Source organism: Lygodium microphyllum, chromosome 19 (genome assembly GCF_053477565.2).
Source record: "Lygodium microphyllum isolate KBCC chromosome 19, Lygodium_microphyllum_v1.1.10, whole genome shotgun sequence".
Taxonomy (NCBI): domain Eukaryota; kingdom Viridiplantae; phylum Streptophyta; class Polypodiopsida; order Schizaeales; family Lygodiaceae; genus Lygodium; species Lygodium microphyllum.
Window position 1 is genome coordinate 120,150,141 of NC_141153.1, and position 72,089 is coordinate 120,222,229.

A 72,089-nucleotide genomic window follows, 5' to 3' on the forward strand; every position below is an offset into this window, starting at 1 on the left:
GTTAAAACGATTCTTTCCATATTGAGAATTGAAGTTACGAAAAGAATTAAAACAAAAGTTTTTACCTATGTTATTACCGTTGGATGCCGAAAATTACCTTTGGTCTTTAGACTGCTTCTTTTCAGCATCGTGAGCTAGAGATATGGCTTGCCCAGATTATTGGGTTTGAACATGTTGACTTCGGCTTGGATAGATGGAATTAAGCTGGACATATAGTTTCTCTTAAAGGTAGACTTAGCCACTGGCTCCACCATTCGGAGATGCAAGAGAGTGCTCCAAAATCTTTCTGTGTATTGAGGGATAGACTCACGTTCTCATTGCATGAATAGGTCCCATTTTTGTTGCATGCGGAGCTCGAATTGTGTAGGGAGAAAATTTGCAAGAACCTTCTTGTGAAAAGTCATTCCATATGAGAGGACAATCAATGCTTTTATGCGTGACATCCCACCATAATGCAGCTTTCTCAATAAAATAATGAGATGCACATTTAATTGTATCACTCTCTGAGTATTTCTCATTGTCAAAAAAAGCTTCGAACTGACTTAAACATGACAGAATTTTGTGACCATCTTTAAGACCATCAAAAGAATTAAATTTGAATGTACGCTTGCCTATCTTCGACTCCTTTTGACTAGCGTGGACATCCAAAGTAGCATTGATGGCGCAAACTAGGTTGTCCTCGTTGGTAGAAATTTCAGTGGTAGGAGACTTGAGGGACTTCAGTTCTTGCTCTAGTTGTACGCGGTGTTGACGCTCTTCTTCAAGTTGCATGGATATTAAATCCATACGGTACTCCATGGCTGGCTTAGGAAGCGATGATGCAGAGTTGAAATTGGCCATGATTGCTTGATGGAGAAATCAAAAGATTTAGGATGCCTTACAAATGAAAAGACGCTTTTCTTGTCATTGAAGAATTTTGGCGTGTAAGACCAAAATTTTAAGCAATCTTTGGACAAGAAATTATGGATGGAAGTAGCCAAGAAAGAAGGGAATTTTGTTATGGGAATTTTGTGAAATTAATGAAGCTGGAAAGAATTGCACAAGAACTACCTCTATGGAAGAGATAGTCAGCTGTGACTTGTGAAGATTTGCAGAGTCTATGTATGACACGGAGTAAGAGAAGATAAAGTTGATTATGTAAGTAGTAATGTAACTTGGTTAATAAGGCTTTAAGCCTTAAAAAAACTTGACATTTTAGGACAAGAGGATGTCGTGGATGCTGCCATTGTGGCAAAAAATGCCCCCCCACGAAATCAACATTGAGCTTAAGCTATTGATTAAGCTTAGGAAAAGCTTTTAATTAAGCTTTAATGAAGCTTACTAATCACCTTGAAGCTCCAGTCCTTAACGAAACATGGCACCATGATGTGGGAGTGGGTCTTCTTCAATGTCTAGGAAAATAACAGAACTTCTTGACTGTGATAGAGGGGTTGGGGGTTTTGAAGACCTGGGAATCCAACCGTGTAGTTGGTTCGCGATGAGACATACCGTAGAGCCCGTTTGCAGCAAAGGGCTTGCCTTCATGCTAGAGGATAGGCGATTGGAAGAGGTAGGCTGGGCTCTGATACCACTATTGCAAACAACGGATGCGTGGTTTGCGCGTAGCGAATGGAAGAAGATCCATCTTTCTCTCTTTTACTCATAAAATTGCATATGACTCATGAGAAATTAAAAATAGACTAAAAGAGAGGGTAAAGTAAGATGAAGCGACACAAGATTGGATACAATCTCCCCTCGACATGAAGTGGGCAGCTCCCTTCATGCCGTATTTATAATAATATTATGAAATCTTCTTTGCCCAAGATTTAGGCCCTTTACAATCACTCTTTGCATAAAGAGTTTGAGTGTACTGGAAAAGAGATAGAGTAATCTGAACTAATGGATGCTAGCAGTTGTGCATCCCACAACTCTCTAGAACCATTAATATTTTATTGGACATATCTTCTAAAAATCTATTTTGCTAATAAATTTTTATATAGAGGCTATGTGCAAGCTTTATAAGAAATAGCAATGCATCTAATATAATAATCCAATAATTTTCAAATAATTTATTGAGAAAATAATCTTTAAAATGCATGCGTGTGGCGTGCATTTCCAATTCTCCTTGCTCTACACATCTGCTGCCAAAAATTCAGAAAATCATGTTAGAATAATAACAAACTGAATAATTGCAGCTAGCCACATAAATCAATTAATTTGGAATTCCATACAATAATTAATTCACAAAGACATTAATACTTATGTGGATAAAATGGTATCTTATGTGGATAAAATGGTATCACCCACGTTCACACTTGCATCGACGCCTGGAAAGGATAGGCGTCCTTATTGACCTTTCGCCTAAGACAATTCTTAGGAACGTGCCCCGCATTGATAGAGAACCATTTAAGGCACTCATCTCGCCAACATACACATAAAGGAGAACCATTTAAGGCGCTCAACCCTTTGCGTACGTGCCACCTGGCAACACTGTCCACCTAGTATTAATCTAGGTACTCTGAGAGGTGGATTTAAAGGTGCACTTTCTCATATTTTGGACAATCTTAGGTAGATCCAAGATGCATTTAATATGAGTGCAAATGAATATTTAAGGCGACAAAGTGGGTTGTGGTGCAAAGCAGTCAAGGCGTAAGAGACGAGTATTTTGAAGTTTAAAATGCAACAAAATGCAAAGTCATGTATACAAATAGGGAAGAATCTTTGAGCCATCACTTGGGCATTACTTTTCTGTGTTTGGGGTAGAATTTGAGACTATGAGACCTTAATTTGTGGAGGAATACTATTCAAGTAGCTTAGGAAGACAAAAAATTGCCAAGATTCGAAAGGGTGTTGACCAATTTTAATCGGGATAGGCTACAGGATAATCTCATGCCACCTAATACATGAGAGTTTAAGGGTTTTTACATAGCTCTATTGTAAGTGGAGGCTATGGCAGTGCCTCTAGGAATTTAATTATGCCTCCAAGAAAGGAGAAAACTATGTTTCTGTCTGGAATGCAGGAATTGACAAGATGTAGTCTTAGCAATTTTAAGAATATTTTAGCCATGTGTAGGGCTGAAAAGAAATATGTACGATGGGCTGAAAAAGAGTTGAAGACATATGGTTTGATGGCTACAAATGAAGGTATTTGAGGGCTGGTTTTGATGTTGATACAATGGCTGAAATTTTGCAGCTATTAATGTTGAAAATAGGGATGAAAAAGAGGTTATTTATATTGACACTTTAGAGATGTATGAAGCCATTCAAGATTTTACCGAGCATGAACATGAGAATATGGAAGAAGAAGAGGTAGAAGATGAAGACATTGACATGGCAGAGGTTACTTCTTATGACACTCAAGATCCATAAGACTTTGCACATGCCAGAGGATGTGCAAGTTAGGAGGGGGTGGATGTCATGTTGCTACACAGCCATAGTGTGAAGAACTCTAGAATGCATTGTCATTCGGCTTTCTTATTTATCTAGAGAGACAATGCCATTTTAGTCATTAATATTAGTGTCTATAGTGTGGATGGTTCAAAAATACTAGATTTTTGAGCAAGTTTAGCCAATTTTTGATATTTTAGATATTATCTCTTGTAAAAATCCAAAAACTATAGTTAAATCTAAAATAGGATGACATGTAAAAGAAAGCAAGTAGCTTTCAGCCATTTTGGGAGGATTTTATGTAATAAGAAGGATTGGCGAAATCGCGCAATGTGCGATCACAGTTTTTAGGCAATGAATATCACTCCAAACTAGGAAATGAAGAAGCCTGAGTGATTTGGTAGAATTTTGGCCAGGTGTACGGGTACTTTACCTACATTTCAGAGCCAATGCAGGCATCAGATCAGTCGTCTAAGCAACATAGACGAATGTATTGTTATATGGACATTTTTGTCTACAAGAGATTTATCTTCTCATAATGTAGAAATAAACTGACAGGCTTCATCTTTGTGAGTATTCTTCTACATCTTCTATTACTTTAAGTCCCTTCTCTTCAGCATACTCCTCTCCCTAAATCTCCCTTTACCCTGATGTCTCTTACCCTCGTGGTAGACTTTTGACCCTAAATGCTCTAAAAGTGCGAGATAAGAGAAGAGAAGAGAAAAGAAGAAGAAGAGAGGAGAAGATGGAGAGCTTCTTCACCATGGTCCCTCATGCTCATACACTAACTCCCTCACTCCCTCTCTCAAGCACAAGCTCAAAAAGCAAGAGCAAGAAGAAGAAGAGGAGGAAGAGAGCTAGTTTTGGCCACACACAAGAATGAGCTTCTTCATTCACTTTTTACCTTTGATACAAAACCCTAATCCACTTTGGGCACCCATCCCTTTTTTACATGCCCTGTCATTTTAGCCTAGGTACTCTTTTCCTATTTCCTTTCTACTTACATTGTACCTTTATCCATACCCATCTATATCTACAAATTGAACATGAGGGAGCCTGGTGCTCTCTTATAGAAAATTATGGTGCATTTTTGCATTTAAAATGTGCCTTTCCTCTTTTGCACTTGCCCTAAACTTTTAAGGTTGTCCTTGCTCTTTTGGCATTTCTTGCTCGTATTTCTTCAGTCAAGCCACCTTTTTCTGCTTTTTCATGTGTCTTTTTACTTTTCTTTTTGCTTTCTTTGCATCATAGTTAATAATGTAGCTTGAGTACATTGGTCATTTCCATTTTGGCAATGGGAGGATACTCAACCATATGACTTCTTATTGGGAGGGTACATTAACTATATGCCTTTTGAGATCATTGTGTAGAATTTTTATATAATAGTGTACTGAGAAGAATCCAATGCATCCGTGAAGTTATTTAAAACTTTTTGTTGGCACTAGGGTTTCTGGCTTGTGATGCATTAGTTCTCATTTATGCTTCCCAAGAGTTTGTTTTTCTATTGGCTCTAATTTGCACAATCATATGTTGACTATCATAAGTAAAGATTACATCTTTCCTTGATTTTAGTTATCTACAAGTTAATAGTGTGTAAGAAGGCTTTCTCTCTTTCCAAACACCCCATTAAATCTTGATGATAAGTCAACAATGATGTTAAGAACTTTGATATCCTTTTCTTCTGTTGGCTCCTAAGATTCTAGTATTTGTTCACTACTTGTAATTTGATTTTTGGATTCATTGGCTCCTCTATCACAGGTCTTTCTTTCCTTGGGATCCTTATATAGGTACTTTGACTTTTGTATCCATAGCTCAAAGTTCACCACACAATGAAGTTTTACACATACAATAGTGCAATCTAACCTACATGCCTAGACCTATATATGCATGGATAAGAGATCTAATGTGAATGTGTAGGTGTGTGGATCCTAGGTAGATGTGTGGATTAGTATGTGTGTGTGCGGTTCATTGTGCAACCTAGTGTTTCTATGCTCAAGGGTGCTTATGGTACCTTGTGTTCACAGGTGTAGGTGCATTAACATGTTCATATGCTAGATGTAATGTGGGCTAAGTGTGATTATGTGGAAAAAAGAGTGCAAGTGCCTAATGTAAATGTGTGTTGTACTGCAAGGTAGGTTTAGCCTAGCAGTATGATTGTATGTATAAGTGGTGCAATATGTACTTAGCATATGTGCACTACAATGGGATGTGCCTAAGACTACATATGGTAAGGGTACAAGGTACTTACGCACAAGGTGTCCCTAAGCAAGTATCTAGTATACTAATGCACTACATATGGTTGGTGCATAAGTGCAATTTGTGCATGGAATGGGTTATGTGTGCAAAGAGATGTGCTAGTGCATCAAATGAATGTATGTGTGTTGATGGATAAAATAGGGTGTAAATGGGTGCACATGAGTGTGCAAATGGATACTCGCGCAGATGCACTAATGTAATTGGATACATGGATATATACAGGTGCATAGGTGGTGCGCAGATCGGACGCAGGTAGCTCACGTAGTGAATTCCCAAAGGTCCCCAAGAACAAAGCACTCTACTTTTTAGCACAAAAATCAATGTAAAAACAAGCACGACATGAGACAAGAGACAAATTGGGTTGAATCTCCCCCATGCCTTGTGTGAGCGCTTCACAAAGCATGCATTTAATATATATTTCCAATCTTTTTGCTCAAAAATAGCCCAATTACAAAAATATGACAAGCTTTTAGCTTTTGAGTTTGCTTTCTACCAAAAATAGGAAAATAAAGCTAATGGACGGTGCCCAAAGAGTCTGGCACGCCCAATCTCAATGTCCAAATAAAAATAACATATCCAGGCGCATAAGCGCATACAAAATAATAATAAATAGTCGATGTCTCTATAGACATAATCAAAATATAGGCGTGGCGCCTATCAAAATATAGTCCAAAGGTCGAAAACCCGCTAGACTCCAATGCTTTCCTCCGCCACTGCTGCTATCTCTACACATCAACTGAAGCATTCACAATCGTTAGTAAAATAACACAATTAAACCGACAAAAGTGAATACCTAGCAGTCTTCAGCTACATAAATAAATCAACTGGTTAGAAATAAATCCTAACCTTAATTTATTACGAGTGCGCACTCTAAACTCATAAACGTTTATTAATTTAATATGCATTTTGCGGAATCACCCGCTATGGAATCACCCATGTACACACTAAATTAATGAAACGCCCGAAAAGGACAGGCGTCCCCATCAACTTCTCGCACAAAGAATCCTCTTTGCGTATGAGCCCCGGTCATCTAAGTTTACGGAATCCACCGTAAAACCTCACGGAATCCACCGTGGAATATGCAGTAGATCGGACGCAGGTAGCTCACGTAGTGAATTCCCAAAGGTCCCCAAGAACAAAGCACTCTACTTTTTAGCACAAAAATCAATGTAAAAACAAGCACGACATGAGACAAGAGACAAATTGGGTTGAATCTCCCCCATGCCTTGTGTGAGCGCTTCACAAAGCATGTATTTAATATATATTTCCAATCTTTTTGCTAAAAAATAGCCCAATTACAAAAATATGACAAGCTTTTAGCTTTTGAGTTTGCTTTCTACCAAAAATAGGAAAATAAAGCTAATGGACGGTGCCCAAAGAGTCTGGCACGCCCAATCTCAATGTCCAAATAAAAATAACATATCCAGGCGCATAAGCGCATACAAAATAACAATAAATAGTCGATGTCTCTATAGACATAATCAAAATATAGGCGTGGCGCCTATCAAAATATAGTCCAAAGGTCGAAAACCCGCTAGACTCCAATGCTTTCCTCCGCCACTGCTGCTATCTCTACACATCAACTGAAGCATTCACAATCGTTAGTAAAATAACACAATTAAACCGACAAAAGTGAATACCTAGCAGTCTTCAGCTACATAAATAAATCAACTGGTTAGAAATAAATCCTAACCTTAATTTATTACGAGTGCGCACTCTAAACTCATAAACGTTTATTAATTTAATATGCATTTTGCGGAATCACCCGCTATGGAATCACCCATGTACACACTAAATTAATGAAACGCCCGAAAAGGACAGGCGTCTCCATCAACTTCTCGCACAAAGAATCCTCTTTGCGTATGAGCCCGGTCATCTAAGTTTACGGAATCCACCGTAAAACCTCACGGAATCCACCGTGGAATATGCCTCCTGGCATCATACCCCCGGGGTGGGATAGCAATTGACCTCAATTGCTATTAGCTCAATGTGGAGCTAACAGAGTGGGGAAAGCATTTAGGTCTCTAGCATGCATCCATTGTGCTTCTTCTACAGGATGGTTCTTAAATTTCACGAGATATCTAGAGTACCTTCGGCCAGTTCTAGTGGTCATGTAATGAGTGTCTATGATGGCTTCTGGTTCAAGGATTTCAGTCTCTTCTTCTAGTAAAGGTGGGTTTTCATAGACAGGGTGGATAGGTAATTGTCCTCTAAATGGTCTCAATAAACTAATATGAAAGGTATTATGAATTTTCCAATGAGATGGCAGTTCTAACTTGAATGCATTGTCATTAATCTTATGAATGATTCTAAATGGTCCGTAGAATCTAGGGGCTAATTTGACAACTGGATGTCTATCTACACTTTGCAGTCTACGCTTTTCTATTCTAAGCCAAACATAATCATCAACTTTGAAATTCATGGCTTGTCTTTTCTTGTTGGCTTGTTTGGTATATGATTGTTGGGCTTTAGCAATCATATCCTTGACCTCATCAAAAATAGTGTTATGCATAACAGCAATATCATCGGCACTTTGTATTCTATTAGACAAAGATGCAACAGGTGTAGATAATCTATGTCCATAAATAACTTCAAAAGGTGCTTTCTTTGTAGATGTGTGCGGTGTATTGTTATATGCAAATTGTAATAAATGTAAATGAGTATCCCATGTCTGAGGTTTAGAGATAGTGTATGCACGTAAAAGATCTAAAATAGTGCTATTTGTGGCTTCTGTTTGTCCATTTGTTTCTGGATGAAATGCAGATGAGAAATCAATCTTTGTGCCTAGATTTGCAAACAGTGTAATCCAGAAATTATTACAAAATCTAGAATCTCTATCTGAAATAATCACTTTCGGCAATCCATGGTTAGTAAAAATAGTTTTCAAAAATAACTGTGCTGCTTGTGATGCTGTTAAAGTTTTCTTACATGCAATGAAATATGCTTGCTTACTAAATCTATCTACAATTGTCCAAATCATGTCATGGTTAGATTTAGTATTTGGTAAGCCAGTAATGAAATCCATAGATATATGTTCCCAAGGTTTAGATGGAATAGATAAAGGCATTAATAACCCATACTGTTTACCATGATGTCTTTTTATTCTTTGACAAATCAGACATTCAGAAACAAAATTAGACACATCTGCATCCATATGCGGCCAATAAAAATCTTCAGTTAACATGCGTAATGTAGAGATGATACCTCTATGACCTTGATATGGGGGACAATGAATTTCATTTAAAACAAAAGATCGGAATGAAATAGTAACACACAGTCTCTTTTCAAAGAACATGAATCCATCATTATATGACAATGAATCAACAGGAATGAAATTATTTTGAACTAATTTTTGCCAATCAGAATGAAAAGTAATATCCTGGTGATATGTGTCTTTCATAGCAATCAAAGAATCAAAAGATATGATAGAAATGTTATGAAGTGCAGGTCTTCTACTCAATGCATCAGCAACTACATTTTCTTTTCCAGGTTGGTATTGAATGATAGGATGGAAACTTTGAATGAATGAAGCCCATTTGATATGGCGGTCAGAAATTTGGGGTTGGCTAAGTAGATGTCTAATGCTTTGCTGGTCGGTCTTTATCATGAATTCTGAACCCATTAAATAATGCTTCCATTGTTTTAATGCTTGAACAGCTGCTAAGAGTTCCTTGTCATAGGTGGAATATTTAAGCTCAGAGGGTTTCAGCTTAGAACTAGAATATGCTATTGGATGGTTATCTTGCATTAGCACAGCTCCTATTCCTGATCCGCTAGCATCGGTCACAACTAGAAAGAATGGTCTGTTAAAGTCAGGCAATTGTAGGACAGGGGCATTGGTCAATGCACGTTTAAGTAAATCAAAGGATTTCTGCTGGTTTTCAGTCCATTGATAAACAATACCTTTCTTAAGAAGTTTGGTCAGTGGTAAAGCAAGTAATGAGAAATTACGTACAAACTTCCTATAGAAACTAGCAAGACCAAGGAATGAGCGTAATTCATGTACATTTTTAGGAATAGGCCAATGCAATATTGCGTCAATTTTCTTAGGATCAACTTTTATTCCTTCTTTTGATACAATATGACCTAGATATTCTATTTCTGTCTTAAAGAATTCACTCTTGTCAGGATTTGCAAACAATTGATTTTCTTTCAGTAATTGAAAAACTAATGATAAATGCTCATAATGCTCTTTTTCACTTTGACTGAACACTAAAATATCATCAAAGAAAACAATCACACAATATTGATATTTTAGAAAAATACGATTCATCATTCTACTGAAAGTGGCAGGTGCATTAGTTAATCCGAATGGCATAACTAAGAATTCGTAATGGCCAAACTGTGTCCTGAATGCAGTCTTAAATATGTCGGATCTATCTAACCTCACCTGATGATATCCAGATTTAAGGTCAATTTTACTAAAAATAGAAGATCCTTGCAGTTTGTCCATAAGGTCATCAACTCTAGGTATAGGATACCTATTCTTTACAGTGATCTTGTTTAATGCTCGGTAGTCAATACACATCCGATAAGTATTATTCTTTTTCTTGACTAAGAGCACAGGTGCACCGAATGGAGAACTGCTAGGTCGAATTAAACCTCTATTTAGTAATTCTTCTACTTGACTCTGGATTTCTTTTTGCTCTATTTGATTGTGCCTATATGGGGCTTTGCAAGGTGGTTGTGTGCCAGGTATTAGGTCAATCTTATGGTCTTCTGGACGTGATGGAGGTAAACCTGGTGGTAGGTCTTCTGCAAAACAATCCTTAAAATATGCAAGAAATTCCTTATGCCTAGGGTGCATATGAGTTTCTTTTGCGTGCAATTCATTCACCCAAATGAGATATGATTTAGTATTCTTGCGTAGTGCACGTTTTGCTTGAGTATGCGAAAGCAGTGGAAACATATGAGATGCATGCATACCAAATAATGTAATAGATTTTCCTTGAAAATTAATATTCATTGTGTGTGTGGAATAATCTATATTGGGATTATGTTGGTGTCTCCATGGCATTCCTAGAATAATGTCGCTAGACTGTAATGGGACAACTAAGAAATTTCTTCTTTCAATATATGGACCAATTTGAATTTCTAAATTTTGAACTTCTTGTGTGCCATTGTACCTAGTACCTAAAAATGCAGCTTTTATGCGATAGTGCGTAGGTACAGTATGCAATTTCAATTCCTTTACCAATTTTGCTGAAATAAAGTCATGCGTACTACCGTCATCATGCAATACACTTCTTTCTTTTCCATGCACCATACATTTCATAGTCAACAATGAATGTAAAGTAGGCATACCTGGTAAAGTGTCGGAAGTAGTAGTAGGATCGTCTTCTTCTTCAGTGAAGTCCGGCATATCCTCATGCTCGTCCTCGTCCATAGCTCCAAGGTAGTTGATATGTGCTGATGGCTTCTTTGAATGACAATTTGCTGCGAGATGGCCTGGCTGGTGACACTTGTAACATACGATAGGCTTGGCTTTGGTCACATTATTTGCAATGGCTGGGAGTCTGGGTATATTTGGATTTGCTTGTTGGATAGGCTTAGGATTTGGATTGACAGTGGATGGTAATGTAGGTGGTTTAGGCCAATTCTTGCGGAAAGATGGTGATGAAAAACGACCTGGATTAAACCTTCTGAAATTTGAATTGAATTGTTTAGATCCATAATTACCGTTTGCTTGGAATGGCTGTGGTCGTCGATCTCTTCCACGTAACTTATCTTCAGTGTCGTGAGCTAAGGAGATGGCATCTTCAAGAGTAGCAGGCTTGAACATATTCACCTCAGCGTAGTAATGTCCAAGAAGTCCAGACATGTACTTCCGCTTATGTGTCGTCTCTGGTACGTCTTCAAGCATGCGTAGCTGTAGGAGTGCATTCCAAAAACGCTCTGTATACTGTGGTATAGGCTCACGGTCGCGTTGTTGCAGTAAATCCCATTGCTTGATTGCCTTCTCATGAAATTGCGGTGGAAGGAAATTTTGCATGAACTTCTTCTTAAAATCTTCCCATGTAGCAGGACATTCTATGCTCTTGCGGACGACAGTCCACCAAAGTGATGCTCTATCTATCAGATGATTAGTAACACACTTGATTTTATCTTTCTCAGGATAAGTTTCCTCATGGAAATAGTCATCAAACTGGCTAATGAATGATAAAACAGTCTTTCCCTCTCTTATGCCATTGAAAGTGCGAAACTTGAAACTTCGTTTACTTATCTTGGATTCCTTGCGAATGGTTTGTGCTTCAAGAGTGGCGTCGATGGTACGGCGTATCAAATCTTCAGCTTGAGGTTCTTCTTTATCAGTGGACGCTCCTTGTAGCTTTGTCAATTGCGCTTGCAAGGCTTGCCTAGCTCTTCGCTCTTCGTCTAATTGCAACATGATAAGATCCAGCTTTTGCTCCATGGTAGGCTCGGGTAGGTCGTCTTCAGCCATAGGATCATCCATATGTGGGGTAGTCATCCTGTAAAACTCAACAAACCTTTCTCACTCAAAATCAGTTAGCGGGATGAGCGTAGCTCAAATTTGGGGTTACAAGGCTATGTATTTTGGGTATTTTCTTCTTCAATTTTCAGAAATTCTGAAATATTTCTGTCTCCGTTTGCTAAAAGTACTTCAACGAACTTGCAGATAGGTAAAACAGCTTGCTGCGAACAACTTTCCAGTTCTGAGTTTTTGCAAACGAACAAGTCTTCTAGGAGTTTCGAGCGTTAGTCAGTTCTGATTTAGTCTGACTTGCAGAGTTGCAGACTTAACAGACTTGCAGGGTTGTTGACTTGCTGGACTTAGCCGACTTGCAGAACTTGCAAGACTTGATTAGTGTCGACTTGCGAAACTTGTCTTCTGATGCGCAGGACCCGGAGTTTGGTGACTTCTCTGCCTTGTTTGACTTGAGAGTAGCTTAATGACTTAAGCTTAATAAATTAAGCTTAAGCTAATAATAAGAAGAAGGCCGCCGTTTTTCTGATCGTGGGGGGGGGAGGGGCCGTTTTTTCCTTTGCGCGATTTTCGGGGCTCCACTTCTTGATCACGATGAGACGTTTTGAAGCTTATCAAGCTTCTCTTAAGTTCTTAAGCTTTGTACTTAAGCTTTGTTAATGAAGAAGATAAGAAATTTCTCACTGTTCTATCACGACTTGTTCATGGAGTTGAGGGAGTGGTCCTCCGCCGACAGAGAGTGGTCCTTCGCGATCTGAGAGTGGAAACAGGGGTTCTTGATCGCCAGAAGTCTGCCTGTATCGACGGTTCGCGACGAGATTGACTGTAGAGGCCGTTTGTTCCTGGAGCTCCGCCTTCGCCCGAGATTGGTAGCGATTGGAAGCCCTTGATCTCTGCTCCGCTCTGATACCACTGGTGCGCAGATCGGACGCAGGTAGCTCACGTAGTGAATTCCCAAAGGTCCCCAAGAACAAAACACTCTACTTTTTAGCACAAAAATCAATGTAAAAACAAGCACGACATGAGACAAGAGACAAATTGGGTTGAATCTCCCCCATGCCTTGTGTGAGCGCTTCACAAAGCATGTATTTAATATATATTTCCAATCTTTTTGCTCAAAAATAGCCCAATTACAAAAATATGACAAGCTTTTAGCTTTTGAGTTTGCTTTCTACCAAAAATAGGAAAATAAAGCTAATGGACGGTGCCCAAAGAGTCTGGCACGCCCAATCTCAATGTCCAAATAAAAATAACATATCCAGGCGCATAAGCGCATACAAAATAATAATAAATAGTCGATGTCTCTATAGACATAATCAAAATATAGGCGTGGCGCCTATCAAAATATAGTCCAAAGGTCGAAAACCCGCTAGACTCCAATGCTTTCCTCCGCCACTGCTGCTATCTCTACACATCAACTGAAGCATTCACAATCGTTAGTAAAATAACACAACTAAACCGACAAAAGTGAATACCTAGCAGTCTTCAGCTACATAAATAAATCAACTGGTTAGAAATAAATCCTAACCTTAATTTATTACGAGTGCGCACTCTAAACTCATAAACGTTTATTAATTTAATATGCATTTTGCGGAATCACCCGCTATGGAATCACCCATGTACACACTAAATTAATGAAACGCCCGAAAAGAACAGGCGTCCCCATCAACTTCTCGCACAAAGAATCCTCTTTGCGTATGAGCCCCGGTCATCTAAGTTTACGGAATCCACCGTAAAACCTCACGGAATCCACCGTGGAATATGCCTCCTGGCATCAATAGGATGCACTATTAGATGTGATGGGTGCACATGGGTATTTGGATGCACACAGTTGAGTGTGTAAGAATGCATAAGCACAGTGGAGTGGGTTGATATGCATAGGTGTGATGCTTGCTATACTGATATAAACAAGTGCACAAATACACACCTAGATATAGGAATCTACACAGAGATGCACAGTGGATAAATGCACTAGGTGGTTGCATTATATGGGTTGACGGATGTACAAAGATGAAGGTGGGTGAGATTGGTGGATGGATATACTAAGCTGTCAAGAAGTATGGGCAATGATACACAGGGATGCACGCAAGTGTATGTAAATACACATGGATACATGTGGATGCACATACCATAATGTGTTAGAAAGGTAATCCACCCCTCTCACACATTCGGTTATCCTTCCTTTCTTTGGATTGGATCAAAATGTGGAGAGAGAAAAGGGACTATGGTTATAGAGCATGTGTAGGTTACCATAGGGGTTAAGGTGTCTAGTGGGTGCTAGGTATGTGTAGCATTGTCTGTGTAGGTGGGATGTACTATGCCACTAGGTAGATGCATAGGACAATCATCTGTGTGTGATTCCTTGAGAGGATGAGTGCACAATGGATTGAAGTGGGTTATAGTGAAAGGGTGGATGCATAATGAGAAATACTGAGTGCACAATCACGTGGTTGGGTACATAGCACAAAGAAGTGGTAGATGGATGCACACGAGGTGATGGCTGCACCATAGGCTGCACTAGAGAGTGTAACTTGTCAAGTGCACTACACTTGCTCTACATAGGGCTACAAGCATGTTGAAATGTTACAATGGGTGCACTATGGATACACAATAAGTAGGTGGACATATTCTAGAATATGGATGCATATAGCGTGAAGCACACGTGCATATGGATGCACTCAATGTGTGTGGGTATCACTATGTGTAAAGAGGCCATGCAAGTGACACACCAAGCCATGTCCTTGTGTTGTTGCTTCCCATTATCCTCCCTACTGAGTAGGTTATAGGTAGGTTGTGGAAAGAAAGAAGGGATTTGTGTGTTTTTAGTGACACATTTGTCACTATGTATAATTGTTAACTGCAAGAAGCACTCGGCATGCAATGTTCAAGCAAGGAGGAGATAGAGCCTAAATTTTTTAAAATAGTTTGTTGATTATCAATCACAATACAATGTGCACCAAGCATATACATATTTAAATTGTTGAATGATTGGAATAGCTATATTAACTAATCGTGTAAATCCATAAGCTGGATATTATCCCGAGAGTGGTAATGATAGCATAAGCTCTTGTGGAAAAATTGGTTCAAAGGTTCTAGTTCATCCTCACCATCGTAGGAAAAGCATGCAATGAGAGCTGATTGATCTTGAGGTCCTAAAGTGGATTGAATGCCCAAGAGGGATGGGGAAACTCTAACCCTAGAAACCATGTATAAAAATTATGAGAATCAAAAGAACAATCTATTCATGTGTGTGCAAACCTTGTGCATTTGCCTTCCTACTTTCATTGTGAGAGAGTAAGTTAGTGTGAGAGTGAGATATTGAAAGCAAGAGAGTGAGAGCGAGGGATGAAGAGGGTGAAGCTTTACTCATCTTCTCTCTCTACGCACTCTCTCTTAACAAGCTCATGATTCTCTTCTATGTTTGGAGGTTATTAAGGGTTGAGAGTTGAAGGAGCACTCACTTGGATCGCAGAGTGTACAAAGTGCATCCTTCATGGGATTGAAAGAAGGCCATGCCAATCAGTACAAAGAAAGGCTTGCATTCATACATGAGAGACTATGTGAGAGGTAGTTGTTTGATTCTTGTGCATCAAAGCTCTTCAACGAATAAGAGTCTGTCCAACATCCCACTATGTTGAGCTCATGTAGCACAACATTTTAGTTTTGATTTTAAGACCAAGGATACATCAACCATGTGATCACCTGTGCTTGCATTGCAATGTGGTTTATGGGGCCAAGATTGTTATTCTAGGAGAGGATCTACAAAACTTAACTATAACCTAACACAAACAATATGCCAACTAGAAGATCCCAATCATTATGCATTCAAGAAGCCTCTCATCCTTTCATTGCTATTGGTCCTATTGTCATGGACTTTATGCTTTTCATTCATCAAATCAACAACAAATCAAGCTGCAACGATTTGATAATTTTTCAAATGTATTGAGCATATGTATTTACATCGGAATATCTTATTAGCAAAAGCAACCAAAGTTCTTTGTGTCACATTGTCATCTTGTCTTTACATTGGAGTCTTAACATCATCCGAAAGGTTAAGGTTGATGAAACAAACACTCAATGTTATCAAATTTGATGGAAAGTTACAAGCAATTATCTTACTCCTTTTGACTGCCATGACACATTATTTAATAAGATTCCGAAGCATTGATTCAAAACAAGGGATTACAATTTGACCAACACTTGTTACCAGTTGTGCACCTTGGATGATGACTATGGTCCTTTTGTCCTAGCTCAGGACCAAAGAGTTGAAAGAGCACATTAGGGTTTAATAGTCACTACTCAATCAGGGTTAAGATTGACCAAACGGACGCACAATGTTCTCCATTTTCTAAATTTACAAACGCCCATACTATTATACCCTTCGACTGCCATGATACATCCATTAAGAATCATAAGCTGCAATAGAGCCAACACGGTGCGGGTGGTAGCGGTCCACGAATGACCTGTTGTTTCGCAGGTGGGGCTGGTTGGCTGTACTTGGAAGTGGTAATATGATCATCTGGAGAGGAAGAAGAAGAAGAACAACAACAACAACAACAATTATGGCTAACATGGACGTGGTCCCCAGAGCGCTCAGCCTCATGCGACGAGCTGGCATTGTGAATTAGCTGCTGGACTCTCTGCTTGTGGCACTTGTCTGCGGGCGCATAAGCAACCGATCCAAGCATTGCGCCTAGCGCGCACAATGAGACTGAAGTCCCAAGCAATCCTGATACTGACCTGCTCTGGGGCATTGTAACTCGGTAGATATTGTCGATGATGAAATCTCGATGACGATACCCCTCCAAGGCGCTGGAATCCCTCTGAATGGACTGAAGTATCGTAACGCACTGTGTTTATATGCTGATGATACCAATGCGCAGTCGACCGCTCTTCTTCATCACCTTTCTAATTAGTCGAACAGCAACGATATTATTACGAGTCGTTATGGTATAAGTGAGTACTAGTATTATACCAGCTACATATTTTCCGCAATCAAATATTTCAACATTGGGGCATTAGTTCCAAAGCCAACTACATAGAACTCAACAAAGGATGGTTGGACACGAATAGATTGATCGATTTATCGAAGTCGCACATCTGCAACAATAGTAGCCCACAGCCCATAGTCCATCCAACTAGGCGGCCAATAAAGGATGGCTAACACAAGGAACTATGAACCACTTCCTATATAGGAAATTCCTATTATAACTGGTAAGAAGGTCAACCAAAGTAGAAAAATGCAACATTGGCTAGTTATAACTACATAATTTTAGAATAATGAGTTCCTACTAACTATTAAATCTCTTTTGCTAGATAGTATCTAGTAAATCAAAGCCCTATCTAGTTACATATATAGTAATGTATTGTATAACTAGTAATAATGTTAAGACAACCAGCAAATCTTTGTTTTTACGAGTTACTTCTAGAAGAGGATCCACAAAGCAACTTTCACTCTATTGATAGATATATTATGTGGTCGTTACTTCAACTTTACTATGATAGATATATATATTCAATGTGTTCTTTATGGGTCATATTCCAGTGCTCCATGGTTAAACTTTATTGCATTGGGAGATAACATTTACAAATTATACATATTCTGAGTTAAACTACATTTTGCTATTATAGCCTAGGCCTCGGTCTTAGTGAGATACACCTATTATCCAAAATTTGACTTCTTTTTTAACAGGCTTGAGATTGAGGGCTACAAAGTTTCTCAGACACATTTCTCTCTGTAGTGATTAAATATCTTTAAAAAACATAATTGTAAGTATTTTTTATGAATTATTATTATTGACATCTAGTTATGATCAATGAAAATAAGTATCTAGTATAGATTCAAACATTAAGTTTACAATGTTAATAGTTTTTGTATTTAGAAGTCTACAATTAGAAAACTATGAAAAAGAAAAGATTTTGTTAGTTTTTAATCTTGTTAGGATAATTTTTCAAAGATTCTAAAACCATAGAATAGCATGAGATAACATCAATGTTGCAGTCTCATAGCATTGCATAATATTAGAATTGTATATGTTAAATGACAAAAGGATGCTTGTGCATGAAAATATTGTTATACTAATGATTCTATATATGAATAAGTTCAATTACATGTAATAATGAAAATACATTAAATTATATTAAACACCATATTAGATTATTTTGGAAAATAAGGAATAAAGATTTGGCCATGTGGCTAAATCTTAACATATACTTCAAAGTGAGACTTGGTAAAACAACCTATATAGCAATTAGGGTAGACTACACTTTCAAGTAGTAAAGGGACAATTAGATTTGGTCATGTAGTCAAATATATTAACTATATTGGAAATTTTCAAACTATATAAGAATTTTCGAATTCCTTAATATAGTGTTATTAGACAATTTCAAAATTTTGATGCACTTTAGGAACCCCCAATACCTTCATTATTTGATCACATGATCAAATCATGTTTTCTTACTTAAAGGTGGAGTCTAATCTAAATATTGTATAAGCTATCTTTCTAAATTTCACTTTCAAATATAAATCAAGATTTAGCCATGTGGTCTAATATTTATCACTTATTTGAAATTGGGACTTGTAAAATTCTCAAATTCTCTAATATGGTATTACATAAGAAGTTATTGATAGGTAGCTTTTGTATTTGGTTTATATAGATATCTTCACGAAGAGAAAACATTAGTGACATCCTTGCAATGGAGGTCTTTAACAGGAAAGATATTAGCAGTAATTGGATTTTTGATAATTACTACAAGTTGGATTGGATTTTGATGCACCCAAGCATTTGAGATAGTTTCAAGATCAAGTGTAAGGATGTTTCAGACCTAGCAAAATATAGAATTTTAGAGCTTAGAAAAATGTTTAATAGAATAAGTATAGTAACAAGACTATTGATTCAACACATGCATAAATAAATATGTTTACACGACTAGAGCTACATTGTAAAATATAAACAAAACACTAAGTTTTTAAATTTTATCATTTTTTATTCTTTTGTATCAAAGTTATTTTTTATAATCTTTATATTATTCTAATTCATGTGTGTTTTATTGACAACTCTATATCCATCAACTCTGCATGAATGGCAAAATGTAGAATGTTTGAGCAACAAGATACATGTTTGACATATAGACATAGATTCTTTAATCTATGATATTAACTCTACAAGTCAACTTCCAACTCAAAATATCTTTCTTTATAATTCATTGTATATAGTAGAAAATCAAATATTATAGCATCTCCCATTGCCACCATTTTGTAGTTTTGAATAGTTGATTGGTAGCTTAGAGTTTTTAGAAACATATAAGTCCAATATAAAAATTGACATCAATAGTGCTATAAAACCTACCACATGCTCCAAAGTTGTGCATCCTAGTTTATTTATTCCATTTTCATTGTTTGCACATGTTTTTGGTTCATGTGAGGTTTTGAAGAAAACAAAGATTATTTATTAATGCAAGTGTTCGTTTGAGGAATCAATTAGTCGACCTATTGGGTGAGTCATGGCAGGTCAAAAGAACACATTTTAATGAGATAATCATGTATAGGGTAAACCAATAAAATCTTACATTTAGGCAAACCTTTTTTATTGAATTGTATACCTTGATTTAATCAATAAAGGTATTGCTTAGATGAATTGTTGTGTTAGTCAGTTTTACCTACCATAGTTTCTATTTTAAGTACAAGTATTTCATTGCTAGACAAACTCTGTACATTTGCTTTAGATATAGAAGATGGTGACTTTTGCAAGGGGAGTGGATAAGCTTGGATCAAGATATCCAAGATGAGACACATACAACTCTCATAGTAGATGTAATTATCTTGTGGAATGGTCATAATCCTTTTGTAGTCAATGTAGAGAGTCATTGGCCCATTTCTTTTCTGATACAAAAAATCCAATTAATGTCCAATGAGCCTGTGTGCAACTTCTATTTCAAGTTAGATAATAGAAAGGTTTGGACTTGTAGTGAAAACTCATTGACATGTAAGCAATGTGCTTCTCCACATATCCTTGGGATAGTGGAATCTTTGTAAAAAATCTTATAATTAAAGAGTGATTAATTTTTTTAAAAAAACTTTTGTATACTTTTAATGGAGGGGGGCTACGGAGCTCTACCCCGAGACCTACGGACCGCTTATTGATCAAGTGTTTCAATCCAAGCGGCCATGGCTACCTCTCACATAGCTGATGCGCAACGCCTACCTCATGGGTGTAGTGAGCTTACCTCGATGCTCGATCGAGTTCACTCCTTGATGCTCAATCGAGTTCCCTCCTCTCTCTTGCACTCTGATAGCTCCACGATCCTTGCGGCAAGCTCAAACAACCTCAAGCCCTCTCCCTCAAGCTCCATCCTCCATAGCGGCGTGAGAGAAGAGAAGAGAAGAGAAGAAGAGAAGATGAAGAGAGAAGATGGGGAGCTTCTTCTCCACGATCCCTCACTCTCAAACCCTCACTCCCTCACACTCCCTTAAATCCCTCACTCAAGCACAAGAAAGAAGGCAAGAAACAAGAAAAGAAGAAGAAGAAGCTTTGGTCACACACAAGAATGAGCTTCTCATTTACTTTTGAACTTTATATATATGCCCTTATTTTTGGGCAGTCATCCCCACTTTTTACATGGCCGGTAGGCCCTCTTTTCCTATTTCCCACCATTCTAACTTATCCCATTCCCAACTAGTGCATACAATTTGCACAAAAGTGAGCATGGCACTCTTTTACAAGGATTCGGGAGCGCTTTCACAATTAATGGTGCGCTTTTACTATTTTCTTTTCTCGAGGTGACTTTGAGGCCTTCTGGAGAGGTCTTCATTCAAAATTTTCAGGGTCTAACTTCCATCTGAGGTGCCTTTTCCTTCCTTTGTCTTGTGTCCTTTCGGTTATCTCCTTTTTCCATTTTTCCTCTTCTTTGCTCCATTTTTCCGCTCCTCGGTGCTACGGTAAACATTACCCCCCTCCTAGCTGAGTGCCAGTCCCATGGCATTGTAGTGGGGAGTAATGGGGTAGTTGGGGTTGTTGCTTAGTGGAACTGGTGGGTAGATGACCACAATCAAAAGGTGCTGTTGTGAATGAGAGGTGATGGAGTTTGATTAACAATGACTGGGAGAGATTCCAGTGTGCTTTAGACTTCATAAAGATGCTCGACATTTCTCACACATTTGTAGCTCCCATTTTGCAACGGTTGATAAAGGTTTTGCATGGGCATCTCTAGTCATTTGGAGAATATGAGGCTCCAAAATTTATGCCAATGGTGGGTCCATCACTGAGTATTCCTTATACTTGATTTGGTTGAGTCATGGTAGCCATCAACAGGCAGATGGTCTGCTACATCAAGCATGTTAGTCCATCCAACCATCGAAATATGCAAAAGCTCCTAAAGCTGCTGTAGTGGTGTCCTGTCCGACTCAGGGAAAAATTCTTGGTCATTATCGGATGTCGCGGATGATCTTCTTTAGCTGGGTAGCCATTCACTGAGTCATGATCATAGCCTACAAGAGAAAGTTGTGCACTCCCTAAGGGGTGTGTCTGTCTCACGGTGTGGTGTAAGTGCATGTGTAGTGGAACTGGGAGATAGGTCTAACCTTGGGTAAGCTCTTGGTAATGTCCCACACTTGAGGACCCAGTTCGTGTGTTGTTGGAGGTGTAGTGCAAAACTTAGGGTGACAGGTCTGGAAGTCTTGCTCTTGATGTGCCCTAAGCATAAAGTGCGGAAGGGACTAGGTGTAAACCCTAGGTGTAGTGAGTAAAGTGAGCCCTCGTGCCTTTTTTTTTTTTGAAGAATTGCATACAAGGAAGATATCCTCGCTAATGCCAATCACCTTCAACTGGATTACGAGGTGGTCGCAAGCATTGGGATAGGAATGCACAACTTTGTAGATATTCTTTAATACCGGCCCGGGCCTTCAGAGGTGTGGATGACAAGAAATGATGATTGCACCTCGTGAAGCGGGTATCACTCGTATCCTCTAAGATTTCTAGGCAAAAGGAGGGAAGCAGGGTTGCCCTCATCATTAGTCTAGTCATGGCTCTACTATCTATTCCCTAGGTTGATGTAAAAAAAAGTGGAGGGAGGTGGGCTTCCTTGGCTGTGGGTCTCTGCATTAGTAGGAACTTGATAAGCCTAAGATAATTACAGGTAGTTAAGAAGGCTAGATCTGGGCAAGAAGAAAAATCTGCGAGGAAGCGGTTGATAGATGGGAGGAGATCCTCTAACCTAAAGACTAGGCATTCCTCGGGGCTCCGGGCATTAACATTATATATCTTAGGAAAGTCAAAATCCCCATGAATATTTCGATCATAGTCAACTCCATGCCTACGGGGGTAGGGCATGTAGATGGGGTCGTTACATTCTTCATAGGGAGCGAGCTGCAGAAGGCGGTCCAGGTGTCAAAATTGGTATCGCAAATCCTCCTCCGCCACTTCGGTTGTGCCTCGTAGCCTTGGATGGTTTTGGAAACCCTGTTTACCTTATCTTGCCAGTAGTCTTTAGGCTCTTGCCTCCATCTGGTTATTCTGATGCTTCTTTCCTCTATCCACTTATTTACACGATCATTAGCCAAATCCTTGATCTTGACTAGAATACCTAGAGGCAAAGCAAGGTCCAGAAAGTGTGGATAAGTAAATGAAAGTTCAAATGGCCTCGCCTGGAACTCCCATTCATGCCATATGACCAATTCATGAGGCCAAGATAGGATGAGGATCCCCCCCGTAGTGGCATAGGCTCTTCAAGGAATTGTCTTGGCAGTGATCGTGCTCGGCGTTAGGCTTTCTCTGCTAGTTCTTGTCTTATTCTTCTGGCTGCCACAATACGCTCGGGCATATGGGCATCTTTGGGCTCTTCAAGCGGGATGTCTGGTAGAGGAAGACTAGGTATTCTTTGTTGCTCTTCTTCAGCATCCTGCTCAAAGTCCAGACCCTCTTAGACATTTTGCTCAACAAACTGATGGAATCGCTTGTGGTGGTGGTGGTGGGTGCTCATGCTCTTCGAACCTAAGTTCCTTAAGCTCAACAGTGGAGAGGCTGGCATGGCGTAGGTAGTGAAATTGTTGCTCTTTTGTGATTCCTGTGCCTATTGGAAGCTCCCGTTCTTGAAGGCCATACTTTAGTGCTCGGGTGGTCAGTTCTAGCTTCCTTCTTACGTTCTCCATTGAATCATTGCCCTCCGCCTAGGTAACATCTAGTACTGTGTTGAGGAAGGCTTGCCTTTGTGTGTCCTGTTAAGTCCCTAACTCCTTCAAAATTGTTTCTTTCCCACTCACTGGCTCTCTCGTCCATCTTCTTTCTTCCCTCCTCTAGCTCACTTGCTAAGGTTGTCACAACCTACTGCTGCTCATTTGTTAAGAACCAGAGTTGGTTCCTTTCCCTAGATTTTCGAGCCAACTGTTCTTCAGCAATTTCTTTTGCCTGATTTGCAATACTGAATCTTTTTTCTGCCTTAGCAAATAGCTCTTACTTTTCTTGCACAAGCTACTCGTGACTTTGGATCTCTGCAAGATGCAATCTTCTTTGGGTGAAGGCCATGGCCATGAGGGCCTCTATGTCTCCCTTGGTAATCTCCAATGCATCTTGTAGTCGTTGTGCCTCATTCTGCAGCCTTTGTGCTTCTGTTGCAGGAACTCCTGGCCTTTCTTGCTCTAGGAAGTCTATTTCCCTCTCCAATCTGTCTTGTTCTTCAAGTTCATGCCATAGCTGGAAAGCTATGGAATCTTATTGTCGCTCACTTGGCTCGCCCTCCTGAGCTTCTATCTGTCTGTACCTTTCCAATTTGGCAGTTCTCCATTCCAAGTGAGCATACTGCTGCACTAGTAACTTCAAGCTTTGCTCTTCTGCCACCAGGTTTTGCTCTTCATCTTCCAGCCTTTGTCTTAGGCGGCTCTCATTGTCCTGGGCTTCCTTGGTCTTTGCTTACAGTTGATCTTGTAGCACTTTCACTTCCCTTCTTCGGTCGGCTCCTTGCTTTGAAACTTCTAGCCTTAAGGCTACCGAAGTTTCCTTTTCTTTCTCTAACTCCACCAGGGCTATCTTATTTTCTTCTTTTGCCTTGTCCAATTGTGCTAGAAGCTCAGCCACATAAGCGTCATAGTCGACACCAGATGGCATGGGAGTAGGGGTCGTAGTGGTTGATGCCTCTAGCTTCTGTTGTTTTGGATCTTGCCTAGACTCGGCATCTGCAGCATTGGGCTTTTTTGCTCTGGCTTCTGGTACAATTTCAGCCACTTTACTAACAAGTAGCTGCATCATGTTCATCAGGTGGGCCATGTCTAGAGAGGGCGTGGGTTGCGGGGTGGTTGTGGTTGTAGTGTCAGTTGGTACTGGCATAAAGGAGGAAGGCAGGGGGTGCAATAGGGACTTGCCCTTGCCTACAACCACTAGGGCCGCTTCCACACTGCCATTTGCTTTAGCTTCATGGCGGGGACTCAAAGGATCGATCTCTCCTTCCCCATGGGTTTCTTCGATAGATCTACAAGTGGCCTCTGCCAATTCAGCAAGTTCTTTCATTCTTAGCTCTTCGGCTTCCTCCTCTGCCCTTCTTTGCCTCTCTTCTTCTACCCTCTTTGATTCTTCTCTAGTTATTTCGAGTTCTTCAACTTCTTTCTTCCTTCATTCCTCGTCCACCCTTCTTGACGCTCTTTGATCCCTCTTCATCTCGGTTTGCTCTTCTTTGCTCAGTGTTTCGTTCTTCTCCTTCTCGCTCTTGTCACTCTTCTTTTGCTCCCGTGGTTTAGCCGCTTAAGTAGGTGGTACCTCCGGCTCTCCTTTGTCGCTTCTTGTCCTTTTACTCGAGCCTTCTTCCTCGTGGTGAGGTGAGCTTTGATGCACAGCTTGCTCTTCATCTACAATAGCATCCTTGATAGCCTCATCGATGATTGCCATCAGGACACCACCGTATCTGATTGTGGAGGCTTTTGAGGTAGGCTTTTTCCTTGCGGATCATGTAGTAGAGGCAGGAGACTCCCCACCAGCTGGTGCTGCGGCTGGAGCCAGGAGCACCGGTGAGCTCTTGATAGTTTTCTGCACAAAACTGTTCCAATCCACCTCCTCTGGAACTCCTGAGCGATGCTCTCTAGTAATGGCACCCCGATTCTATTCATTAAAGTGTTGTATCTCTGTCTTGAGAAAAGGGTGGACCATTTTAGCTTGGATCCTTGTTGCTGGGTCTGGAATATCAGCCAAACTAATTCCATCCACTATGTGCATGTCATCTTTTTGGACTCCCATTATGGTAAATACATCTCTTCTTGGGCGCCTCTCCTTCTTGGACGCAAGCCCCAAGGCTTTCTCGACAATAGCTGCATTAAGGGGCACTTGCACCCTTCTTTCCTGGTCACCAGTCCTTACTGTGACCGTGGCATAGCTCCTACCTTCATCAAAGCTCCTTAAGAAGTCAGCACACATGCTGTAATCTATAGTCTGCCCGACCTTTTCCACATACTTTCGGAGGTTGCATTTATCCACCAACTCCTTCACCGCCGGCTCTTCCAAGATGGCATCGTCTAAATTTAGGGTGTAATTGAACGTGAACTGGCTAAATCCACGTGTCTTAGCACTCATCCCATACTTTGTCAGCTCCTCTTTAGTGAATGGAAGTTTACCCCCCTTTTCTTGTCCTGCCATGGTAGGTGTTTGTCATTACACCATGCCAATATTAGCGTTATGAATTGACTCATCACTAACAAAAACCCAAGAAAGAATGCGTGTGACAATTTGCCTCAGAGGTATGAAACTTGGAAATAATTCAAAAGCAACATCTATTTCTTCCTTGCATTCTTTCCTATTTAAATTCAGTTGATCATTTTCATCCATTACTACACCTTGCTACATCACTTGGCTCTCACTTTGCTCCCCCCCCCCCCCTTCCTTAAGTTTTAAAGGAATCCTTCCTAGGATTACCAAGGGAAGAAGGAGGACTCACATGGACTTTGTGGGGCGAGTTACTTGGCCAACATGCAAGTATAGCGGTTAGGGTTATATTCAAGCTGGGCATGACGATCAAGTTCACATGGTCGTATGGAAGCTTAGGTGATATAGTTCAAGACATCATAAAAGATGTCCCCGGAGTTGAGACAGTTAGCAACATGCAATTCCTCTTCCGTAAGGAATTGGTCAATGTAAGGGTGGGCCAACACATGGTCATCTAAGTGTATGTTGTGTGTAAAGGCCAAAACCCTAAATGAAAGAGGTGCCACATAAGTAGAGTCATGTTCAATTGTTTTGATTTCCCTTCTTTGCTCGGCATTGGTCATGATGCGGCAGCCTTTTTTCTCCCATTGGAGTTGCAAGGCATACCACAGTTGTATGAACGAAGAAGCAGAGCTGGCAAGCTGCGTGAGCTCCTCCAATTCTTGTTTAGGTGTAGAGCTAGCAAGCTTGTGGTACGAGGTAATTAGTATGGCTTGCTCCTTTGATATTTCTCCGTTAGCGATTAATTCGGTGGCAATTTTGAGAAATTTGACGGTCATGAATTCATAGTCTTTCCAAGTGCATGGCAACGCACAAACATCAGAAGCAAGGGGTTCACCGAGAAATCCTAGGTCAAGCCTCTCATAGCTCCTAGCGAATGTGGTGAAGGTGTTATCTAACTCCTTGATGCATGCTGGTGGTGATGGTGCGATTGGGTTGGATAGTGGTGACTCCATTGATGGCATCACAGATGGGACTTTGCACTCAGAAGAACTTTGAGATGTTGCAATGGCATAGGAGGTGTGATCCATTCTATCTAAGCCGGCATGGGGGTGCTCGACTCCTATGACTTGGATAATTCTGGGGCATCTAGCTTTAGACGATAAATGAATTGGGATTCATTAATCATAATCAGTGCTGGTACAGCTTGCTTTGCAGCCTAGACTCCATATGTGCAAGCCTCTCTAGCTAAAGTGAGGTTGCTTAGAGTTGAGCCTCTTTAATATCTCCTTTTAGCCACCCATATCGAGGGAGTGCCCTCATAGTTTCATTGTGCTTACAAGAGATCTTTGGGGATCCATCGTGGTATGGTAGTGGGCCTACGTCAATAGTGTCTGAGCTACCTCTTAGGCAGTGGACTGATAGTTTTTGGATTTAGAAGCATGTTTCTACGGTTTACAAGGAGGTGGCCCTTGTCGTTTTGGCACCCATATGAGTGCAGACTCTTTGGCCTTATAAATGGCCTTGGTGGGCTTGGTTCTAGCAGTTTGAGCATGGGGTGAGATATCACAACCCTTCTCCCTAGGCTTGGTCATAGGCGTGGTCATAGGGGTCTCTATCGGTGGCTTTGTAATTGTAGAAGGATCAAGATAACCCTTGCTGAAAGTAGTCACTATACGCGCATTGCCTATAGCAAGATGGATGCGATCTAGGTTATAGTCCACATTGCAGTTTGTCTGCTTTTTAAAAGTGTGACCTAGTAGTGACTTATTACCGGCCCCTTTAGTGTTTGGCAACACATAAAAGAAGACCAGTATACTTTCAAACTCGATAGAAACAACCACTTTGCATTTTTCTAAGAGTAAGTGTTGCCTCCAAATGGGCTGAGTTTAGCATTTGTATGCTGTAATTTAGGTTGACCAATGCGTGTCCAATGGTCATGCATCAAGATATTATAGTCAGCACCTTTGTCGATCAAGGCATCAAAAGAATACGTCCGTTCTGTAGTGAGCGTGATTCGTAGGTAGGCGGGTGCCACTGCTTCTTCATCTTGATATGTCAGTTCGGTAATATTGGCCACGCGGACGTTGACTGGGGCTTCAAGCATAGGTGGCTCCTGTAATGGATGGGAAGGAGGATAGTACTTTTTCATGCGACTGCCATTTAAGAAGCCTATTCCTTCACCTTCGAGTGTATCTAATTCAACATTGCATGTTCTACTAATTGTACGTACTCGGAAAGGTCCTAGTCCTTGAAATTTCATTTTTTTGTTTGTGACCCTTCACAGGATATAGTAGAACGAGGTCCCCCTGATCAAAGTTGCACTATTTCATATGCTTGTTAAACCACATCTTTCTTCGTGCCTTCTCACAAATCAGAGCATGGGTGGCTAAGAGTCGAATCTCCGTGAGACGCTCTAACTCCACTAAGCGATTGGTCCAAGCCTCTCTTCCCTTCTAACGCTCCTGGGCTGCTATCCTTAAGCTAGGGACAAAGAACTCTAAGGGTATAATGGCCTCCGTTTTATAAGTCAGTCTAAAGGGCGTCTGTCCTACAACCGTCTTATAAGCTGTACGATAGGCCCACAAGCCACCATTAATTTGTTATCCCAGTCACTTTGTGATGTGGATACTATTTTCGTAAGCACGTCGACTAGGATTTTATTCATGGATTTTGCTTGACCATTTTCTTGAGGGTAGTAGGGCAAGGACCTTCTATGAATGATTAGGAAGGTCAAGAGTAGGTGGGATATCACTTCATTAATGAAGTGCATGCCCTGATCACTTACTAGTTCAATTGGACAACCAAAACGTGAAAGGACCTGCTCCCACAAGAACTTCGCAGTGGTTCTAGCATCGTTCTTCCTAGTGGCTCTTACCTCTGCCCACTTCATCAAGTAATCAGTTTCCACAATGATGTAGCATGCCTAGGAGTACTGTGCCACAGGATTGATAGGTCCAATGAAGTTAATGCCCCATTTTTCAAAGGGTTGTCATGCTATTACGGGGTCAACTCCATCTTATCCTTGCGTACAGGCACCTTAGTCCTTTGGCACTCATCGCAGTGTTTTACAAATTTAGCAGCATCACAGAATAGGGTGGGCCACCATAGTTGGGATTGTAGCACCTTACAAGCTATTGTATCCCCACTAAAGTGTCCTTCAGCTATTCCACCATGTGCTTGTCTCAATACATCGTGCATCTCGTGCTCATAGACACATCTACGCAACAAACTGTCTTGTCCTAGCCTATAGAGTTGGCCGACGATCAGTTGGTATGGCTGGATCTTTAAGATAAGTCTCCTTAGCATGGCTTTCTCAATAGGTCTCTTATGTAGAACGTTTTCTAGCACTTGAACTACATCATCGGCCCAATATGGCATCAGATTGGCTCTAAACAAGTCTCTTTCGCTAGACAGGCCAAAGAGATGAGCGCCCGATAGGTCGTCAGGTATGCCTTGTCTAGCAACTTCTCCTGTGGGTATGTGGGACATGTGATTAGCCATGTAGTGCTGCTTTCCCTTACGTACAACCACAGAGAAATCAAATTCCAACAAGAGAAGTAACCATCTAGCTATGAGACTTGTAGTGTACGACTTGTTCACGAGATAAAGCAAGGCTTGATGGTCAATGAAAAAGATGAAGGGGGTGGCCAGCAGATAATGCCTAATATTCTTTATAGCAAACACCATGGCTAACCCTTCCCTTTCTATAATGGAATAGTTCATCTCTGTTTCAGTGAGCTACCTGCTGGAGAAACTCACGGGGTAACCAGGTTATGCTCACCGCGTTGGCATAGAAGAGCTCCAATAGCAAACTTAGAGGCATCTATGTGTATATGAAATGTTATGCTCGAGTCTAGGGCTCGTACGATTGGTGCAGTGGTGAGAGCCTTCTTCAACCCTTCATATGCACACTAGCATTCCTCAGTCCACTTGAATATGATCAACAGCTTGTACAATGGTCTAGCAATCAATATGTAATTCAGTACGAAGCATCGATAGTATCCCGTATGGCCTAAGAAACACTGAACACCCTTGTAGTTGATGGGTGGTGGTAGGTCGACAATGACCCTCACTTTTGAGAAGTCGGTAGCAATGCCATTCCATGACACTACGTGCCCTAGGATACATCCGTGCTTCACCTAGAACTGGCACTTTAAGGGTTTCAACGAGAGGTTGTATAACCGATACCGTTCAATGGCAACTCTTAACTTTTCTAAGTGTTCGGCCCAACTAGAGTGTACGCATAAGTGGTTTATGAACACCTCTAGCTCGCGTCTAAGCATATCCTTGAAGATGGTGCACATTAATCGTTGGAAGGTCACAGGCGCATTCATTAGCCCAAAGGGCATAACAATGTAGGCGAATACACCCCACTCTATGGCGAAGGCAGTCTTGTGCCTATCGTCAGGGTGCACTTGCACTTGATTATATCTAGAGAAGCCATCCGGGAAGTTGTAGGCTTCTTTGCCTGCTACCCTCTCCAGCATGTGCTCAGTATACGATAAGGGGTAGTTGTCCCTCTTCGTAGTGGCATTAACTTTCTTGTAATTCACACACATTGGAATTTTACCATTCTTTTTCATAATGATTACTATAGGTGATACCCAATTCGTGTGCTCAATCTCATATATAAATCCCACCTTCACGAGCTTATCGATATTCTCCTTCACTGCATAGTCGTGTTTGGGATTCATAGGGTAAGGTCGTTGCTTCGTTGGCACCGCATCTGGAACCATTGGGATATTATGGATCACAACCCTAGGATCGACTCCTTTAAATTCCTCCAAGGACTAGGCAAACATGTCGGCATACTCTCGTAGGAGAGCAACAAGTTTAGCCTCCTCATCCTTGGTCAAGTCGTCAGCAATGAACACAGGTCGAGGCTTCTCGCCTTCCCCTGCCAAGTTGACTTCCTTGACCTTGGTGGGTCCCTCAATTGGGTCATTGGTTTGGCCTTGTATCTTTGCTTCTAGCAGGATCACCACCCTATCACCCTTCTTGAACTTTGTGAAGTGTTGGGGAGATCCTATGGCTTCTTTTGTCTCTCTGCTTCTGAGTGCTTAGTTTGCTTCCTGGTCTCCTCCTTTAGTCAACTGCGCCTTAGGTGGATTGGCAAGTCCACTTTGGTGCGTCGAACCTTAAAGGGTTGGGGTATTTCAAGATTACTCTCTGTACTGACTTCTAACTCCAAGTTAAACTCATATCCCTCACTTTAGGAAGGAGTTTTGCCAAGGGGTCGTAATTTAGTAGGTGTATCCGTCTTAAATACTGAAACTACCAATGGTTGTGCCACTCCTGCTTGCTCGTAATCCATGGCTCCTATGTGCTCCAACTAGGATCTATCACATTCCATCCACATGACTCCTTTTCCATTCCAGTTTGCCCTTTCCCTTCTAGGCCTAGAGTTTTCCTTGATCTGTTCGATCGTTCTCCCTTCAGTGTCATATTCTATCGTGTCTAACTCTTCTTCACTCTCATCTCCATTAGAGTGGCAGTCATCGTCCTCCTCATCATCAGAGTCTTGCCCCTCTGGCTGCTTGTCATCCCCCAGGCTTTCCTCTCCAATCTCCTTTTCATCAGTGACTAAAACCCAATTGTGTAATAGGTTCAGATTGTGAATTTTTGTCCATTTCCACTCAAGCTTAGCCAAAAGATCACTTAGGGGTTTTAGATTGGCAGGCATGTTGCCCTTCAGTTTATTGGTCAGATACTCTATGATTTCCTGAAGCTCGAGCTTGTTAGTGGGGATGTGGAATGAGACCGGTTTCCCTGGGTTACGTGAGCTTCTTGCCATCACGCAGAGTGACACAATGGGCTCCCTTGTTGGCATGCTTGGGGATTTAGTAGCTTGCCTATATAGCTCTTCCTCATCTGAGAACGATAGGTCAACGGTTGCCAAGACGTGCATCCATTCCCGCTCGTCCTCAGGGCAAGGGATGTACTTGGTCAATGACCCATAGGGTTTTCTTGCCTGTGCATCACCTTTTAGCATGGTTGAGATAGCATCAAGGTCGGCTGGGGTAGTCTTCTAGGTATCTATCTCAACCCTTACCGCTTCTGTTCTATTCCCCAAGAAGATGAGATTATTATCCCAATCTTCAATAACTCGCACATTCCTCATCCAGGGTCGGCCTAGCAGTATGTCATAGTCCACTCCCTTCATGATAATGAAGTTCACGGAAAACTGCACCCCTGCGACCTTCACTGGCCAATTCTTTAGGACCCCGAATGGTCTGACCTTCATTCCATTGGCCAATGTGACATTGAACCTAGCCATTTCCACGGGTGGGCTTCCCCAGACCTGCAGAACTACGTGGGTCAAGACACTGACACTGGCACCTATGTCTACAATTCCTTTTCGAGTTACATCCCCCAAGGCTATGATAGGTAAGACTGCATGCATCTTAGTGTCTTCCCAAAAATCATTGAGATGCAATAACCTTGGAACTGAGTGTAGCATTAGGCTTGGAATCTGCGTGACTGTGTCCTGCTCTTGCAAGTCAACGGCAGTATGCTCCTCTTTTCCCTCCACCTAGTGCTTTAATTCTTACCATACGGAAGGGTGCTACCAAAGCAGATCTCCTAGGCTCAAGGTTATTGGCGTGGTTACTAAAGTGGTGAGGAGGTTGCTGGGTTGTTGCCTTCCTCCTTGGTTAGCACTCTTTAGCCATATGTCTTAGTTAGCTTGCTGACATGCTTCTTCCTGGTCTTCCCTCTATGGCATCTCATGTGGTGTGGGTATGTTCCCCGATTGAGGTCGTGATGGTGAAACAGGTTTACCCACACTAGAGAGGTCTTCAATTTGGTCTTCCAGTATGGGCTCTACGTCCTTAAGGTGTTCATGTTGCCATTTGGGGTGGGGGTATTCCCCTACCTTGGCACTCCCTAGTTCTGCTGTCTTAGGAGCTGAGGTCTCTGCCTCTGCATCACTGACCCTCTTTCTTATCACTAGCGTTGTAGCTTCCTCAGTCTTAAGGGTAATCTTTGCATCTCTTCTCTTTCTCCTTTTCCTCAGGCTTTTCTTTCCCAACAAGGCTGCATCCAAGTTACTTGGCCCAGGCAATGAGATGCCTGCCTATTTTGTATGTGCTCGCATCATGACATGTAGTGGGATGGGTGTATCCTCACTACTAAAGGTCTCCACACCGAACAGCCCCAAGGGTACTGAGGGTACATTGGCAGAACTAGTTGATGGCTTCCATCTAGGACAATCAGGAAATAGGTGTGTGATTTCACACTCGGTGCATCGAAGGTCAGCTTTGTCCTTGTTTGCATGTTCCCTTTCCGAGCAGCGTGATGAAATATGACCTAGATGACCGCAACCAGCATGAGATTGGATATTGGCTTGGTCCTCCAAAGCCTCTACCTCTTCCTCTACCTAGCACCATCACTGGTACTGGTTGATATTCCATCAGGACTGGATTGCTTTCCTCATCATAGGATATGTATGGATTAACATAGGTCTCCTCTTCACTAGGTTCTTCCACATAGTGAACAGGAGCATCACTCGGTGGATGGGTTACATAGGGCCCTGGTGGTCTGGATATGCTTGTTGAGTTCATCTCTAGCCTAAGAATGGCCAATCTTGTGTGATTGGGTACTGGAAGCGCCAACTGGGCTCCCCTGCCAAAGAGGCTAGGTGGCCTGTTGCCTAAGTATAGAGGGTTGTATTGCTGCGCATATGGGAATCTCCTTGGCAGTCTACAATGTAATGCGTCATGACCAAACCTACCGCAGTTCGAGCATAGCCTAGATCTAGGATCTTGGCACTCGAATGGGAGGTGGTTACCGCCACAATGTATACATTGCACATGTAAGTACACATGTTTTCTCATTTAGTCTTGCAATCATGCAAGCTCCATTCTCACCATAGCCAGCTCCTGTCCTTGGTCAACACTCTTTCCCTTATCCTATATACTAGAGTTCTCTCTCTCTCCTGAAGGCGTCGACCGCTCTGGAGTTCTCTGACTTATACTGTCCCGACTGGTGTTCCTCATGCTTCGCTCCCTAAGTTGATCGTCCACCCTTATTGCCTCTTCAAAGACTCTAGCTAACACGTCTCGATGTAGAGTGAAGCTACTAGCCAAAGCCTTGTAGAGCTCCTCGCTTCGAATTTCATTTATAAATACAGTAGACACAGCCTTCTCGTTAGGTTGCTCATTTGCAGGGATCCTCTTGAAGAGGCTACGCACATGAGTGGCATAGTCCCTTACATCTTCCTTTTCCCTTTGACTGGCATTCATCAACCAAATGATGAGATTGTCAGAGTACCCTGCCTCAGAGAATCTCTTGATAAAGAGGTTCTTAAGACAGGAAAAATTCGTGCGCTCAGCTGTGTCTAGACTAGTGTACCAAATTCTCCCCTTATCACCTAAGCACAGACCGAAAGCTTGAGAGCGTTGTGCAAGGTCTGTGAGACCGTTTTCTTCGCAAACTTGTTCAAATTGCTCCACAAAGCTATATGGGTCATTGCTAGGTTCATACTTGTCTAGATGCTTTGCTAAAATAGGGATTCTAGATTGCCTCTTTGCGCCTTGCGTGACCCCTAATCCCAAGAGTAATGTGGTGTCTAAGGCTGTTGCGCTCTACTCAGTGGACGTATTGTCCATTAGCCGCTTGGCTACAAGTTCACTCAATGATAAGTCAGCCTCTGCAGCTCATTCTCTCTCTACATTTGGCCCTGCTTTGGCTGCACCAACCAAGGCTAGCACACGCCGGGCCTCATACATGTCTACATCTTCTTGGAGTTTCCTAGCCTTCTGCTCGTGGTTATAGGCAATCATGATCTCTAGCACCTTTCTAATCGCCTTTCTTTCCTCTTCTAGGCTTGCTACCACTTCCTCTACTAGTCTATCCGGAACTACCATCCTAGTCAACAAGTCATACTCATTGACTAACTCCTGCACTAAGACTGGGAATTCTCCCAAGTCCAATCAGTCCTCTCCTTGTCCGCCTTGTGATCTTGACATTGCTCCCACTTCCAGCTCCATAAGGTCGTCGATCAATTTGAGTAGCTCCAGCGGCGTTCGATCCTCTATGTTGTCGCCTTCTGGATCTTCGTGTCCTCTTAAGGTCCTACTAATGGGGCTCTCAAGCACCCAACTATGTTTTGGGATATTCTCCTAATAGTGGTTCCTTGATGTTGTTATGTCTCTTGATGAGTTCCTTGTTATTGAAAGCATTTTTCAATCTTATTCACAAGTTGTGCTTTGTGCTTTCTAGTGCTCAGTGCAAAAACAAGCTTTTTCTTTCCTTGTAGTGCACCTTTGGTGAAAAAATCAAAAGTGAGGTGCAGATGCAGAAAATGCTCCATGCAAACTCCACTCTTCCCCTCACGTTCGTAGCCTGATATGGCTCTAAGCTCAAGTTCTGCTGATCTAAGGTCTTACTGAAAGTCCATGCTGCATTCTCTATTCCACCTCAGGGGTGGTTGGTTAGTTACCGAAAGTCGAGTCAAGTTCTAAATTCGGTTTGCTTAGTGTCTAGCTATTCAAGGTGAATCCTTGGTTATCCTATCTGGTCTCTGGCTTCTAAGGGCTAAATTGGGTTTCTAGGGGGGTCAGAGATATGAACAGGCTGGCCAAGACAATCGGGCAGGTTCAAAAACCCTCTATTTTAAGTTCTTGGTGAAGTGGTTCGATTTTGGGAATCAGACGGGCTAGTCTGATTCTCACATTAGGAAAAGTGGTCTGATTATCGTAGTTGGTCCGCCGACTTTGAGACTCGGACAGGGTGGTCTGTTTTCTACTTTGGTCCGATTTCCCTAGTCTGATAGGGGGGTCCGACTACTGCGATGCAACGAGTAGTCCAATTGTGGCGCTAGGACACGTGGTCTGATTTTGAGACTGGGTCAGATTCTCGCAGTGGTCCAATTTTGGGAATCAGATCGGATAGGGTGGTCCGATTCTCGCAGTTGGACGGTCAACTCCAGAAATCCGGTGATCCAATTCTGAGAATCGAACGGGCTAGTCGGAGTGCACAGACGATGGCCTGCAGGTTGCATGCAATTTCTCAAGCTCAAGGCCTACTCCATGGAATCACCCAGTTCCTTCTAGATAGGTGCAAAACACTATAAGGAAATGGTAGACATACTTGGAATCACTGTGGTGCTTGAATCGATCGGCACTCCAACGATCTCCCTGCAGCTCTCTCTCTCTCTCTCTCTCCCTGGCTCTCAAACTCACTCTCTTCTCACAAAGCACAATGTCAAATGTGGTTTTTCCTAGCTCCATAGGCCTCTTATTGCCCCATCCCAGCCTACTGTAACCTCAGAAGCTAATCCCTCACAATCTTCCAACCAGAAATTTGAATCTTTGCCCCTATTTTCCTGTTTCGAGTAGTAGCAAAACCCTTTCTGGTTTCCTTTTTTTTCCTATCCTAATCTTAACCTAATGCAACAAAAATAAAAAACAGAGATGGAGATGGATAGTCCTACTCTAATATTCAACAGCAAATCAAAATACTTAATTGCTACAAGGATTAAAACCTCCTAAATCTCCTAACTATCTTGAGCACCAGTTCGGGCTGCAAACCCTATTTCTATGCTCAATTCGATGCGCGCGATGCTCAAGGCTCGATTCCGTCGATTGCGGCAATGGAACCAAAATGGAGGGGGGCTATGGAGCTCTACCTCGAAACCTACGGACCGCTTATTAATCAACCGTTTCAAGCCGAGCGGCCATGGCTACCTCTCACATAGCTGACACACAATGCCTACCTCATGGGTGTATTGATCTTACCTTGATGCTCGATCGAGTTCCCTCCTTGATGCTCAATCGAGTTCCCTCCTCTCTGTTGCACTCCCGTAGCTCCACGATCCTTGCGGCAAGCTCAAGCAACCTCAAGCTCCATCCTCCATAGTTGCGTGAGAGAAGAGAAGAGAAGAGAAAAAGAGAAGATGAAGAGAGAAGATGGGGAGCTTCTTCTCCAGGACACCTCACTCTCACACACTCATCCCTCACACTCCCTCAATCCCTTACTCAAGCGCAAGCAAGAAGGCAAGAAACAAGAGAAGAAGAAGAAGAAGCTTTGGCCACACACAAGAATGAGGTTCTCATTCAATTTTGAACTTTATATACATGCCCTAATTTTTGGGTAGTGATCCCCACTTTTTACATGGCCGGCCATTAGCCTAGGCCCTCTTCTCCTATTTCCCACCATTCTAACTTATCCCATTTCTAATTAGTGCATAAAATTTGCACAAGAGTGAGCTTGACACTCTTTTACAAGGATTCGGGAGTGCTTTCACAATTAATAGTGCGCTTTTACTCTTTTCTTTTCTTGAGGCGACATTGAGGCCTTCTGGAGAGGTCGTCATTCAAATTTTTCACGGTCTGACTTCCATCCGGGGTGCCTTTTCCTTCATTTGTCTTGCGTCCTTTTGGTTATCTCCTTTTTCCATTTTCTTGCTCCTCTGCTCCATTTTCCCACTCCTCTGTGCTGCGGTAAACATTTAATGTTTATAATTTTGATTTACTGTGATCCAAGCATGTGAGTATGGGTGTTGTAATTAGTCAATCACACTAGTTAAAATCATGATTAAATTATAGGTTGGAGTTCTGTAGCCTTTAGAATATTGTCTTTCCATATATCGATATATTGTAGCTCATCTCTTCTGCTCATTTTTCTAAGCACTCACTCTATTGTTGGAAGGAATGAAAATAAGTGTTGGAAGTATTTAGATTTCTAGCTATTGTGTTTAAAGATCCCTTATATTTTTTCCTCTAAAAATTATAATATTTTCTCTAGCTAGACTTGAACATACTCTGCGATCCAAACATATTTGGAGGATATAATGAAGTGTAACAAAGTGCTTGTCTATTTGATAAACTTTGATGGTGGCTTTAAACTATTAAAATAAAATATCTATATTTAGGATTTTTATTTGAACTTTTAAGGTTAAATTTTTTATAAGAACCTTTATTTAAAACCCTTGATACATAAAAGGTAGATCTTAGGGAGAGTAAAAATTTCTTATGTTGGAAAATCCCCAAACATGGAAATTTTTTTACATAAGAAAGAAAAAAAAGAGGATTCCCTATTAATTCCCTGGTTAAACACACATAAGTAGGAAAAGTAAATTATAGGGAAAATGGAACATTTCCTAGTTAGAGAAAGGAGGGTAGAAAATTTTATTTTTCCCTACGTAGGGAGATTTTTCTATGTAGGAAAAATTTCCTATGTAGGGAAATCACATTTTTTCCTATACAGGGAAATTTTCCTATGTAGGAAATTTCAAATGTGATTCCCTAATTTCTCAAACCAGGAATTGTTCCATTTTCCCTATGATTTACTTTCCCTACTTATGTGTATTTTTTACTAGGGAATTGATAGGGAATTCCATTTTTTTTCCTATGTAGGGAATGATTAAAAGTTCCTTGTGTGCTAGATGGCAAACATGGCCCTTGCCACATGCAATTCCACTCAGGGACTCAAAAAGGGAAGCTAGAACACATTTCCTTCTCTTCTTTCATGAGGCACATGTCTCAAAACTCAAATAAGAGAACCACGTGTCGAACATGCATGATACCACTTGGAATTTCCATCTATAAACCCGACTCTCGCTACAGGTAAGTGTTAGAAAGATAGAAAAATGATATTTTCATGTCTTGCCCTATTTTACTTCACGCAACATCATGTCCCCAGTCACTCATTTTCATCTGCCAATGGCTCATGCTTTTAGCATGAATGCATACCTTTGTGTATGTTTAACCATAAGTGATATGAGTGATAATCCACAATTAGTATATGACTCATACACTAATTGTGGATTATCAATCATATACTAATTGTGTATATGAGTGATAATCCACATGAAATAGTGTTATGAGAGAGAGAGAGAGAGAGAGAGAGAGAGAGAGAGAGAGAGATCACCACGAATGTGCCACATAGTAGTGTTTTATCACTTCTTTGTTATAGAATAATTGTTCCAAGAGGTGCCGATATGATGGGGATCTATCCAACAACTATTTACCTAACCTTGAAAGTTATAAGGAGGGAGTATGACATAGGCTCATAACAATTAACAACTGCATTGATAAGTATGGATGCACTCCCTCATTTACACACATACACAATGTTGAGGATATAAATTTTACTATGTGCAATGGCATACGCTTTTATAAGACAACAATTATGACATAGAACTCTTACCTTCCTAAACTCATTTTTTGTCATAAAAGGTTTTTTATAAGTGGCATTGTGTTTTAGAGAGAAAGAGAGAGAGAGGTCTTAAAATATAAGGAGGAGGAAAGTATTTCTTGTAGCTCTCATGATACAAAAATACTGTTAGCTATATATAGTCTGTTAGCTATATATAGTCTGTCTATATATACCGCCCCAGGTCCCCTCTATATATTCCTATCATGTGTGCTCAGTTGACACACTTTTGGGGTTCCACTTCCGGTGTCTTGTATCTCTCTTCTCTCTTTTCTTCTTTTCTTCTCTTGTCTTCCTCGCAGTTTCCAACATGGTATCAGAGAGAGGTTCTACAACATCACAAAGCGATGCACACGTGCTGGATGAGGAGGCAGCCTCGAGCTGCACTAGAGAGAAGCCACAGTCCTCATACAGAAGAACAAGGCAGCAGGGCCAAGAACTCGTCCTCTAACAGAGGAGCGGCAGCCTGCTTTCATGTCCATGCCTTACCATGTGCAAGATGAGGCCCCAGTGGCTTTACCTGTAGATGCCTTCAATGTTGCCATCGATGAGCGTGCGGTTGCTCTCGAAAGGCAGGTTCTTGAATCGCAGGTCATGGTCTTTGATGGGGCAAGGTTCTTGAATTGCCCTTCAGTGGATCTGTGGAGTCTCGCCAGGCTACGGTGGAAGATGCCATGGCGCAGGGTCAGGGTCAATTATACACAGAGAGAGAGAGAGAGCCTCGGAGAGACAGAGAGTCCCGCCATGCCATGGCGCAGGGTCAGGGTCAATTATACACAGAGAGAGAGAGCCTTAGAGAGACAGAGACGCACAGAGAGAGCGTCTCTATTCTGTATTTCCTTCCCCTGCCTTAGTACGCAGAGAGAGACAGCCTCGGAGAGACAGAGACGCACAGAGAGAGCATCTCTATTCTGTATTTCCTTCCCCTGCCTCGTCTTCCCTTCGTTATTAGGTACCTCTCATCGACTCAAGATTCCACCTTTGTTATCAGGTACCTCTTATCGACTCAAGATTCCTCCCCCTTGCTCGGACATCTGCTTTCTGCGACTATGCCAGAGGAGCCTCTCCTCCACGTCTTCTGAGAAATCTATAGACACGTCTGGATCCGCCACAAGAAACAATGCTAATGGTACAGGCCCAACTGTACCGCCAGAGGATAAGGTGTCAGACTGCGGCATGGCAGGCCATGGATCCATTGCCGCAGTCAATTATACTTCCTGGAAAGTATGCCTATCAAAGCTGGATCTCAGACTTGCTTGATGGCATGGAGATTCAAGGCATCTGCTTTTTCAAGGATACCCATGCATTTGGACGACCTGGTTGATAATAACTATGCTCCTGGAAGGGTGCATTTTGATGACATTCCCCATGGCACAGTAGTCCATATCTCTGCATCTATTAATGTGTTGGCTATTTACTCCCCCTCTATTAGCTGGCTATTTACTCCCCCTCTGTTAGCAAGGTGTGGCTTTCCCCGTCTCAAGAATTGAAACCTGTTGGATATGTAAATCATAGTCTTGGAACTCATCAGCAGTTGGAGGGACAGCAAGGGCTGGAAGATGCTTTCAATTCTCAATTTTGGTTGGTATACCTGAATCTGTTGCTTGTATTAATTGAGCAGTATGAAGTCAAGCTACAAGTGTCTCTTTTGTGTCCAGAATAAACAAAGTGACAATGAAATGGATAGCATGTTTCAAAGATAAAGTTGGTTTTCCACAACCACAGTCTGCATATTTTCTTGGACATGACCAACTTGAAACTCCTGTGAATGGGTCTCTTGTCAAGTCCAGCGACATTCATGAATCGGAGCTTGACTTCAGGAGGTTTTGGGAGGAGTTCTGATCTTCGTCTAATGATAAGAAAGAAGCAGTGTTGGAGACAGCAATTGAGATATTTTGCAAGCTTGCAAGGCAGACAGGGAGTCCCACTCACTTCGTAAATACATTAGTTGCTGCTCGCGTGTTCTTGTTTGTGGTGGCAAGAGCTTTGGTTACAGAAGTTGCCAAGCTAAAGAAGCCTCAGTGAGATGAATGCCAAGATATAAATAACGATCCATATAAAGCTAGGCTTTATACAACATTACTTTTGGATATTGATATTGCCATGCTTCATGATGATCGTCCTCGTTTGTCATTTCATTGATGAGCTTCATGATGATCGTCCTCGTTCGTTATTTCATTGATGAGGGTCTATATTCCAGCTGATGACACATTATTTCGTTTATATTCTTTCCAGCTGATGAGCATCCTCGTTTATTAGTTCATTGATGATTCATGATGATCGTCCTCGTTCGTTATTTCGTTGATGAGGGTCTATATTCCAGCTGATGACACATTATTTCGTTTATATTCTTTCCAGCTGATGAGCGTCTATATTCCAGCTGATGACAAATTGATGAGGGTCTATATTCCAGCTGATGACACATTATTTCGTTTATATTCTTTCCAACTGATGAGCGTCTATATTCCAGCTGATGACAAATTGTTTTATTTATATTTTGTTCATGGGGCCCCACATGTGTTATGTTGTCTATAGAGCGGCGTCGCGAACCGTCTCTATAGACCTTGTGTTGTTCTTAGACCTTGTGTTGTTCTAATGTCACTTTAATGTTTTTCTTTAAGTTTTGATGTGACAGATATACTACTTACATCCCAAGTTCAGTTGAAGGAATTTCTTGGAGATTTTATCTTTTGTAGTGATGTCGCTTATCCTTATTTTACATGTTGTATATTTAGGAGTGATGTAGCTCCTTTGATGCCTATGAATAGGCTCTTGTAAGTTCAACTTTGTAATTTTATATTTTGAATATTAATATAACGGTAGGCCTATATAGAGCTATGGGTTTTTTCCTTGAGCCCCCAAGGGTTTTTTCATCCATAGTAAGGGACCTTTGTTTGAGTAGGGGTGTTAGCTATATATAGTCTGTTAGCTATATATAGTCTGTCTATATATACCGCCCCAGGTCCCCTCTATATATTCCTATCATGTGTGCTCAGTTGACACACTTTTGGGGTTCCACTTCCGGTGTCTTGTATCTCTCTTCTCTCTTTTCTTCTTTTCTTCTCTTGTCTTCCTCGTAGTTTCCAACAAATACCTCCACTTACCCCTGCATCCCAAACCTTTCTAGCTTGTGACACATAGACTTGAGGAAACCTTTCTAGCTTGTGCCACCTAGTCTTGGGAATCTTCTCCTTGGTTTGGAAACTATTGAATCAAAGCTTTAAATTGGTTATATTAAATATGCTTTATAATTATTTAGTAGGTCCCGCTCATAAAAATTGCATTTTAATTCATGTTATTACACTTGTGTCCATTGAATGGGCTCCTAGATTACCCTTGTGCATCTATCTTAAAACATGCTTATGTATTTTATGTACACTGCACCCAAGCATGCATGCTCCAAAGAAAATGCAGCTCAAAAAGATATGCTATGGACTTCACACATAATGCAAATAAAAGAGAAATGAATGCATTGAAGAATCATTTGTGCCTATACTAGTGCTTGTGCTTTTATGCATATACGCACAGAAGGTTCTTCAATTATGCTTTTAGTCTCTTACACTCTAGAACCTTACAATTCAATGGATATCTTCACTCCACACCCACACTCTCAAGCACTCTAGATGAGGTTGAAAACCAATTTGGACCCTTCTCATAGTTGGACTAGACAATCACAACCCTAATCTCAATGAACCCCATTCACCCTCTCAAGCGAGGGTGGTTGTTGACAGTTGGACTTTTCCTAGAAATTCATGCAAAATATGTGCGCTTAATGAAATATCTTGTGCATGTGATTTTAGGGTTGCGGAGTATAGCTTCAACAAATCTCATGTCATGCAATGTATATGAAACATGTAGTTCAATGTATCATCCTTCATGGCATGGAAATAGTTGAAGAAGTAGAGGTATATGAAGCCCTAATGCAGTGCTACATAAGAAAAAGTGCAATGTAGTGCCTATGACCCTTCATCTGGTGATGTGCAAGTGTTAGGACTCTAAAAATATTACCTCTCCTTAAGGTTAATTATTGAACATGTTGATATAGTTCCTCCTTTCATCCTATACAACACATCCAATCTGGAAAAAATTGTTATATGCATAAGGAAAATCAAAGCCAAAATCAAGTTCAAGCTCCTACCCTACTAGAGATCAAGTTTGTATTCACTTATCAAAACTCAAATACCACTATCAAAAATTTTAAGAAAATCAAAATCCAAGCCATCCTATGAAGAATTAAGAGTTCTTTTGGTTTTGTGAAAGTGCACAACAACAACCATCTGAGATAGAGAATAATGATGCTGTCAATTATGTGGTTGGAGACTAGGACACTAACATAATTAAGCTCCATATCTACTCAATAATAAATAGCAAGTTTCTCTTATTTTTCTATTTCTTCAAAACTAGACTAGAAAAAATTTTCAAGGCCATGTAGCATATTCCTTCAACCAAATGTATTCTAAGGTCAACTTAACTAGTAGGTGAACATGAAATGGAAAAATATGTGAGGCATAATATTATGGAACAATTATAAAACAAGGTTTTGGAGCCAATTTTATGACAAGAAGTGTCGAGTGATGAGTCTTGATTGTGAGCCATGAGGTAACTTGATAGTATTGGTAGGGAGCTACAAGCTAGCTTAGACATTTCCAAAGATTGGCATAAATACCTTTGAGTAGAGAATGTATTGCCAGGTTTATCCTCTTTGGATTATGCTCTCAAAAGAATAGGGGCTGATTGATTTGGAGGCCTCTCTTACAATAAAAAGGAACATATTGATTTGGAGCCTAAGAAGGGTATGTCTATCATTAACATGGTGTGCAACTTATGAACCTCTAAATTCATAAACAAGGCATGTGACTTGATCCTTTTTTTGTTGTATGGGATATTCCAAATACTTTGAATTGAATAATTTGAATATGCCTCTACTCTCTTCACTCAACTACTGTTATCAATGACCTCAAAAAAACTCAAGACTGAAAAATCAACAAATGAATGGGCACCACTTTATTTGATAATAATCCATGTGCAAGCAATTATAATCCTGGATAGATCAAGAATTATGAACACATATTTCCTTTTTACTCAGCTATGGTGATTGAAGAACAAATATGGTTCCCTTTTTCTCATTTTTTGTTTAAGACTTTATCTCTACACACATCCTTAGAAATTGATGAAAAGGTATAGGGATGAGAGTATCTACCCTAATTTTACCACTTTTTAGTCTCAAAAAATATTAGGTTTGTTGCCTATACAATCACTATTTGGTTTATAATATGAATTTTTATTGTAGTTGACAACTCAAGATACACTTATGGCTTAGATGCCATAGTTTTGTGTCTTCATACATTACGTTGGCTTGTATTGGTATATTGTCTAGTATTAAACTTGACTATGGTCATACTATTGCCTGTGAGAAGCACTTTTGCTCTTCTTATTAATTGCACTAGATTCATGTTGTAAGCAAATGCATGCATAGTCTCTACCTTCTTGATTTAATTGCATGTAGCGTAATATATTTTACACATGAACTATAGTTGTGGGTTCTAATAGACCTTAAGCACAAGCTAGGTTGATTAATGAGAGCCTAGAAACAAACTTGTTGGCATCAAATTATGATCAATGGCTTTTATAGTTGACCCATTAATATATACATACACCATTTAATATTTTTAACTTCTTCATTGGTACTCTAACTATTATCATACAAAGTCACTGATCTAATATGTTACATGTAGATTACATAGTCATAGATTAGAATATTTGGCATGTTATCAAATGTACTTTGGTAGTTGATCAGAGTTAGCTACAAATCAAGATGCATGTGTAATAGTTTTTGAGACATATAGTTATGCACATTAAGCATAAAAACTAATCAATTAGAATCAAGAATCTAATATATGCTAGCATCAAACAACTTTATTGATTATTGATTGAAAATCGTCCAACTATAGCAATAAGTCTCAATTATACTAAAACAACTCTACACACACACACACACATGTGCACGCACGCACGCACGCACACACACACATGCATATACCTAATTACACACATGTGCATGCATACACATGCACAGAATCTATGCATGACTAATGTACATATGTATAAATATATTATAGTAAAGACATGTGTTTAGATTGAATTCATCTAGCTTAGAACAAAGTCTTACCTTTGCAAATAAGGTGCTCTTCATGCTTATTTGACATCCATCTAGGTGTTCATGCCTAAGTCAATTCAGTAGCCCCCACTAGACATGTATGCTTTATCAAGGTTCATACTTATCTCTAAGAGATGTGAACATGCTTGTTTCCCCAATTTTTGCAAGTGTTATCCTTTATAAATATTAGCTAAGTTGACAAACTCATGCATTCTTTGAAAAGAGTTCAACTCTTCTACCTTAAACCCATGCAAGGACTCTCCCTCATGAGGTTAGATCCATGCAATGTCTTTTTCTCTTGAGGTTCATCAACTTCCTTTAAGATCATACTCTAGTCCCCTATGAAAAGGGTTTGATCAACACCTAATTTACCCACTTGTGGAGAGAAAATATCTAGCCTACTCTTTTTGCATGGAGCCTTAACACTTTCTTTTTCATTAGAAGAACAAATGCCTTGCACATTCCAAGAACAAATATTAAATTTATGCATGAGAAACAAATTAAGAAATATCCCACCAAAGCTTTTAGTGGGGCATCTAGCAAGTTTTTCAATGGATGCTTTTATCTCCCTTCATCCTCCCTTTACTTCTATTCCCCACCTTTTTCTTTTTGGTGATCCATCCCTTTGTTAAGGGGGAAGTTCTTATTGTTAGGAATAGGGAATTTTCTTTTAGTTGTGGAATTCTTGAGTGGTTGGCTTGCCTTCTCTAAGCTCATACTAGCACTAATATTGGAGTACTTGGATGCAGTGGTTCCTTGTTCATGTCCATGGTAGGCACTTTCTTTCCTTCCTAGTTTGCCTAAGAAATCTTGGCATCCCAAGTGAAGTGGTGCATGTCACTTCATTCATTCTTTCTATTTTATCATATGAAGGCATTCCCTTGCAGAAATACTAACTTTCTAGCATAACTAACATGCATATGGAAAGCTTCTCCATGGCAGAGTCCTAGAGAATATAGACGATTTGATCGCATTTTACATTAATCAACAAGGAGGGAACATATAGCACTCTTTCCCAATTGCACTTGCAATACCCTTGATATTGACATCAAAGATGGCACGAAGTCTTGGAAATGAAACCCACATTGGGCATTTTGAGAGGAGAACCTTTGAGGGGACAAGTTGCTTGATCATGGCATGGTGTGCACCACATTTCCTTTCAAACTAAGGGAGCATTAAGAAATATAATATCATTCCATTCGAGAGCCCACTACCACATGGTAGAAGCCTCTCCCAATAAACTTAAAATGCACAAGGTCACACTTAAACTAATATGTGGAGGTAAATCACCAAGGGAATGCATCCTCTGATGGAATATGACCCATAAAGAACACAAATATATCTATCATAGTAAAGTTGAAGTAGCGACCAGATAATGTCTCCATCAATAGAATGAAGGTTGCTTTGTGGATCCTCTTCTGGAAGTAACTCATAAAAACAAAGATTTACTGGTTTTCTTAACATTAATACTAATTATACAATACATTACTATATAATATAATTGCATTCTTTCTAGTTTGGTTGACCTTCTTTCCGGTTATAATAAGAATTTCCTGTAAAGGAAGTGGTTCACACACAAGGAACTTTCAATCAATCCCCATATAGGAAAAAAAGAGAATTTCCCATGGAATTCCCTAGTTGAAAATACATATAAGTGGGGAAAGTAAAAACTAGGGAAAATGGGACATTTCCTAGTGAGAATAAGTAGGGAATCACATAAGACCTTTCCTATCCTACATAGGAAAATAAAAAAATTTCTATGTAGGGAATAATTCCTATATAGGAAATATTTCATATATAGGAAAAATTTTCTAGAGGTGATTCCCTAGGTACTCTCACTAAGAAATCTCTCATTTTTCCTATTTTTTACATTCCCTACTTATATGTACTTTCAACTAGGGAATTTCGTGGAAATTCTCTTTTTTCCTTATCACTTTATCTACTTTGCCCTTCCTCTTAGACATGCTAATATCAAACAAGAAATTGCACAATAAATTTTTAACTAGAAAATTATATAGAGAATGTCATCATTTCTAAGTAAGGATCAATAACATGCATCTAATGATCAAAATAGATTAAACAAATTAAGACATCAACATCTACTTCTAGCAACCAAAATAAAAATGAAAATAATTTTAAAGGAGCATAGAACTAAAAACTAATTAAGCAACATGTGTGTCTTGATTGTTTTATCCATTAAATCTCCAATATGTTGCAAAGTAATAAATATTTGTCTACCCTCTTCTCTAAATTTCAACATGGGTGGCCGATAGATATCATCATATGATGGTATGTGTATCACTCCTATTGATACTCAAGTGATCAAATATCATTAGTTAGTATAACCATTTCAAAAAATGACTCATTATCAACATAAGAAAGCTGGTAATACCTGATTCTTGGCTTGAAGAAGTGTTAAGGCAAGCAATCTCAATGTCTTCCTTTCTTGCATTGTCTCTTGTGTCATCTTTAGTAACTTGTTTACCTATATATACATAGAGTTACCCAAAGCTCACGATAATACAAGGTTATGAAAAATTTCAATAACACAAAAGAAAGTAATTAGATATTTTGTATCAATTTGGGTCACCAAATTTGTATTTTTGATCCTTAAAGTTGGTACCTGCATCTTGACTTGAAGAAACATTATTGCAAGTAACCTCCTGATCTCCCTTTCTTACATTACCTCTTTTCCCACCTTTTGTTGTTCTTTAATCTATATTTATATATATACACACAATTACTCAAAGTTTAAAAATATGAATAACTATGAACATTTTAAATTAGACAAAGAGACTAATTAAAGCTAGTTAATCTCAAAATGAATCACCTAATAAAGCAAGATGTAAAATATGTACAAATTTTAATTTTCAAAGTTTAGTAGAAATAAAGACATATACCTATATCGTGATTTGAAGAGACATTAGGGCCAATGACCTCCTTAGCTTTCATTGTTCCATTATCTCTTGTACCATCATTTGTGATTTTGTTACCTTTATGTACACATAATAAACCAAAGTTTAGAAACATAAGAGACATTTGTAAAACATCAAAACACGCATTTGTAAAACATGAAAACATCAAAAAACACATACCTTTTTTGCCCTGTCCTTTACACCATGTGATAGTAAATTGAGCAGGTGAAAATAAGAAATTCATTGTTCATACTTTTATGGGCTCACCAACTTCTCCTTCTGATTTGAAGCATCTTACAGACTTCCTGTTGAACAGTGTGTGAGGGAGACGAGGAACGGAGGAAGAGAGAAGAGAAGAGAGACACGAGACACCAGAAGTGGAACCCTAGAAGTGCATCAAGTGAGCACACATTAGCTGCAACATCAGCTCCTTAGCTAAAATAGATAAAACATGAAGTAGAATAAACAAAAGCTTGAACAGATGAATCAACTGAAAATAGACAAACAACTGGAAACAATGAAACATCAGCTAGAACAACTCAATAGCTGGAATAATAATGAAACATCAGTTGGAACATTTCAACAGCTGGAATAAAAATGAAATCAAATATCATCCCATCAGCTCGAAAAATTTCTTATAAACAAAGCATGGAATAATTTCAACGCATTAGCTGTAATATAGATGAAATGATATGAAACATAGCATGAAGAGCAAAAAATCAGCTGGAAGAAAGAAACATTTAGAATAATCAAATGATGAACAAAATACCGACAATCATCAGCAAGAGCTCATTAGTTTTCTTACTGCTGCTCAGAGCCCAAGCAAACATCTTAGCAATCTGCTTCTAGGACTCTAGGAACATCTTTGTACGCTTGGCCTCCAGATCATCACGAAATCGCTCATACTCTCTCTACATCTGCAGTTTCATCTCTTCTAATTTGAGAAAGCACTCCCCCAAAGTGCGGATCACAGAGACCAATTCGGAGAGCGGAGTGCTATCAACTGGGGGCTATTGATGCCGCAAGTTGGACTTTGAAGAAGTCCTATGGTTGAGGAATCTGTCCATCTTGAAAGCCTTTGCGGCCTCATAGTCTATATTGCGGCTGTGCTTCTTATGGAGAGATGTGTAAGAAGTATCATGGTCATCCAGAGACCGGTTGCGATACCAGAATTATCACTTATGGGACCATATGCATCTATGGCTAGACAGGTGGCAATGGTACAAAGCATTCCAAGAGCTGCAATTGTGATCCCGTACATGGCTGCTAGGGTAGGGCTGACATAGATGGCAACAGCAATAGCAAATATTGGAACAATTACAGACTTGTACCCAAGTGCCAAACCAAAGATGACATTGGTAGCAGCTCCTGTCCTGCAAGAATCAGCAACATCCTGGACTGGTCTGTATCTAAAGTCTGCTGCAACACCTCTAGAAAAGGTCCATAGAACTATGTAAAACTGGATATCTGAAGTAAATTTGAGAAATTCGGAACTTGCAGTCTCTAGCTTAGCCACAATAGTTGTGGAAACATTCTCTGATACATCATATTTTGTTCCTTTCTTGGAAGATGAGAGCAAGATAAAACAATGACAGTTTGAATTCGCAATATTGCTGCTATTTTTTGGTCAATGTAATACCAAAATGACGATTTGTTTTCCCAAAAATAAAATGCCAATTCGCATATCGGTGGGGACGCGCATAAAGTGGAAGTCATGTGCCCTGATCTTGGAGTCGAAACAGGAGCCCGAGATGTTCGAAGTGGAGAGGCTGAGGGTGCCGTTGACATGGATCCAAGTTGGAGGATCTAGACAACACATACAGTGCCTCTCTGAGCAGAAAAACCGAGTAGAAAAAAAAAACATCTCCTGATTCTTACCAGCCCCTTTTCTTCTGGCTCTACATTTCTTACTATTGTGAACTGAAGAGCCTAGGGAACGTGGTGTAGATGCATTTGCATCCTTGTCTAACAATCCACTGCTAGCTAAAGAGGGCTGAGATTGAAGGCATGCACTCACATCTCTTTCAAGGACAGTGGAAGGGGAACTGCTATGTTCAGGATTGGGAATGATCTCCTACGCGCAGGGAAGTATCCTTCTCTACTGTTAGGCAGTGTCACAAAGTACCCCACGGGGATGACATCCTTGATGGGGAACTGCTCTGTTCAGGATTGGGAATGATCTCCTATGTAGGGAAGTATCCTTCTCTTCTCCCTGCAGTAGAATCTCATCGGGAAAGTTCATTTGCAAATTTGATGTCAATTGACCCTAGCCCTGCGCCATGGCAACTTCCACAGCAGCCTGGCGAGGCTCCACAGATCCACGGAAGGGCACTAAGTGAGGGGGATCTCCTGCCCCCTCGTGAAGCAGTCTTGCGCACAGGAGAGAGGCTCCGATCCTTACCTGGAGAGCGACAAGCTATGGTCTTTAGGAGATCGACTACCCCTATCAGCATATGGCGATTCCTTTATGTCGTAGGACGACAAGCTACGGTCTTTAGGAGATCGACTACCCCTGTCAGCATATGGTGATTCCTTTCTGTCATAGGATCGGTGCTTGGGACGATCATCAGTACCCCTACTAGGGCTTCTACTACGGCTCCGTCTTGGACATCGAGCAGGGCTTCGGCTCCTACTACGACTAGGACTTCGAGTCAGACTGCGGTTGCGGCTCCTACTGCGTCTGTGGTAGGAACCCCTGTCCTGATCATGATATCAATCACGATCATACTTGTCCCGGCTACATCCATGTCTGGCAGCAACGGTCAGGTCACTACGGGGAGGCAGAGGCAAGATACATATATTGCAACTAAAAATCTGCCAATCTTCACCTCTACAGTGTAAAAAACACCATCAATTGTTTAATTGATAAATGATGAAGCATGTACACACTCTGAGCATTTCTCAAAGTTTATGGAAAGGAGGGGAAAAATGTGCGGAAAACATCTAATGACACCAAAAACATAGAAACACATGAGATGGTCATTTCTATTTTCTATACACAAATATGGACATCATCATGCTACAATTGAGTATATCGGTAAACAAAATGATGATAGATTCAAGAGTGATGCCCCTCGAATATCAATGTAGACATATCAATCTGCCACTAAACTGTACACTATCATAATGCATCAAATGCCCTCATTTGAGACTGTACTCTACGGGTGCTTAGCAAACACATCCTGTGCTTCTGCAAGTAAGCCACACTTGGCATACATATCGACCATTGTGTTGGTGACAAGCACGCCAACCATTGTGTTGGTGACAAGCTGGTCTGTTTCCAATCCCTTTTTGAAAACATCAGTGCTTAGTCATTGGCTTACTTCAATGGATTGCATATCAGCACAAGCCTTGAAGCTACAGGCAAATGTGATGACATCTGGAGGTGCATCTTCCAATTGCATCTGTTCAAAACAATCCAGTGCTTCCTTACCAAGGCCATGTTCAACATATCCTCAAATAAGAGAATTCCAAGAAACTGTATCCCGAAAAGGAAGCTTTCCAAACACATTACATGCTTCCTCGGTACCATATGTCTCAAGCTATTTACTAGTTGCGCCCCAAGTCCCCACCTTCAACAAGAAGGTTCACCACTTGCACTTGATTTTGTGAGAAGTTTGCAACAAATCAAACAACACTTTTGAAACCAATCAATGATCTGAATCAGACCCAGAAAAGATGTATGCCTTCACTAACCTATACAATGACATACAACACATCTAATCATACCAGTTAACATTGTAAGGTATGCTCACATGTAACCTCAGGGTAGAATTAGATCCATTTAACATGGCAAGACAGTCAAAGGTGCGCTTAGCAAATTTGTGCTCTTACTGAATGTGTTGTATTGAAACAATTTTTACTGAAGACATCCTGGGTGAAATATACTCCTCCTGGATCGCCGTGGTCAGTAAGAAGTGTATCATCGGAGTTCCACGAAACATTATCTTCCTGGACCAAGTGCTCCAAAACTCTCAAGTCCACCTTCAACAAGAAGTTCCACCACTTGCACTTGATCTCATGGCAGTTTTGCAAGATCAGGAAACCAGCCTCATCCCACTTTTGAAACAAAATCGATTATCTGAATCAGAACAGAGAAGTGAGCCACCTTTAGCGTACATATCCACCAGACTGTTACCAATGTATTGGTCATTTTCCAGTCCATTTTTAACAATATCAACACGTATGCCTTTGTTTCGTTCCATGTCTTGTAGCTTAGTACAAGCTTTGAGCAGGGCAAGAAACGTATAATTGTTAGGTTGTATGCAAGCCTCTTGCATTTTCTGGTACAGATGGAAAGCATACTCTGTTTCCTCTTAATTGATATAGCAAAAAATAAGGGAAGTCCAGGAGTACACATTGTGATAGGCATTTTCTCGTACAGATGGAAAGCATACTCTATTTCCTCATAATTGATATAGCAAAAAATAAGGGAAGTCTAGGAGTACACATTGTGACATGGCGCTTCTCCACATTCTCCAGGGCAGAGATGAGGGATGTCCAGGAATAGACATCGTGATGGGGCAGTTTGCCAAAGATCTACAGGGCATCACACAGGGCACCACACTCGACAAGGAGCAGCACAAGGTAGTTGCCCATGAATCGATGAGTATCGAGACCGCGTGCAAGCATACAGGCATGTAAGTGTCGAGCCATACACAGGTTCTTCTGCTGCCTGCATTTCTGCAACAAGGAGAGGCTCGAGGCAATGGACCTGAAGATCATGAGCATGGCCGTGATGCCGTAGACCCTCTTGCGGCCTAGCTTGTCGCCCAGTCAGCCGAAGAAAAGCTGCCCGATGAAGGCCCCCAGGAGGGAGATCCCGCTCACGACTACGTTCAAGCCTGGCGGTAGTGTGCCAACCATGGCTTTCTTGTCAAAGCCATCTTCTCCCGTCAAGCCAAATCTGGGGAGAAGCAATGCGATAAAAAATGCAGATTTAATCCCTTCGAATTTGTCCCCCTCCTCTCATGGAACGCCAAATTTGACGCGTTTCCGCGTATTGAATCATGCCTACTCGCGGAGCTTCAGAGTTGATGGACAGGACAACAAGGAGGAACTCAATCAGCTTTTGAACATCCTAGGGCTTTTAGAGGGGCCTGATGCATTTGGCATCTCTCCTGAGGCTTGGGAGGCTGGAAAACTGCGGTCTGGATCGTTGGAGTGGTTTACCAGAGCACAGCACACTCGGTCCAGGTAGGTTGAGGAGAAGCATCAAGTAGGGTTTTCTGGTTGGACATCTAGCGCAGAGAGAGGAAGCTCGCTTAGCTTTCAATTGCGACCAATCGGCCCTGTTGTCCAGTCTAGCTCCTCGTCACATCAGACGATTCTTTCTCATCGGATGCAAGCAGCTCTGATACCATGTTGGAAACTGTGAGGAAGACAAGAGACGAAAGGAAGAGAGGAGAGAAGAGAGATATGAGACACTAGAAGTGGAACCCCAGAAGTATGTAAACTGAGCACACATGACATATATAGTGCCCCAGGTCCCCTCTATATATTCCTATCATGTGTGCTCAGTTTACACACTTATGAGGTTCCACTTCTAGTGTCTCATATCTCTCTTCTCTTCTCTCTTCCTTTCGTGTCTATATATAGCGCCCTAGGTCCCCTCTATATATTCCTATAATGTGTGCTCAATTTACACACTTCTGGGGTTCCACTTCTAGTGTCTCATATCTCTCTTCTCTCCTCTCTTCCTTTCGTCTCTTGTCTTCTTCGCAGTTTCCAACATGCACTTGGTTCAAAGAGAGTGAGAAGTGGAAGAGAATAAAATGTTGATCCCCTTGCGGATAAGGCATCATCTCACATTAGCCCCCCAAAAATGAAGTTGAGCCTCATATATGTCCTACTAAATTTGGAGGATCATGTATTAATAACTCCATCTAATGTTTAGAAAAGCTACCCAAATTATTAGGTCCATCTAGCCATAGATGATTGGTCATCAAGATTGAGGTATTCTCACGTTCCTTGATGGGATTTATTTTACTTATCTAATTAGCAAAGGTACCATACTATTACAACATAAAAAAGCAGCTTCCTTTTATTATCATGTTACATAGGGTCCATTAACACAACATCTAGCACATGACAAACACTTTGGAAAACAACATTCTATTGCACAAAAGATAATATATAAAAACACCATTCCATGAAGTAGTATAAAATCCATATCCCTACAGAGAAAACAATTGTCTAGCCTAGGATGTGAGCTTCCAACCCCATAAGATTGGGTTGTATGTGATTACACTACTTCTGTCAACAACACACAGTAGGGAACTTATTAACTTAGAGCCATGATAAGCTTCCCTCAGCATTAAAGGTATCCTATATAATAGGGTCACTTGGCCTTTTGCCTTCTCAAGCACTCATGTAATCAAAAACACCTATCTCCTAAAAGATCATGGGATCCCAACCCACTAGTGAGTATTTTGGCACCTTATAGGATGCTAAGGCATATTGGGATGGAAATGCCAATGGCTTGAACTACAATGATAAAAAATTTGTGAGATTATTCCATGAAAAATAATAATTTTAGAGAATAATTTCAAAATATTTGTTATAATTAGACAAAATGATAATTTCATAGAGTAATTTTAAAATATTCGTAATAATGTTTTTTGGGGCCATAAATATAGTCGTTGGGATATGATCTTCACAAGTATATATGAATGGTCTTGCTAAAAATTAATGTATCTATTATTTCTAACGGTAGAGAAGGGATATGATAGTGCCCATGAATTTTCTTGAGTTGTTCCAAGATTTTTGGGAGCTTTGAATTACCTCTAAGGCTTGACTTATAGGAATAAGGGCTAGAGCAAGTTAGGAGGGATTAGAGGGTAGCATAAATAGACTTGTCATGGATGTTACACTTGATGTTTGTTATGACCACAAGATGATACTAGCCAAATAGGTGCCTATAGGAGAAGTTGCTACACAAGATTGCACACATCATAATTTTTGAATTGCCAAATGCATAGCATGAATATTGAAATCCTCACGGAGAGTACATTAAGATCCTCTAGGGGTTCAGCCTCTCTTGTAGAGATTCAAACCTATGGTTTTTTACCCAACATGGAAGGTCTAAGATGTATAGGAGAGAATAGCCCAACATGCTTTCCTCCCCTCCTTGCTTTTTATAGTACTCTATTTTAATATTGGCCTTGTGTGAGCATTTTCTTAGCACAAAAAGCATGCCTTTCTTTTAGCTCTCTTATTTTTTCTCAAAAGATAAATTCAAAAATTTTCCAATCTTAATTTGATCTTCTTTTCCTCTTGTGTTTTCCTTTTATTATGATGCACTTTCAATGTTCCATTGAGAATTTGTAAGAGTTTCTACATTGTTTGAATTATTTCACCTACCTTTGAGATTGGTGAGAATTTGATATGCTCCCATCGATACTTTTCTATGGAATTTCTCAACTTCAAACCCTAATAAAATGAGAATATCCAATGAGGATTTCTTTGTTTTGGAGCACTAGTTCTTTGTAAAGGTAATATACTTCCACCCTTGTAAGGCTATTTAGGTGTAGCCTTCTTGTTATTCAAGTCACCTCATAGTGAACCTTAAAGTAGTTTCCCATCTATCATGTTGCAAGCTTCCACATAGAGCTAGCTACAATAGTTGGCAATCACTAGAATCCTTGGTACTTATATTTTTGTGTTAAGACATGAAGTTTATAAGTTTAGTGCTAGTTTGAAAGGTGATAATATAGCAATGTAGTTTGCTTTATTTTCTATAGCCACATGTTTTGGGCAATGCAATTTAGCTTTTTCTCAATATGGCTACGCGCTTTACCTTGGTGGTTCTTTTTTTCCATGTGCACTTCCATGACCAATATGGTCATGCACTTGGTAATGTGCTTTCCTTTTTAATATGGCTATCTAATTTTCATGATAGGGTATATATGATTGTGTGGTTTTCTTGCCATGCACTTTGAATGTTTGCTCTTATTGCTCATTTGGACAGTAGAGAATATGATGTTAGTGTGTGGAGTTTCTATTTAATCCATTGGTGCAATATTCTTTTTTCTCACTAATATAATCATGAGCTTTGCAATAAGATGGATGTCATGGCCATGATATATGCTTGGTCAATGTGGCCATGTACTTTGCTCAATTTTGTAAGTGTTATTGTTGCTAAATGCAATGACTCTGTTGTTGGGGCCACACAGTTTGTGTTATTCATGTGTACTAAACATCTTTCTTTTAATTTTCTTTTTTGTTATTGTGATTACCTTTCAACAATTGTGGTCTTGCTTTTGTGTCAATGTGAAAAGCTTAGCTGTGAGTAAGTATTATACAAATGTAAATGTCTAATCAATGAATATTTATTTACTAATTATACCTAGAAAAATCATGAGTTCCAAGTTAACTTGATAGAATATCTATAATTCCCTAGTTAGAGGATAGTACTTGCTAGTTATGACTAGTAAAAAGTAAAATTTTCTAATTAGGTTGATATAATTACTAGTTATACAATAACTTGCTACATAATGTTGCTAGATAGGGCTTCAATTTTCTAGATACTATCTAGGAAAAGGATGTTACTAGTTAGAAGAGACTAGTGATGGCAAAATTATCTAGTTATAACTAGAAAATTCTACATTCTTCCTAGTTTGGTTAGTAATCTTCCTAGTTATAATGTGAACTTTCTATATAGTAAGTGGTTTAGAGTTTCTTGTGACCTTTGTCCTTACCTTCTCGAAACCATCATTATCAACTTGAATTGAGAAATAGAGAATTGTGATAAGCATCATCTTTATCTTATCCTCATTGTACCTTTAATTCCCTATTACATAAAAGTAGGGAATCACATCCTTATAATTCTTTATGTAGGGATTTTCAAAGGAATGTGGGGAATGCTCTATATTCCCTATTATAAGATGTAGGGAACGTAGGGACTTTCAAAGGAATGTAGGGAATGTTCTATATTCCCTATTATAAGATGTAGGGAATGCAATTTCCTAGTTATAGATGGGGAATACGTACTTGTCTACATAGAAAATATTGGAGAATTTCCTATATTTCACCAAATTGCCTATGTGGAGAATGATTAAAAGTTCCTTGTGACAATTCCTTGTGTTAACCATCCTTTATTGGCCGCCTATTTGGATGGACTATGGGCTACTATTGTTGCATTGTGCGACTTCGATAAATCGATCAATATATTCGTGTCCAACCATCCTTTGTTGAGTTCTATGTAGTTGGCTTTGGAACTAATGCCCCAATGTTGAAATATTTATTAGCGGAAAATATGTAGCTCGTACAATAGTAGTACTCACTTATACCATAACGGCTCGTAATAATATCATCGCTGTTCGACTAATTAGAAAGGTGACCAAGAAGAGCGGCGGACTGCGCATTGGTATCATCAGCACATAAACACGGTGCGTTGTAATACTTCAGTCCATTCAGATCGGGATTCCAGCGCCTTGGAGGAGTATCGTCATCGACATTTCATCCTCGACAATATCTACCGAGCTACAATGCCCCAGAGCAGAGTATCAGGATTGGTTGGGACTTCAGTCTCATTGTGCGTGCTAGGTGCAATTCTTGGATCCGTTGCTTATGCGCCCGCATACAAGTGCCACAAGCAGAGAGCCCAGCAGCTTCACAATGCCAGCTCGTCGCATGAGGCTGAGGGCTGCGGCGACCACGTCCATGTTAGCCATAATTCTTCTTCTTCTTCTTCTTCTCCAGATGATCATATTACCACTTTCAAGTACAGCCAACCAGCCCCACCTGCGAAACAACAGGTAGTCTCGCATGTATGAATGCAAGCATTTCTTTGTAATGATTGGCATGGCCTTCCTTCAATCCCATGAAGGATGCACTTTGTACACTCTGTGATTGGCATTTCTTTGTAATGATTGGCATGGCCTTCCTTCAATCCCACGAAGGATGCACTTTGTACACTCTATGATCCAAATGAGTGCTCCTTTAACTCTCAACCTTAATAACCTCCATATATAGAAGAGAATCATGGGCATGTTAAGAGAGAGTGCTTAGAGAAAAGATGAGTAAAGCTTCACCTTCTTTATCCCTCGCCCTCACTCTCTTGCTTTCAATCTCTCACTCTCACACTCACTTACTCTCTCACATTGAAAGTAGCACTACAAGATATAGACCTTATAGCGACGTTTAAAGCGACGAAAATACAAACAACAAAATTTGCCCCCGTCGTCGCAAAAAGCGTCGTTATTGACGACGCCATAGAATCGTCGCTATATGCCTCAGTATATGCGTCGCTATTTACGTCGCAAATGCAACGCAAATAACGACGCATATAGCGACGGTTGCAGATAATTTGCGACACTGATAGCGACGACAATAGCGACGCGTGCAGTAAATTTGCGACGCAAATAGCGACGGTAACAGAGAATTTTTTTTTTTGTGGCAGGGAAGCAAGCTGCCCTGCCACATATAGCACTGTGTGCTGTATGAGAGCCATACAAAATAGTTTCTGCACTGCTGCATACAAAGCGTTTGCAAACAAAAAGAATGTATACTGAAATCATAAAACTGATAGATGAAATAAATACATGATATCGCATAAAATGCGATTGGTACAATCATAAAACAATATCACTAATACATAGAAAATGTCTACATAGATCGGGCGACTAAAAACTAAAGGTATGTGAGCGCTAAGGATCCAAGGGCGAGCTACAAATCGTCGTCCCCCGAAAGCTCTTCCCGCTGTAAAGGAGCATCAAACGGATTCTGCAGAAAAAGAAACAAGATATCAATCCACCATACAATAATGCATTCAAATATCTCATGGTAACTACGGACATGAAAGATGAGTGACTTACTGGGCCGCCGCGTCTGTACAATCGGTCGATCAATGATCTGAGACCGTGCCTCTCTGCATATCGAGTCTCAAGGCCTTGCGGATCGTGATTTGTAATGGAGTGCTGCAAAGAAAACAAAATGCTAACTGTTAGAAACATGATTGTCAGTACAAATAATATCTCAAAAAAACAAATAAGCAAAACAAAAGAGAAACTTACAAAGTCCTCCAAATATGTCCTGTGGCCGCTACTCCCAAGATGATGTACCGATCCGGCCTCGATTCGTGCCCTCGCCGCCTCCCGCTGCTGACTCCAACATCCTGGCGAATTTGTAGCCTCCTTCCTCAGTCGGCACCAGTCATCTGCATCTAACCACTCAGGCTTTGGAGCCCCACTCTTGATTGCCTTGCGTGCGTCGGATCGTCTATGTGACATATATGCACGCATGCAATCCATCATCCAGCCCGTAGAGAATCTATCCACTGCGGCTGGCACCGGGAACTCCTCGTGCAAGGATGCTACTATGTACTCCTTGCTCCCCTCCGGTATGTTCCTCCAATGATCCAGGACGTTGTGCCGAAAAACTTGTTGGCACAACTCCCTCATGCGAGCCATCACCCTCCTCCCCTCATCATTCATGATGATGGCTCCTGACCTGCCATCCACTAGGTATCCATAATCCCTAGGAGTGTGCCTCGTATGGGCCCTCTCCCATCTCCGTCCACGCTCCTGGGCATATCCAGGAGACCCCTGAACATCCGGTGTACCGACGGGGGTATCCTCTCCCGGAGTGCCACTCAAAGGGGTGCCACCAGAGGGGTTGCCACCAAAAGGAGTGCCACCAGAGGGGGTGCCACCAAAAGGAGTGCCACCAAAAGGCGTGACATCTGCCGACGGCTGCGCAAAAGCCGGAGTAACTGGAGTGGACGTCCCCACAGGTGTGACAAATCCTGGAGGTGACCGAGCTCCAGCTGAACAACGAGACGGAGACACCGCGTCCGTGTCTCCACAGCAGCACCCCCCTGATCCTCCTGCAGTCACAGTCCCTCCCTCTGGCCCAAGTCGCGAGCGTCGAGATCGTCTGCTCGAAGCTGAAGCATCTGATCACACTCAAGCTGATCTAGCAGAGCGCCCTGACGAAGAACGAGACAGCTCCTGATCTGCTATCTCTCTGAATCTCGCGAGCTGATTTGGAGACATACGTGCCATCATCTCCTGAAACTCCTCATCGCTCATCCCTCGACTCATCCTGAAAATGTCGATACCTGCACATGTAAAAAATAATGTTAGAATAATCAATTTAAACTATACAAAGCACATTAATATAAATCATTTTTGAAAAATCCCTCTTAAAATGCATATCTTATCTACCTTTATGGAAGATCTAAACAACGAATTGAGTAATACAATTCTCCAAGAATGAAGTATTCTATGGTCCCATATTAATCTCCTGACACAACTCTGCATACACTGGAAGGTCGATAGACATGTCACCACAAAAGAACGAGTCTGCCTCGTTCTCAAAAAATTCTACGACTTCTGTATTTCCATCATTGTTAGCCGATGCGGGCTCCAAGCTTGCGGTGGCCTCCACCCCTTGTAACTTCGATCCCTCTATTTGCATATTTTCTTCGTCTATGCCTGGAACATCGCTTTGATCGTATACTCTCACACCTCGAGGAGTTGAAGGTATAACATACCACCATCGAGGTTGTCGGGGATTTGGATAGAAGATTACCTGTTCACAAACACTTACAAACCGTCTTCAAACCATTGTGACATAAACCATGTCGTATTACAATTAGCAAGCAAATGACTAGTTGTACCTGTTCACAATGTGCCAGCAACACAAAGGTGTCGCGCAAATCCATCCATTTTTTTTCGGAATCTATTTCGAGAAATCCAGATGGACCTTGTCGAACTGTTGCGCCAGCTCCTCCAAGTACTACTTTGAACCACTACACATCGAATATTATCATGGAGAAGCTACAGTAATCCACCGTAATAATACTTTGCAAATTCCCAAAATACTCCATCTCATCCACAACCGTGTTTGGATCTGTTGCTCGTCGCCGGCTCTCTTTCTCAAACCTTGCCCTGACACCACAGTCCATTGTGGAGTGCATTTTGTCAATACGCTCCACCCGAAAATGCCATCCGCGCGACCACGCTGCACTATATATTTTGTACTGCACATTGAAACACTCAAATTAGATGTAGCAAACATATTCAGATATGACACATTCTAAACCCCTCATTACCTTTGGACTACATCCCCTCGAGAACTCCCACTCCTCCATTGAGACCTCTGTCCCTTCGCTGGATGCTGCGATCAAGGCTCCATGCAACCATCGTGTTGACATAAACCGCGGCATCTCCTCCATGCCTTCGGGATATCGAATCGATCGGTGACACGTACTGCGTCGGAATTCAGCTCGCGCTTCCTCTCGATCTTGCCTTGCAATCTGGTACTTGGCGAGCCACTTCTCCATGGAGGCATGGTGCAACATACAAAAGCAATTCACATTCTCTTCCATTGAGGCATCCATTCTTTTTTCTACCCCATTTCCAACCACCACATCTCCAGTCAGCCTGTCATCGTCCTTGAGCGTCCATAGCATTTCATTGTCTGGTTCCACCGTTGGTAGCCATTGTGAGATATGCACCAACGCCTCTGACACCAACCAACCTTCCGCCATGCTACCTTCCGGACGAGCTCGTTGTCGCACAAAGCCTTTCAGGGTTTTCATGAAGCGCTCCAGGAAGAACATCCATCGCGTATGGACAGGTCCAGCAATCTCCACTTCGTCCACAAGATGCACAAGAAGGTGAACTTGTATCGTGAGCATGCTAGTGGGCAGGTATTTCTCAAAGAGACAGACCGTCTCAACTGCTCCCCGCCTTGCGGATTCAATAGAGGACGTCTTAATCTCTTTCTGTGAGATCCATTGCACCAAACTCGACAGCTTGTAAATGGCCCCGCGAATTTCTGGAGTTAGGCATCCTGCGATCGCGATCGGTAGGACAAACTGCCACAAATGAGAAAGCATTAAGAATAATGGTCACTTTTCAAATTTCAAAATGTCCACGCTAATTAAAATCCATTCTGTTCACAAACCTAACATATCTTATGCCAATCATGGGATTTTAGCCCAGACATTTGGTCATCTTTAGAAAATGCGGACCTGAGAGAACGCATCATACCCGTCGGAGTGCGGATAGACTTGATTACTTGCTTCACAATGCGCTCTTCTTTGGTAGACAAAACCCAGGGAGCGCGAGGAAGCTGCACTCCCCCTTCAGCACTCGACTACGGCCAAAGCGCCTCCATCTTACCTACCTCCTTTAAATCCATTCGTGACCCTATAGTGTCTCTCTTTCCTGTGATGTGGTCCCATAGCAAGCTGCCCACATTTTTGAAAATATGCATGGGATCCAACAAGTGGTTGACCTGTAAGTGGGTCCAATATGACAACTCGTAGAAAACTGAGAACCGTTGCATTCCATTTGGATGTGATTCCGGGTTTACCATTTTCAGCTCGTACCAGCTTGCAGCGTTCATACGTGCTGGAGGTCGTCCAAGAAAACCTTCCCTGAGTTCATGATCCTCCGGCAAGAAAGCGGCGTGTCCTTGATATACCATCTTCTTCATGGTTCGTGACCTTCGGGAGTCTAACTGTGGCCCACACAATGGACATGCATGATAACCTGAGGTAACGAGACCTGCAAGGCGATCCACGACCTAGTGAATAGTTGATTGAATGAAATAAAATATAGATATTACCGGCGTGAACAAAGGCCTACTCACCTGAGCACTCTCCCAATCCCGGAAAGTCATGCATCGTCCACATGAGAATGGCTCGAATGTTGACTGACCGCCGACCATCGCGCCTGCTCATATCTTGCACCGTGACCCCCTCCTCCCACAAAATCTTAAGCTCATCGACTAATGGACGAAGATACAGGTCTATATTTTTTACTTTGTAGCGGCCCGGGACGAGCAAGCTAAGGATAAGATGTCCTTTCTTCGTAGAAAGCCATGGAGAAATGTTGTAGTTGACAAGCACTATAGGCCACACACTGTAAGAAGTCGAGTGCAGACCGAATGGGTTCACACCATCCATGGCGAGACCGAGCCGAAGATTCCTTGGCTCTCGCGCAAAGCCTGGGAAGGTAGAGTCAATGTGGCTCCATGCGCGCGAATCTGCTGATATTCGTTGCACTCCATCCATAGACCTATTCTGCACATGCCACGTTGTCAAGCTTGCCATGGCAGACGTACGAAACATGTGGTTTATGCAGGGGATGAGCGGAAAGTGTCTGAGGACTTTTTGAGGGATGGTCTGCCCTTGAAAGTCCTGTCGATACCTGTGAGCACCACACTTTGGACATGTCTCCATAGTCTCGTATTCATCTCGAAACAATATGCAGTCGTTGATACATGCATGGATGTTATTGTAGTCCATGGAAAGCTTCCGTAAAACATGTCGTGCATCATCATGAGACTCAGGCATGGTGTTTGCAGGTGGCAATATATGATATTTCAATAACCTGAAAAAATCATAAAACACCTTGAAAAATCCAACCATGTTTGCAATAATACTGTTTTTAAAAAAAACAATGAAGTCTGTGTGCAAGGTACCTGAATAACTCAGTCACACTCGTATCGCTCCAACCGTATTTTGCTTGCACACTTAACAGTGCAAGCAATGTCTTCAACCGAGATACTCGGCACCCATCATATAATGGTATGGATGCTTCCTCTCTAAGTGGGTAAAATGTCTCAACATCCATGGGAATCAATGCATCGATCATTGCCTCCATCTCAGGCTCCAAGATTGTAGGCAAGTCGGGAAGGTTGTCTGTCTCCTCTGGCATTGACGATATAGATGGGCCTTGCGAGTGGTCGATTGGCTCCTGCCATCCATCCATCGCACGTCCACGAACTCTTCTAATTGGCCGCAAAGGGTGAACTCCCCCTTGGGTCGAGACATCATCCCCCTGGATAAAAAATTTGCCAACAAGACCCAATCTTATTGTGTATGGTTTTCAATTAGCTTGAGAGTACAATGCATGAAAAATGCTAACTTCAAATTACCGTTTGCTGAAAATCTGCAATCGCCTGATCAATGATCTCAGATTGAAACTCGCCAAATCGTCGTACGTGTTCTATAGACAATCGGCATTTTCGTCTAATTGCCAACTTGCATTGAGAGCAAGGACATGGGACACGCTGATTAAGATACGACTCGCGGTCTTGAACAATAGGACCTTCTTCGTTTGCCATCTTATCTATATTACAGCAAACGAGGCTTAAATGGATAGCTTTATGGAGATGTACGTCAAGTTGCAAGTTGACCATAAACCTTGTATTGTATGTAGTAGTCGAGAGATTTTCCGATGTTATATCTCGGCCTTGTATCATGCTCAACGATTTGCTTGTCCCGGTAGATAATTTTTTGTTATGTCTCAGCTTTGAGTATAAGTGATCCATTTTAAAATTAATGCGCGCCATCTATGAAATTTTATAACTATAGTAATAAAATTTATTTCAACCAATTTTACTCATAGTCATAAGACCTGAGAGAAATTATCCTATACTCAATTTAAGGGTTTCTTCTTCTATAACAATAATTTTGGGTTAATTTTGATGAAGTACGTGGCCGTATGCAAAGCACATTGCATACCATTATCAATACGTATATATCTTAAATTTCCTTCCCTTCCCTCTCCCTCTCTTTCTCTCCCTCTCCCTCTCTTCCTCTCTTTCTCTCACCCTCTCCCTCACCCTCTCGTTCTCTTTCTCTCCCTCTCTCATTTCCTCCCTCCTCCTCCCTCTCCCTCTCCCTCCCTCTTTCTCCCTCTTTCTCCCTCTCCCTCTCCCGCGCTCCCTCTCCCTCCCCCTCCCTCTTTCTCTCCCTCTCTCATTTCCTTCCCCTCCCCCTCCCTCTCCCTCTCCCTCTCCCTCTCTTTCTCTTTTTCTCCCTCTCCCTCTCTATCTCTCTTTCTCTCTCATTTCCTAAACAAGCAAAAAATAAAGTGATTTAAACATCCTCCAAGCAAAAGGGAGAGGGAGAGATACAATGCACTCTTCCTCTCTTTCTCTTTCTATCCCTCTCTCATTTCCTTCCCCTTCCTCTCCCTCTCACTCTCTTTCTCTCTCATTTCCTCTCCTAAACAAGCAAAAAATAAAGTGATTCAAACATTAAACAAGCAAAAGGGAGAGGGAGGGAGAGAGAGAATGCACTCTCCCTCCTTCTCCCTCTCTTTCTCTTTCTCTCCCTCTCCTATTTCCTCCCCCTCCCTCTCCCTCTCCCTCTATTTCTCTTTCTCTTTCTTTCTCTTTCTTTCCCTCTCCCTCTCCCTCTCTCTCTCTTTCTCTCTTACTCTCTCGTTTTCTCTCCTAAACAAGCAAAGAAGAAAGTAATTTAAACATTAAACAAGCAAAAGGGAGAGAGAGAGAGAGAATGCACTCTCACTCTCTTTCTCTCCCTCTCCCTCTCTTTCTCTCCCTCTCTCTCCCTCTCCCTCTCCTTCTCTTTCTTTTCCTCTCCTAAACAAACAAAAATAAACGATTAAAACCTTCAACAAGTAAAAGAAAGAGAGAGGGAGACTCACCAATGAGATATGGCGAGCGTGGGCGGCTTCTCTTTGCAACGAGGGCTCCTCCTCTCCTTCGCAAACAACGACGGTGGAGGTGGCGGCGGCGGTGGCGGCAGCAAGTCTCTTCCTCCTCTTCTCTCACAAAGCCTTGGCTCTCTCCCTTGCTCTCGCTCTCAAAAGGCGAAGAAAAGAAAATGAAAACGGCGCTCTGGTTTCGACCGCGTTTTTTTCCCTGCGGCATCGCAATTGGCGTCGCTATATGCGTCGCTATTTGCGTCGCAAATGCGACGCATATAGCAACGCCAATTGCGACGCCAATAGCGACACCTATAGCGACGCCGATATCCGCCGTCGCTAATCGGCGTCGCTATTGCCCCATTCCCTTGTAGTGTAGGAAGGCAAGTGCACAAGGTTTGTACACATATGAATAGATTATTCTGTTCATTCTCATAATTCTTATACACAATTTCTAGGGTTAGAGTTTCCCCATCTCTCTTGGGCATCTAATTCACTTTAGGACCTCAAGATCAATAAGCTCTCATTGCATGCTTTTCCCATGGTGGTGAGAATGAACTAGAACCTTTCCCATTTTTCCACAAGAGCTTATGCTATCCTTACAACTCGCATCACTACAAGGAATTGGGCAATTAGCGACGCCGATTAGCGACAGCGTATATCAGCATCGCTATTGGCGTCACAACTGGCGTCGCTATTTGCAAATAGCGACGCCGCAGGGAAAAAAAGCGCGGCCGAAACCATAGCGCCGTTTTCATTTTCTTTTCTTCGCCTTTTGAGAGCGAGAGCGAGGGAGAGAGCGAAGGCTTTGTGAGAGAAGAAGAGGAAGAGACTTGCTACCGCCGCCGCCGCCGCCACCGCCATTGTTGGCGAAGGAGAGGAGGAGCCCTCGTTGCAAAGAGAAGCTACCCATGCTCGCCATATCTCATTGGTGAGTCTCCCTCTCTCTTTCTTTTGCTTGTTGAAGGTTTAAATCGTTCTCTTTTGCTTGTTTAGGAGAGGAAATGAAAGAGAAGGAGAGGGAGAGGGAGAGAGAGGGAGAGAAAGAGAGGGAGAAAGAGAGGGAGAGGGAGAGGGAGAGGGAGAGAAAGAGAGGGAGAGTGCATTCTCTCTCTCTCTCTCCCTTTTGCTTGTTTAATGTTTAAATTACTTTCTTTTTTGCTTGTTTAGGAGAGGAAACGAGAGAGTAAGAGAGAAAGAGAGGGAGAGGGAGATGGAGAGGGAGAGGGAGAGGGAAACAAAGAGAAAGAGAAAGAGAAAGAGAAATAGAGGGAGAGGGAGAGGGAGGGGGAGGAAATAAGAGAGGGAGAGAAAGACAAAGAGAGGGAGAAGGAGGGAGAGTGCATTCTCTCTCTCCCTCTCCCGTTTGCTTGTTTAATGTTTGAATCACTTTATTTTTTGCTTGTTCAGGAGAGGAAATGAGAGAGAAAGAGAGCGAGAGGGAGAGGAAGGGGAAGGAAATGAGAGAGGGACAGAAAGAGAAAGAGAGGGAGAGTGCATTGTATCTCTCCCTCTCCCTTTTGCTTGGAGGATGTTTAAATCACTTTATTTTTTGCTTGTTTAGGAAATGAGAGAGAAAGAGAGATAGAGAGGGAGAGGGAGAAAAAGAGAAAGAGAGGGAGAGGGAGAGGGAGAGGGAGAGGGAGAGGGAGGGGAAGGAAATGAGAGAGGGAGAGGGAGAGGGAGAGGGAGGGGAAGGAAATGAGAGAGGGAGAGAAAGAGAACGAGAGGGAGATGGAGAGGGTGAGAGAAAGAGAGAAAGAGAGGGAGAGGGAGAGAAAGAGAGGGAGAGGGAGGGGAAGGAAATTTAAGATAATAGACTTATTGATAATGGTATGCAATGTGCTTTGCCATGGACCACGTACTTCATCAAAATGAACCTAAAATTATTGTTATAGAAGAAGAAACCCTTAAATTGAGTATAGGATAATTTCTCTCAGGTCTTATGACTATGAGTAGAATTGATTGAAATAAATTTTATTACTATAGTTATAAAATTTCATAGATGGCGCGCATTAATTTTAAAATGGATTACTTATACTCAAAGCCGAGATATAACAAATAATTATCTACCGGGACAAACAAATTGTTGAGCATGATACAAGGCCGAGATATAGCATCGAAAAATCTCTCGACTACTATATACAATGCAAGGTTTATGGTCAACTTGCAACTTGACGTACATCTCCATAAAGCTATCCATTTAAGCCTCGTTTGCTGTAATGTAGATAAGATGGCAAAGGAAGAAGGTCTTATTGTTCAAGACCGTGAGACGTATCTTAATCAGCGTGTCCCATGTCCTTGCTCTCAATGCAAGTTAGCAATTAGACAAAAACGCCGATTGTCTATAGAACACATACGACGATTTGGTGAGTTTCAATCTGAAATCATTGATCAGGCGATTGCGGATTTTCAGCAAATGGTAATTTAAAGTTAGCATTTTTCATGCATTGTACTCTCAAGCTAATTGAAAACCATACACAATAAGATTAGGTCTTGTTGGCAAATTTTGTATCCAGGGGGTGATGTCTCGACCCAAAGGGGAGTGCACCCTTTGCGGCCAATTAGAAGAGTTCGTGGACGTGCGATGGATGGATTGCAGGAGCCAATCGACCACTCGCAAGGCCCATCTATACCGTCAATGCCAGAGGAGATAGACAACCTTCCCGACTTGCCTACAATCTTGGAGCCTGAGATGGAGGCAATGATCGATGCATTGATTCCACGTGGCTCGCCAAGTACCAGATTGCAAGGCAAGATCGAGAGGAAGCGCGAGCTGAATTCCGACGCAGTACGCGTCACCGACCGATTCGATATCCCGAAGGCATGGAGGAGATGCCGCGGTTTATGTCAACACGATGGTTGCATGGAGCCTTGACCGCAGCATCCAACGAAGGGACAGAGGTCTCAATGGAGGAGTGAGAGTTCTCGAGGGGATGTAGTCCAAAGGTAATGAGGGGTTTAGAATGTGTCGTATCTAAATTTGCTTGCTACATCTAATTTGAGTGTTTCAATGTGCAGCACAAAATATATAGTGCAGCGTGGTCGCACGGACGGCATTTTTGGGTGGAGCGTATTGACCAAATGCGCTCCACAATGGACTGCGGTGTCATGGCAAGGTTTGAGCAAGAGAGCTGGCGACGAGCAACGGATCCGAACACGGTTGTGGATGAGATGGAGTATTTTGGGAACTTGCAAAGTGTTATTACGGTGGATTACCGTGGCTTCTCCATGATACTATTCGATGTGCACTGGTTCAAAGTGGTACTTGGAGGAGCTGGCGCAACAGTTCAACGAGGTCCATCTGGATTTCTCGAAATAGATTCCGAAAAAAAATGGATGGATTTGCGCGACACCTTTGTGTTGCCGGCCCATTGTGAACAGGTACAAATAGTCATTTGCTTGCTAATTGTAATACGACATGGTTTATGTCACAATGGTTTGAAGTCGCTTTGTAAGTGTTTGTGAATAGGTAATCTTCTATCCAAACCCCCGACAACCTCGATGGTGGTATGTTATACCTTCAACTCCTCGAGGTGCGAGAGTATATGATCAAAGCGATATTCCAGGCATAGATGAAGAAAATATGCAAATAGAGGGATCGAAATTACAAGTGGTGGAGGCCACCGCAAGCTTGGAGCCCGCATCGGCTAACAATGATGGAAATACAGAAGTCGTAGAATTTTATGAGAACGAGGCAGACTCGTTCTTTTGTGGTGATATGTCTATCGACCTTCCAGTGTATGCAGAGTTGTGTCAGGAGATTAACATGAGACCATAGAATACTTCATTCTTGGAGAATTGTATTACTCAATTCGTTGTTTAGATCTTTCATAAAGGTAGATAAGATATGCATTTTAAGAGGGATTTTTCAAAAATGATTTATATTAATGTGCTTTGTATAGTTTAAATTGATTATTCTAACATCATTTTTTATCTGTGCAGGTATCGACATTTTCAGGATGAGTCGAGGGATGAGCGATGAGGAGTTTCAGGACATGATGGCACGCATGTCTCCAAATCAGCTCGCGAGATTCAGAGAGATGGCAGATCAAGAGCCGTCTCGTTCTTCGTCAGGGCGCTCTGCTAGATCAGCTTCAGCTAGATCAGCTTCAACGCGATCAGATGCTTCAGCTTCGAGCATACGATCTCGACGCTTGCGACTTGGGCCAGAGGAAGGGACTGTGACTGCAGGAGGATCAGGGGGGTGCTGCTGTGGAGACACGGACGTGGTGTCTTCGTCTCGTCGTTCAACTGGAGCTGCATCACCTCCAGGATTTATCACACCTGTGGGGACGTCCACTCCAGTTACTCCGGCTTTTGCGCAGCCGTCGGTAGATGGCACGCCTTTTGGTGGCACTCCTTTTGGTGGCACCCCTTTGAGTGGCACTCCGGGAGAGGGTACCCCCGTCGGTACACCGGATGTACAGGGGTCTCCTGGATATGCCCAGGAGCGTGGACGGAGATGGGAGAGGGCCCATCTTAGGCATACTCCTAGGGGTTATGGAAACCTAGTGGATGGCAGGTCAGGAGCCATCATCATGAATGATGAGGGGAGGAGGGTGATGGCTCGCATGAGGGAGTTGTGCCAACAAGTTTTTCGGCACAACGTCCTGGATCATTGGAGGAACATACTGGAGGGGAGCAAGGACTACATAGTAGCATCCTTGCACGAGGAGTTCCTGGTGCCAGCCGCAGTGGATAGATTCTCTACGGGCTGGATGATGGATTGCATGCGTGCATACATGTCACATAGACGATCCGACGCATGCAAGGCAATCAAGAGTGGGGCTCCAAAGCCCGAGTGGTTAGATGTAGACGACTGGCGCTGACTGAGGGAGGAGGCTACAAATTCGCCAGGACATTGGAGTCAGCAGCGGGAGGCGGCGAGGGCACGAATCGAGGCCAGATCGGTACATCATCTTGGGAGTGGCGGCCACAGGACATATTTGGAGGACTTTGTAAGTTTCTCTTTTGTTTTTCTTATTTGTTTTTTTTAGATATTCTTTGTACTGACAATCATGTTTCTAACAGTTAGCATTTTGTTTTCTTTGCAGCACTCCGTTACAAATCGCGATCCGTAAGGCCTTGAGACTCGATATATAGAGAGGCACGGTCTCAGGGCATTGATCGATTGATTGTATAGACGCGGCGGCCCTGTAAGTCACTCATCTTTCTTGTCTGTAGTTACCATGAGATATTTGAATGCATTATTGTATGGTGGATTGATATGTTGTTTCTTTTTCTACAGAATCCGTTTGATGCTCCTTTGTAGCGGGAAGAGCTTTCGGGGGACGAGGATTTGTAGCTCGCCCTTGGATCCTTAGAGCTCACACACCTTTAGTTTTTAGTCACCCGATCTATGTAGACATTTTCTATGTATTAGTGATATCGTTTCATGATTGTACCAATCGCATTTTATGCGATATCATGTATTTATTTCATGTATCAGTTTTATGATTTCAGTATACATTCTTTTTGTTTGCAAACGCTTTGTATGCAGCAGTGCAGAAACTATTTTGTATGGCTCTCATACAGCACAGAGTGCTATGCCCTGCCACAAATTTTTTTTTTCTCTGTTACCGTCGCTATTTGTGTCGCAAATTTACTGCACGCGTCGCTATTGGCGTCGCTATGAGCGTCGTAAATTCTCTGCAACCGTCGCTATATGCGTCGCAAATAGCGACGCATATAGCGACGATTCTATGGCGTCGTCAATAACGGCGCTTTTTGTGACGACGGGGGCAAATTTTGTTGTTTGTATTTTCGTCGCTTTAAACGTCGCTATAAGGTCTATATCTTGTAGTGCATGGATAATACCTAGCTTATGAATTTACCTGATTAGCTAATATAGTTATTCCAATCATTCAACAATTCAAATATATATGTGCTTCATGCACACTATATTGTGATAATCAACAAACTATTTTCAAAAATTTAGGCTCCATCTCCTGCTTGCTTCCACATTGCATGACGTATACTTCTTGCGGTTAACAATTATACATAGTGACAAATGTGGCACATATACATACACAAATCCCTTCTTTCTTTCCACAACCTACCTCTAACCCACTCAGTAGGGAGGATTCTGGGAAGTGGTAGCACAAGGAGGTGGCTTGGTGTGTCACTTGCATGGCATCTGTACACATAGTGATACCCACACACATTGAGTGTATCCATATGCATGTGTGCTTCACACTATATGCATCCACACTCTCGTATATGTCCACCTACTTATTGTGTATCCATGTAGATTCACCTCATCCATAGTGCATCCATTCTAACATTTAGACATGCTTGTAACCCTATGTAGTCCAAGTGTAGTGCACTAAACAAGTTACGCTCTCTAGTGCATCATATGGTGCAGCCATCACCTTGTGTGCATCCATCTATCACTTCTTTGTGTTGTGCACCCAACCACGTGATTGTGCAGTCAATATTTATCATTATGCATCCATCCTTCCACTCTAACCCACTTCAATCCATTGTGCATTCATCCTCTTAACAAATCACTCACACATTGTCCTATGCATCTACCTAATTTCATAGTACATGCCCCCTACACAAACATTTCTACACCTAGCAACCACTAGACACCTTAACCGCTGGGGTAACCTACACATGCTCTATAACCATAGTCCTTTTTCTCTCTCCACATTTTGATCCAATCTAAAGAAAGGATACTAGAATGTGTGAGAGGGGTGGGGTACATTGCTAACACATTATGGTATGTGCATCCACATGTATCCATGTGTA

General features: G+C 41.4%; 1 long non-coding RNA gene across 1 annotated transcript; it reads right to left on the reverse strand.

Moving 5' to 3' along the window:
- Positions 1 to 47,247: 47,247 nt before the first annotated feature.
- Positions 47,248 to 48,025, reverse strand: LOC148020324 (uncharacterized). Its single transcript, XR_015694996.1, has 3 exons — positions 47,905 to 48,025; positions 47,628 to 47,720; positions 47,248 to 47,489 (listed from the first exon to the last, which is right to left on the reverse strand). It is a non-coding gene; the product is annotated as an uncharacterized LOC148020324 (long non-coding RNA).
- Between the last annotated feature and the right edge of the window lie 24,064 nt (positions 48,026 to 72,089).